This window comes from Polypterus senegalus, chromosome 1 (genome assembly GCF_016835505.1).
Source record: "Polypterus senegalus isolate Bchr_013 chromosome 1, ASM1683550v1, whole genome shotgun sequence".
Lineage (NCBI taxonomy): Eukaryota > Metazoa > Chordata > Cladistia > Polypteriformes > Polypteridae > Polypterus > Polypterus senegalus.
In genome coordinates, this window is record NC_053154.1 from 85442290 (window position 1) to 85505902 (window position 63613).

A 63613-nucleotide genomic window follows, 5' to 3' on the forward strand; every position below is an offset into this window, starting at 1 on the left:
TAACGGAAAATAGGTGAGTTCAGAAAAAGAATAAAGACACTGACTAAGAACAGGAACACAATGACTTGCTTTCATTAACACATTGAAGAAGACAAGATTAGAGATAAGCACATCCTAAGCTGAATAATAAACTTGTATTCTTTACGTTTATATAATGACTCCATTTTAGTTGTTGGTTATTCAGTTTTTGGCATAATGACGCAGAAGGTAGGAACTATTTCTAAAAGTGATGCCAAGCCACTTTATCTTTAAGAAAAATATTCCATATACACAAGGGATGCTATAATATTCTAGCTAAGAGGTAAGAGTCTTTATCTGAAAAACAGAAGTTAATACCATTTCAAAGACCAGAACTTTGTGTTTTCTGCCTTAAATTTTATTTTTCATTTGGAATTAGCATTTGATCTATTTACATTTACATGTATTCATTATGCAGATGCTTTTTTCTAAAGTGACATACACGTAATATCAACATAATCGAGTCAACATTAATTGGGGACTGCTTTGAAACAAGTGTTACAAGACTAGGTTACAAAAATTCACCAAAACTAGTGAAAAATGCTTCAGGCCTTATAAGTAAGAAAACAAATTTAAGCAAAAGAACCTAGCATCAAAACCATTAGCAATTAGGAAGTTATTCACAAAATGGGAAAGTCATCCAAAAGCTTCTTACAGTAAATACACTAACGGATGAATGTGGGCAGCTCATTCCACCAGACTAGAAGCCATATGAACTGTCTCGATTTCATTCATTAGTAATCCTGAGTGGACAAGAAGGCCCTCCAGTTACAAAGGTGCTGAACTACTGAGTGCCCTGTAGGCAAGCATCAATGACTTGAACTTGATATGTGCTGCTAGAGGGAGCCAATGGAGTGACCTAATAAAAATGAGATGTGATAATGCACTTTAGATTATTGTGGCCACTGCCTGGACAAGAAGACAAGTTGCATACTCTATCACATACAGTTTGATACTGTGAGTGGCATACAGAGTAAATCTGCATGAATGAAGTACTGTGGTGCTTATAAAATATCAAACAGGCCCCCCTTTGTACACGTACACTCTCAAACCTTTTTTAAACTCAATACAGGGATGGGAAAAGCTAGAGAAACTTCATTCCACAATAACACAGCAAACTTGCAGAAGCTCTTTGTGACAGAAAGCTTATCTTCAGACATCCAGGTTTAGGTGGAATTCAATGATTCAATGAAAAAGTGAACCTGTCAAACAGGATCTTGGAATCGGTCAGGGCTCTTCAGCAGGTAATTTCCAGTATCACCAGCAATATCTTTAAAGAAAGGATCCTGACAAGATGAGGTCTTGTTGTTAGAGTAGTCAAAATGTAAGAGAGTGTCTCTTAAAGGATTTATTTATCACGAGAGGTCAGAGTTCTAGAAACTTCTGGTGCTCTGTGACTTTTCCTTTCAATAAAGTTACTTTAATAAAGTAATACATTTTCTATAGGCTTCAGCTCCTTAATAAGAGAAATGAAGTGAGACAAAACATAGCTGGCCTTCATAAAAATGGTAACATATAAAAATACAAAAAAAGTGAAATATTTCATTTTAAGGTATTAATCAAGAAGATCAAAATTGCAAATCAAAGATGAATACGACACAAAAAGGTATAAGGACATCACATCCCGTGGCACAGTCATGTGCCAAAAAAGGACCTAATGGTCAGAGCTGGAGAACTACAATGTCTGTCTGGGGTCATTAAGTTTTCAAGTCAACAATCAGATGTCAAACAGGTTCTTTTGAAGGGATGCCAAAGGAAATATATTATCAACGAGGACCAAATGAAGAGTTTACCAAACACAACTGATGTTTTGAGTGAAATCAGATGCTACAGTCCAAGTGACCAAAATGAAAACCTTTTGTTGCTCAAACCATCAGGAGCACCATAAGGAATGGAAACCATTAAAAATCCTCATAACCACTTTTCAATATGGCAGTGGATTATTCACTGCTACTGTCCCTACCTCCATGGCCTCCTGAACTGTATTTAATGTAGAAATTTTGTTTACCTTTGTTTGCTTTTGCCAGAAAACATCAACTTGGTTATAAGTAATCCCTAATCAAATAAATAAATAGCTGGCCTATCAAAAGCAATGTTTTACAATAGCCATATTAGTCTGCAGACTGGACCATGATAACTGAATTGAAGACTGTACTCCATAAATGGCGGTCTAAAGACCTCAACCGTCCCCAATTTGTGAATATAGTAATGAACCGCAATTGCTCCACTGCGTGCTTACAAACATTACAGGAAAAGGTCTTGTGCTGAAACCAAGTCAAAGGAGTATACGCCAAGTGCTGGACACAAAGAGTCTTAAAATCTTGTCCCCAACATTTTTAAGTATAAAATGTTTTAATCTGGTTAAAAAAAAGTTTTCTATATACTTCTGTTAGAGTAACAGCTGGCATTTTTGCCATTTTGTAAACATAAAATATCTCATTGTATGGGCTACACCGATTTATTAATCTTTACCAAGTCTGTTAAGGATTTATGAGCTCACAGTATATCATTTAAACTTGCGCTCCTCATGGTGGCAGTGACTGGTTCTGGTCGTATGATCCCTAATTTGTCAGTTACTATACAATGATAATCTTGACAATCGCAAATCTAATAAGCTTTTAAATTCTGGCTGAAGACTCACTACTTCAGTTTAGCATATCCTGACTAGAGATGCTGATTAACTGTACAGACTGCATCTCTGTTGTTAGTCATTAGCACTAAAACAAAAGTAACATGATAGTTATAATGTGTTACAAACCCTCACCTATTCTGTTTGTCTTCTCAGTACTCAAATGTGACAATTGGTGCCACAGCCCACCTGCCAAGTTGTTTTGCCTGCCTAAGGTAAAGTCAGCAGGAATTGTGGGGTAGAGGGGTCCTTTAATCAGATTGGCTGGACCAGCGCTGTTTCAGCTGTGGATTGGCCAAATGGGGGAGGGCAGCTGATGGCTGAGGTCTCCAGGACTCTAAACAAATCCAAATCATATTATGTGATATCATCTACCATTAAATTCTGCTCCATACTTGTAAAATGTTTATACTGTATTGAGGATTTGTTCTGTTTTGTGTATTGTATTGTATTCACACCCTTCTTTTTGACACCCACTTGACGCCCAACCTACCTTGAAAGGGGTCTCTTTTTGCACTAACTTTCCCAAGGTTTCTTCCATTTTTTCCTGAAAGGGTTTTTTTGGGAGTTTTTCCTTGTCTTCTTAGAGAGTCAAGGCTGGGGGGGCTGTCAAGAGGCAGGGCCTGTTAAAGCCCATTGCGGCACTTGTGTGATTTTGGGCTATACAAAAATAAATTGTATTGTAAATCTACAGACAGAAAAGAAGCTTGAAGCTCCATGACACTTTGAGAATGCAGATCCTCAAGCTCTTCTGCCTCCCTCCGCTTCCAAGGTGATGAAATTGAGAGTTAGATTAAATGCCTTGCATAACTGTACTGTGGAGAAGAACCCAAGTAATCACAGAAGTATGAACAAGGCTTTAGGGAGCAATATTCCAAAAAACCTTTAAAACCTCACAATTTTTTAAAATTGAGTTTCACATTTTGCACTGCAAAATTAATTTTAGCGTCAGTTTCTTTATTCTGTATATGAATCTAAACTTGCTTATTTCACTCATCACTTTTGATAACAGCCTGTCACATTCTCCCATTCAGGATGATCATCAGCCTTCTCTTATCTTTGGTGTCCAGGTTATGAGAACAATATGGCTGGCACTTCATTGCAATACCTGCACAACCTTTATTGATAACTGTATCAGCTGTGCCCAGTGGAGGGTGGGTGACCAGCTAGCCCAAGTCATTCCAACTTTCATGATGTAGAAACTGATCGCCATCAGACCCAACTATTTGATGTGCTTGTTTCTGTCTTCCGACCATGGCCTATCCAGAGGTTTATTTTTCTCCTTTGGCCATCGTAGGAGTTTTTTGTTTTCCTCTCCTCTGTGTCAGCTACTCAAACATTCACATTCAGGAATCAAGAACTTGATCTACATCCTAAATCAATGGAAACTGCAATGGACTATTTTATTTGCTTTTGTATCTTTTCTTTAATTTTAATATTATCAGACTGTTTCTATTAAATGGGCTATTTAGGTAAAATGAAGATACATATTATATATATCTATATATATAAACTGCTCAAAAAAATTAAAGGAACACTTTGAAAACAAATCAGATCTCAATGGGAAAAAAGAAATCCTCCTGGATATCTATACTGATATAGACTGGGTAATGTGTTAGGAACGAAAGGATGCCACATCGTTTGATGGAAATGAAAATGATCAACCTACAGAGCTCTGAATTCAAAGACGCCCCAAAAATCAGAGTGAAAAAATTATGTGGCAGGCTAGTCCATTTTGCCAAAATTTAATTGCAGCAACTCAAAATTGTACGCAGCACTTTGTATGGCCCCTGTGTTCTTGTATACATGCCCGACAACATCGGTGCATGCTTCTAATGAGATGACAGATGGTGTTGTGGGGGATCTCCTCCCAGATCTGGACCAGGGCATTACTGAGCTCCTGGACAGTCTGAGGTGCAACCTGGTGGCATTGGATGGACCAAAACATAATGTCCCAGAGGTGTTCTATTGGATTTAGGTCAGGAAAGTGTGGTGGCCAGTCAATGGTATCAATACCTTCATCCTCCAGGAACTGCCTGCATACTCTCAAAACATGAGGCCAGGAATTGTCGTGCACCAGGAGCCACTGTACCAGCATAGGGTCTGACAATGGGTCCAAGGATTTCATCCTGATACCTAACGGCAGCCAAGGTGCCTTTGTCAAGCCTGTAGCGGTCTGTGTGACCCTCCATGGATATGCCTCCCCAGACAATCATTAACCCACCACCAAACTGCTCATGCTGAATGATGTTACAGGCAGCATAATGTTCTCCATGGCTTCTCCAGACCCTTTCACTTCTGTCACGTGCTCAGGGTGAACCTGCTCTCATCTGTAAAAAGCACAGGGCACCAGTGGTGCATCTGCCAATTCTGGTATTCTATGGCGAATGCCAATCGAGCTGCATGCTGCTGGGCAGTGAGCTCAGGGCCCATCAGAGGACAAGGGGCTCTTGGGTCACCCTCATGAAGTCTTTCTGGTTGTTTGGTCAGAGACATTCACACCAGTGGCCTGCTGGAGGTCATTTTGTAGGGCTCTGGCAGTGCTCATCCTGTTCCTCCTTGCCCAAAGGAGCAGATACTGGTCGTGCTGATGGGTTATGGACCTTCTATGGCCCTCTCCAGCTCTCCTAGAGTAACTGCTTGTCTCCTAGAATCTCCTCCATGCCCTTGAGACTGTGCAGGGAGACACAGCAAACCTTCTGGCAATGACACGTATTGATGTGCCATCCTGGAGAAGTTGGACTACCTGTGCAACCTCTGTAGGGTCCAGGTATCGCCTCATGCTACCAGTAGTGACACTGACTGTAGCCAAATGCAAAACTAGTGAAGAAACAGTCAGAAAAGATGAGGAGGGCAAAATGTCAGTGGCCTCCACCTGTTAAACCATTCCTGTTTTTGGGGTCATCTCATTGTTGCCCCTCTAGTGCATCTGTTGTTAATTTCATTAACACCACAGCAGCTGAAACTGATTAACAACCCCCTCTGCTACTTAACTGACCAGATTAATATCCCATAAGTTTCATTGACTTTATGCTATACTCTGATTAAAAAGTGTTCCTTTAATTCTTTTGAGCAGTATATATATATATAGTATCATATATAGTACCATATATATATATATATACTCATGTATGTACAGTATATATAGGTCTTGAATCCAGAAAAATCTATCATAAAATTAGACCTCAACTTGTACGCCTGTTCAAGAAATGCAACACTTAATTTTTTTTTACATCTTCTTGCCTCCTCCAATCTTGCATCAGTTTCTCAGACGCATCGAATTTTGTTTCAGCAGTGCAGTTACTAACTTCTTCTGGTACTTCAATGACGTTTAATTTAAAACCAGCTTCATATGTTTTGATCAAAAGCTCCACTGTAGATAAGGTATGGTCTTACAATAAAGGTGTACGAGGGTGTGAGATACAAAAAGCATAAATCAGTGCAAATGTTGCTTTGGAATAGTTTGGATATTACCGTGTGATCCCATAGGCCCAATAAAGAGAGAGAGAGGTTAGGAACATGCGCTGTTACAGTGCATTGCCATACCCACTTAGAAAAAAGGCTGTGTGCTCTGTGGTTACTCTCTCAGGTGGGCGTTAACATATAATTTTCTGCATTCGACTTATACAAACAACATTATACTGTAAAATCAAGTCCCGACTTATCCGTGAGTATATACGGTAATTAGATCTGGTTGTTCTATTTAACCTTAATATGTAAACTTATAAATACTTTAATTAGAAAACCTTTTTTTTGGTAAGAGTGAAGGTTTGTTTTGCACTTTAATGGCTAAATTGTGCTTAATAATACCTGGTTGATTTTGTATTTAGTATACTTACATTTATTAGAAATTATCATAGAATTAATTAATGATAATAATCCAAATAAATATGGTATATCTTTGTTTTTGTTGATTAATCTGTGGAAAGCACCTTGAGTTGCATGTAAAAGTATGATAAAGTGCTATATAAATATATTATTACTATTACTTCACTGCAATACATTTCACAACGCTCATTGACACAATTTCTTTGACAGGCTTTCTTAAGTCCTGTTACACCCAAAGAGAGATGAGTAGAATCACCTGTTCACGTGGAGTCACCTACCTCTGCAGATCCCAGTATGCAGAATATTCCACCTTTCATCCTTCATTTCTTGACATTTGAAAAAACAAAACATTTAAGTCAGAATGACACAGCTTGAGAAGCCAACACAGAAAGCATGAAATATAAATAAAATGGAAACTCCTCAAATGCATGGACACCTAAATAGGCTGGGAAATTGCAGCTGAGAAACTGATTTTGAAATGCCACTGAAAATATACGAGTTATAAAATGAGGCCTGCGGTTGCTTTTCACAGTCCAAGCTACTGGACAGCACAGAATGAACAAGCATCACACTCTTCTCAATTTCTGGATGGCCAGTTTCAGAGAATCTCAGCCAACTCACAGTTTCAGAATCAACTGGAGGGTGAAATGGTGGAAAGGACTGCACGTGAGAAAACAAGAGCAGCAAATAATGAGGCAAGGTTACCAAAGGTTTTTGTGGTCCTGGACAGTGGTACGGCAGCAGTGGTCTACAGAGAACTAAAAACAAGTGACTCATCGTAATAAACAAGCCGCGTGCACTTGGTGTCTGATGTTTATGTAGTTATGGCAACGGTAACTCGCCGCCTTCTGTGAAATGAGCAGGCTCTTCCCGTGAAACATGGGTTACCTCAGGTGCTGTTCATTTTTATTGCAAGATAAATCACATAAATCACAAAGTGAGGGAGGTTACTCTAGAGGTATTATTTTTATATTGATTTCAGCTTTATCTAATCACATTTGAATCTTGGGTAATAATTCTGTCAAGTTAATGACTTTGCACCATTATTGTGTCATGTTGTAGTGTAGTCTTTAATTTTGAAGGCATGACCTCGTCAGTTGGTCATCCTCCATTTGTAGGTGTCCTAACGCTCACTTTAATTTTGGTTCTCGCAGACACTACACTTTAAACTATAGGACTGGGCCACACTTCAATTCCCACCACTGAGCCAATATGTGTCCTTGTGCAAGTCACTTAACATAAAGCTACTCCAGTTGTAGAGAATAAACTTAAACACCAGAACATTTTAGAGCAAGCAGTTTCTGAGATATCCCCACCCTGAATGTTGGGGCCTACGTACAACAATAACGTCTGAAAAATCTGACCTAATCTTGAAACAGCTGGATCACCTTTGTCTTGTTACAGGCTCCAGGCCTGTTGAGTTTGGTCCGGTACTTTTTTCCATATCCTTCAAAAAGAATTTGACCTACCTGTATGTGTGTGCAATGATACCTGCCTCAGGAATTATTCAGATTGTCAGTTTTTTAGTCTGTTTAGTCATGGGACCAGGCCTATTGGTTCACCACATTTTTGCATGAGTAGTTTTGAGATACATCATTTATTTAAATATACATACACATAGACAAGTAGGCTGATTTTGCTCCTAGCTATGGTGTCACACACTTACACACTCAAAGAAATTTAAGAGTGAAGATAGCAGACAGTTCATTTGCGCTACCAGAGCCCATGCTTGATGATGATATTATTTAAGTTACTCATTCAATTTCCTGTTCAATTTTACTTGACATTTATTTGTATGTAATTACTATATAATAAAACACTGGTGCACAGTCCCTGTGAGCAATCTGTTTAGTCAGTTTGGATTTGGTGATGCAATCGAAACAGAAAGTGCAAGTGTGAGACACACAAAGGCAGTGTAAAGCTGTAGGAGCCAAGATGAGAGTTAGCTGCAAATATGGGAAATATAAAAATAGAGAGGAAGCGAGCATGATGCCTTGAAAATAATGACTGAGTCTGAGATAGGGGTTTTATCGGAATGTGCTTGACACAGGAAATGCCAGTTAACAGAGGTTCACACATGCGAGGAAAGTTAACGGAAGGTACACGTAGGGCAGGAGATATAAATATTTCTACATCTATTGTATTGCAAGTAGCGTTGCAGGTAATAAATATAAGTTAATATACTTGATTCTACATTATTGTACAGTAAAATTGGTTGTATTATATTGTAAAAGTTTTTGCTGAGTGATTTCCTGTGGTATCACTAAAGTGAAATTTACATGGAACTACTGTATGGACCAATCCGTACTGATTTTTCTTTTGTTAGGGTCCCTAACTTGTGCTTACCAATTCCAAAAGTTGAGCTGTGGCTTTACCCTGGATTGCTCCAATACAGCTCCAAAAACAATGACAACATTCATTTCTGTACTCAATATGTAGCTCAAAGCGCTTTTCAAAATGTCTACGAAACAGGTAAAAGCAAAGAAAATATTTATTTAAATAAGAATACTTATGTATAAATATCAAAAAATAACTAATACACACTTACTGCACATAAAATAAATTAATAGTGACGTTCAAAACCCTTCAGCAGGACTAATTTTCTCTGTGTCTACATGAGAATACAATTCTCACAGTTAATATTTCTAATATAGAATCAGAAATCTCAGAGAAATGTAATACATCCAGTTGATTAAAAAAAGGAAAGTAAAGGTTATTATCACATAGGAAAAAAGAACAAGTTAGAGGTGTAATGTTTTGTTGTACAGCCTTCATCAAGTGTGCCAACTGATGTTAATTCATGTCAGTCTTGGAAAACGAAGAGTTGAAATTGCAGCTCAGCACCAGCAAAAGGAGGCTTTCTGCTGATTTCTAGTTTACAATATTTAGATAAATATGTAAAGAGCTCTGCGGTGGGTTGTGCCCAGGATTGGTTCCTGCCTCTTGCCCTGTGTTGGCTGGGATTGGCTCCAGCAGGCCCCCGTGACCCTGTGTTCGGATTCAGTGGGTTGGAAAATGGATGGATGGATGGATGTAAAAAGCTACTTCTTAGACATGTGTATTATTAAACACAGATGCATTAACATCCTGAAATTAGTTTTGTTTTCATTAAATTATTTTCAAAACTGCAAACTTCATTATAAACAAAATTTACATTCAGATATTTGAGTTCTGGAATGGCGAACTCTGTTCTGGTAGCATTAGGCAAAGCACTAAGGCCAGTGGTGGATAAGTTGTTAGTCTGTCACAGGTTACACTCGTAGCTGGAGCTGAATAATGAAGAGCCCAAAGAAAGACACACGTCAGCAGTGATGGGGGCCAAGATTCAAATCGGGTTTGTAGATCTCTGAAGAAACACTACTAACAAATGTGACAGTGCACCACCCAGAACATTTCTTAAATAATACAGTATATAACACTTTATATTTTTAGTGAATTTGTTTAAAGATTATATCTAATCTGTCAGCATATCTAATCAGAAAAAGTCACAGTTCTCTTTTTTTTTTCTTTTCTTATGTTGTCCCTTTTTGAACAGCTCTCAAAGGGCAGGAGGCTTATTGTTGAAGAAGAGGCCATTTAAGAAGAGACAGATTGATGCAGACAGGACATGGCGCTTGATGTTATCGGCTGAGAAGGACAAGTCAGGCAATGGTTCTTTTTTTGACATTTCTGGAGTGTCAAACTATTGGAACCATTTATGACAAGGTCAAGACAACTTCTGTCTCATAACTTAAATGTCCGTATTGCCTTCCATTTAAGACTAGTGCTGATCTATCTTTTGAGATCTGAAGTCATCAATGACTTACTCCTGTGCCTTACTTTACACAACCTACTAAAGCCTGCATATTGCTGGGTGTTCACTGTGTTTTCAAGGTAGAGGAGGATTTAGCCATAGGGCCACCAAATTCTAGAATGATCTACTTACTAATATTATGGAAACCCCAACAGTTTCGGTATTTTAATACTTAAGACTCAGTATTTTAGCATAGCATTCAATTGTAGCAGCTGCAGCTCTGGCCATGCACATTGATTTTTAAGAATCATTGAGAGCAGTTCTTACAAGACCTCCCTCAATTTTTTTCTCGTGTCCTCAAAGGAGTTTAAAGGAGTTGTTATTTTGACCAGGTCACCTCACCTAGAACTAGTGATGCAACTTTGACTGAATGAAGACAAATTACATGAGATCACCATCATCATGATTATGATTACTCTCCTTTTCATTGCTAACTGACCTCTTAACATCCATCCATCCATTTCTGAACCCTCTTCATTTAGGACTGAAGGGCAGATAGAGTCTATCCCACAACTGTGACACACAAGGCAAAAACAAATCCTGAACAGTGTGCCATAGCCTTATTGTAACAGGGCTGCGAGGGAAGCACTGGGTGCAAAGCAGAAAACAGCTCTGGACAGGATACTCTTCCATCGCAGAATGTACAAACTCCACGATATACAACAAACACCTATTGGATTCATATTTATAATGCTGGATTTTTAAAGTGGCAGTCTTATTGTAGTATAGCTTCCCGTAGTTTACTTGGCATTACATTACCAGTTACTTTCATTGCTATCATTTGATAACAGGAACTTACAACTATAAAATATTAATTTTATATATTGATGTTAACATTTGCAGATTTCTAACAATCCATCCTTTTACTGAATCCACAAAACCCGAATTTTAAAGCTGTGGGGTGCAGGAGCTCATCCTATATGGTGTAAGGAACCAATCCTGAATGGGGGCACCAGTCCATCATGGGGCACATTTGTCTGTCTGTGTACTTGAGAAGATTAAAACATTAGGACATCTGTGACGAGAACAGGCCATTCAGCTTAACAAGTCTGTCCTTCCTCTTCACCTAAATTGTCCAAAATAACATCAATTTAGTCAATAATGTCCGACTTTCACCTAACTACTCCGTAATGTGTTCCATCTGTTCATGGTTCTTTGCATAAAGGAAAGGAAAACTTCTAGCATTTCTAACAAAATGTGCCCTTAGCAAGTTTTCATCCATATCCTCATGTTCTTGTCAAAGAATTTATTTTACGTAACCACATAGATCCAAAGCACTGTTTCCTTTCATAATTTTATCTCTATCTCCATTTGCTTCAACTGAAAAGGTTCAACTCCTTCACTGTCTCCCCATAGCTTATTCTTTTCAGTCACAGAATCGGCCTAGTTGCTCTCCTCTGGAGATTCTATAGCATTGCTATCTTTTTTGTAGACTGGAGACTAAAACTCTACAAAGTACTCCAAGTCTTAACATTTTTACTTCCTATGCGTAATACCTTACATGTACTTACACTAAACCTCATCTTCCACAAACCCGCCCAAGCACGTCTACAGTTCAAGTCCTGTAACTATTTAGCCATTTCTAAATTATCTAACTTTCAGCCTAATCTATATATATATAATTCACTAAGGCAAGACAACCATGGAAAGCACGCCAGAAGGGGCGTGGACTCACTGAGCCGCCGACAAGTAAGACACCTATGGCGCACGCAGAAGGAGCCACGCCCACCAACTCCTGGCACCTCCGAGCCATGTTGACTGTTCATAGAGGCATGTTTCTCGCGGAGGTGAATCGCCATATGCAGCGTGTTAAACGGTTTGCGGGTTAAGGGTTGTCTGTCTGTCACATAAAAACCCACTGACCCCTGGGCTTTAACCGAGAGCTTATGTTGTAACATACATAACATGATCCATGAATTGGTTATGCTGGGTACCTTGGCCACGAAATTCAGCACGGCAAGATGGAGTCACGGCAACAGGAAACCGGCCACACTACACAGACACGGTGAACATGCTCTAGCTGACTAGAGGATAATGGCCGTGCCACCTGTGCATGCTGCGCTGACAGTGAAGGACTTTGCACATGCCGACTAATAACCATAAGCCATACCCTCTGATCGCAAAACGTGCACATACCAAAATGAAAGGTCAACGCACAACATGACCATCATACATGAAAATTGTAAACAGTCCCAGTGACATCAGCTTGATATGAAGGACACTGTAGCAACCTCAGCAGAGGTACCTGGGGGGATGTGTTTTGTAAAAGGTGCTTCTTCAAGGATCATAGGTTCGAGCGTTTCTAGCACTACAATAACAGAAACCTGAATATCCTGCAAACTTCACATATGTGGTTTTTTTATGTTAAAGCATTAGCTACCACCAGCTTTAACATTCTAAAAGATGGAAGAGAATGTCAAAAACACAGATAAGCCTATTTGCCTCAAATCAATTCAAAGTGATATTCATGAACTTACAAGTAAAAATACAGATAATCTAATATAAAAGGGTAACTCAACAAGTAATTTGCAACTTGAAAATTATGCCGTAACCTCAACAGAGGCAAGCTGACGCAATACAATATGTTCAGGATGCCCTATGGTAGTGGTGGGCGGTATACCGGTTCATATCAAAAAACGTTTATTTTTGTTATGATATGGGTTTTTCTTATACCGCGACACCATTTTAAATAGCCTAAACATCATTCGGAACGTGATGCAGTGGGAAACTGTTTAAGGGGGGACCTTTTTCACCGCTGCACCGCTAAACACGCATGCATTGGAGTAGTTGTAGCAGATGATAAAGTTGAACATGATGACGCAGAAGAACTGTTGTCTGGAGATGGTCGGATGTGGACCATTATGTTAAAATGTGTGAAGACTTTCTATACTACTGGATAATACTGCAAGCCAAGTTGTACTTGTTTTATTTTTTTTTTTAATACTGTGTAATGTACCTGGGTACTGTGTACTAGTGTGACGACATGTTGAATTTATTCTCAACATTTCCACTTTAATCTCGATGCTTATGACGAGAATAAAGTTGACATGTTGAAATATTTAATTTACTAGATTTTCTCACACCCCGTCATAAGTTATGCAGCACATTAAATGCTTTGTTTTATGTGTTCCAAGCCATGTTAATCACTATGTGCTTCTTAAACTGACTTCCTCTTGCACTAAGAGGAGGTGCAGGCAGCGATCACCACACAGAATACATTAATTTCATGATATTCCTGCACCCTGAACATTTAGAATGCTAAGATAAATACTTGATATTATTTTCATGATGAAATGCATTAAAGCATCTATTAATCATGTGGGGGCACGGTGGCGTGGAGGGTACACTGCTGCGTCACAGCAAGAGAGTCCCGGGTGTTCCCTGCCTTGAATTTGCATGTTTTTCTGGTGGTTTTACTTGGCGTGCTTCAGTTTTTTTCAAAGTTAGGATAGGCGTGTCAAACTCATTACCATTGGTGGGCCACTTCGACTGCCATATGTGCATCAGCGTGCTGCACTGTAACAAATGCTATTATACTATTATATAAAGTTACTGTAGCTTTCTTTCCAACACTGAAAACTTAAAAAAATGTGATACTTAAAGTTTAAAGAAAAGCAATTTATTTCCATACACTCTCCGTACAATTAGAGTCTTGGCCTCTTAGCTAGGTCCTTATTATATTATATTCATTGCTTATATAGGAGCCTTACAGTGTGAGATCTATTTCTTTTGTCCCGACACTTGGCATCTCTTGTTAGTAACCAGTGCGTCAATATCAGGCTTGAAATCTTGTGCAGCTGCAACTTTTATGAGGGATGAAAGGTGCTCGACAGTAAGTCTTGAGTGATGTGGGGTTTTGGTAGCTTTCATTAACGAAAACAATTTCTCACAAAGGTAAGTGCTTTCGAACATAGACAGTACTCTCAATGTCAACTTATGGATCTGCTCCTCAGAGATTTCTGCAGGAATACTCTGGGAAACTCTTAAGGCCTTCTTAAGAGGACAGATTATCTCATATCTTTCCCACAGAAATAAATCAGAAACCAAGAAAGTAGCAGAGCTAAAAAGCGAAACTACTAGAATAGATGAAGAACATGCCAGGCTTCTAAGCGAGGCTCTACATAGGAAAAGGCAGGCTCTGCATTCAGAACTAAACCTCTTGACAACTAAAGAAACTGAACAATTAATTTATAAATCCAGACATCATTACTATGAACACGGAGAGAAAGCTAATAAGCTTTTAGCTCAACAAATTCACAAACAAGAAGTTCAAGCGCAATCCCAGTAATCACCAACACGAGCGGAGACAAAATCATCGACCACAAAAATATAATGCACACATTTAGAGACTACTATAAATCCTTATATTCTACTGAGTTTAAAGAAAACAGTACACAATCTAATGCATTTCTGGATACATTACAGATACCACAAATACTGTAGACACTTTTAGTGCAGAGTAACTCGATAAACCTCTGGCGTTATCAGAGTTACTAGATACTATAAAGACACTTCAAGACGGGAAAGCAGCAGGCCCTGATGGCTACCCTGCAGAATTTTAAAAGAAATTCTCCGCTCAGCTAGCTCCCCTCCTATTAGCAACATTTACAGAAGCCAGAGACAATCAAACTCTTCCTCAAACTTTTCGCCAAGCATTAATCACCGTTTTTCCTAAACAAAATAAGGACTTAATACAATGTGCATCATACAGACCAATTTTCACTTATCTTCAAATCTTCAACGCTGTTTAATGTAATATACTCACCAAATAAGTCATACACTCCAGAAATATTATTATCATTGGATGCAGAAAAAGCATTTGACATGATTGAATGGAAATACCTTTTTAAACATTGGAGAAATTTGGGTTTGGCCCGAACATTTGTGCATGGATCAAACTACTGTATACCAATCCAGAAGCTTCAATTTGTATCAACAACATTTGTTCAGACTACTTTAAACTAGAACGTGGTGCCAGACAAGGATGCCCCTTGTCACCGCTACTGTTTGCAATCGCCATTGAACCACTGGCAATACACTGTCGAAATGCTGATCAGATAAAGAGGATTATCAGAGAAGGACGATGATATGGTACTGTATATATCAGACCCACAAAATTCTGTGCCTGCATTCTTAACAGCACTCACAGAATTTCAAAAGATCTCTGGTCTCAGAATTAATCTGAATAAAAGTGTACTCTTTCCAGTGAATTCTCAAGCATATAATATTAGATTAGACACCCTACCTTTTATCATTGCAGAACAGTTTAAATACCTAGGGGTAAACATCACAAGTAAACATAAAGCTCTTTATCAACAAAATTTTGCCGTCTACATGGAAAAAATTAAGCAAGACTTGCATAGATGGTCAACCCTTCATCTCACTCTAGCTGGAAGAATTAAAACTGTTAAGATGAATATTCTTCCTAAGCTCCTTTTTTATTTCAAAACATTCCAATATACATCAATAAATCATTTTTAAGCAATTAGATCCAACAATAACCTAATTTATTTGGAACTCAAAACATCCACGTATCCAAAGAGTGACCCTACAAAGACAAAAGGCAGAAGGTGGCATGGCTCTACCTAACTTCCAGTTTTATTACTGGGCAGCAAACATACAAGCGATAAAAACCTGGACACAAATAGATGAACATACAGAGGCTTGGTCCGCAATAGAAGTAAAATCCTGCAGTACTTCTTTATATTCCCTGCTCTGTGCCCCAATAAATGCAAGTTATCGCCAATATACTAATAACCCAATTGTGCTTCACTCACTCAGAATATGGGACCAATGTAGAAAGCATTTTAAGACGGAGAAGCTTTTATCTGTGGCACCTCTGCAAGAGAACCACCTCTTTCAACCTTCGCAAACATATGCAGTTTTTAATATCTGGAAAAAATTTGGAATTAACTTGCTTAGAGATCTTTATATAGACAACATCTTTTCATCCTATGAACAATTACATTCCAAATTTAACATTCCAGCTACACATTTGTTTCAGTATCTTCAAATTAGGAACTTTTTTAAACAGAACCTTCCCGATTTTCCTCATCTTGCACCCTCATCCATGCTGGAAAAAATATTGCTCAATCTCAAGGACTTAGGCACCATCTCTGCAATATATAAAATTATTTTACAGTCCCTCCCTTTCAAAGATCCAAGAGGACACAGGGAAAACGATCTCTCACTTAATATATCAGAAAAAGAGTGGAAAATATCAATGCAGAGAATTTACTTGAGCTCCATATGCACAAAGCATACAATTATACAACTCAAAATTATATATCGAGCACATCTGTCTCGTCTAAAACTCTCCAAAATGTTTCCAGGGCATGATCCAACCTGCGAACGCTGCAACCAAGTCCCAGTCTCACTGGGTCACATGTTTTGGGCCTGCACCAATTTAACATTATTCTGGACCAAAATTTTTAATTACCTTTCAGACAGCCTTGAACTCACAATCCCTCCTAACCCATTAACAGCTGTGTTTGGTGTTCTTCCAGATGGGTTTAAAGTGGAGAAGGACAATCAAACTGTGATTGCATTCACTACACTTCTGGCACCCAGACTTATTTTGCTAAACTGGAAGAATCCTAACTCTCCTCTTTGAAGTCCGTGGGAAACCGATGTTTTATACTATTTGAAATTGGGAAAAATCTAATACTCAGTTAGAGAATCTGTACAGATATTCTTCAAAACCTGGCAGGATCTAATCAGTAATATTTTAGAATAAGCTCTCTAAGCACAGAGGAAGCAATTATTTCTGTATTTCTTTTTCTTTTCCATTCATCTTTATTGGCTTATCAAACTTATCAATTTAGGTATGTTTACAAGTGTTAAGTTTTACTCCGTTTACCTTGCGCTCTCTCTCTCTCAGGGGTGGGGGTCGACTTGTTCTCAATCCTACTTTTTGTAAAAATTGATTGATTTGTATGGAATGATTGCAATAAAATTAATAGAATTTCAAAAAAAAAACCAACTTACGGATCTGCACATACAGGTGGCAGGTAAGCATACAAGCCTGGCACACCAACTTCGTTGTATTTTGCCTTCAGAATAGAATCTGACTGCAGTTTAATCAATTCCATTTGGATATTCTCAGGCGCATTCTCAACATTGTAAGAGAACAGCGCAAAGTCCTGTTCGTGTGAACTGAAATCACAAAAACGCTCACTGAATTCATTGCTCAGTAATTCAAATTGGAAAACAAATCCTCCAAAAATCTAATTTTACTTTACTAAGTTTACTTCAAAGTTTATATTGTAAAATAAGCCGATATGCAAAAAGCCACCTGACCTACACTAATTTTACAAACTCAAAATCACAAAAATATGTTAATAAACAACTTACCAACTTCTCGCGTCCACTTCAGATCTTCAGCTGTAGTCTGCACTAACTGTTCATTACAATACTAGCACAAAATTACATAAAACTAGAGCAAAAAAACGTGAAAATATGCGAGCTATTACTACTCGTGATAGTCAGTTCTGTACAGTGGCCAGTCTCAGCAGCCCAGCCAGTAGTGTAGCCTAGCAGGGGCGGCTCTAGGCTCGTGGTGGCCCTGGGCAGAGAAAGAATCGGTGGCCCCTTCGCCTGCCAATGTCAATATGGTATCTTATGCACGACGGAAGGCCACGTCTGTTGCTGACACTGCATTGTTGCCTCGTGCTCATGAAACGCTTCTATATGCGCGTGTCCGTAACTTGAAAACCAAGTGGCGGCCCATGATATTCTCATTACGGCAGAACGTTATAATACTACATATAGCTTACTGCTCTGACTCTAGCGACATTAGTAAATACAGCATACTAATTAACAAGAAACACAATGTTTTTCGGCCACATTGCCGTCAGCTGTGTCGTTATTTTCTCTTTCTGTTTTATATTCAATAGCAAAATACCCGCTTCGCAGCGGAGAAGTAGTGTGTTAAAGATGCAATGAAAAAGAAAAGGAAACATTTTGAAAATAACGTAACATGATTGTCAATGTAATTGTTTTGTCACTGTTGTGAGTGATGAGTGTTGTTGTCATATATATATATATATATATATATATTTACACACACACACATAAACATATATATATACATATCTATACATATACACATATATACATACATATATATCTCTACATATATACACATACATATACATACACACACACATACATACATACACACACATATACACACACAAATACATATATATATACATACATACACACACACATATATAAACATATATATATACATATACATACATCTACATATATACACACACAGCTATTTCAGTATCAGTGCAATACGCTGCTTGTTAAATGGATAACTCCGCTCTTACGTGCAAGTCTGCGTGGATATTATGAACTATCGTATTTGTTCAAGTTCTATTTAAATTTTAAATAGAAGGAATTTTTATTTAGTCGACAGAAATATCTTTGGTAGGAATGGTAAAAACAGACAGGAATATTATTCCTGAATAAATCAACTCAAACCTTAAACAACTTATAATATTTTGCTCTCCATAAAAATATATCCTGTCTAAATTATACAAGTTAGAAATAAAGTAAACATTAAAAGAACAAACATTCAAATTTCTTTACACTTATGTAATTTTATATAAAAATAAACTTAGATTTTAAATATCCCAAAAGATTTTGCTCTCCATAAAAATATATCCTGTCAAAATTATACAAATTCAAATATGAACATGCTGCATAACAAAACCTGGAAATATAAATAAAATGTGTTCCTTTCAGCAATAACAAATCAAATCATTCAGTTGTCTTTGCTCATATGTCATTTTAGAGCTGGACGCCTGGCATCTTTTTTGGCAACAGGTTCGTTTCTGTTTGGTGTGAGGTTCTGTGTTGTGGAGATTCTCAGGATGGATTGCAGGTGCTCATCAGTGAGGTGACTCCTGTGTGCTGTTTTGTTAGTCTTTATCACTGAGAAGAGCTTCTCACACAGATATGTGCTACCAAACATGCACAAGGTTCGAGCCGCATGTAGACGGACTTTTTTTGTTCTTCAAAGTCACCAAAGCGCCGTGCAAACTCAGTGCGCTCAGTTTATCAGCAAAGTGCGTATTTGGGAACACCGTAGTGACGACTTGGTTTAACATTACTTGGCAACAGGGAAAGTGGGGCAAATTGCACTGGTGCATTTGTGTCTCCCATAAAAGCAGCTTCACTTGAAATCACTTTGTGATTGTGCACGGTAAAACGTCCGCTGAAGTGTCAGATTCTTATTTAATTATTCTGCTTTCTGTATCTTCTGCATTGCATTCAGGTTACCCTGATGTTTTGTCTCATAGTGCCGTCTTAGATTAAATTCTGTAATTACAGCCACATTAGCTCCACAAATGAGACACACGGGTTCAGTAAACATATACTCAGCCTCCCATCGGTTTTTAAAGGCTCTATTTTCAGAATCAACTTTTCTCTTCAGCATCGTGTGAGCTAGCTTCGCAATAACTTGATTAACTCGGTAAGTGTTCGGCAAGGCAGCTGAAGCGCTGCATTATGGGATCTGTAGTTTATTGTGTTACCAGCGCTTCATATACCGGGCCATTAATAACAATAATACAGTATATAAAATGATCTCGCGGCCGGATATAATTACACGCCGGGCCGGATGTGGCCCGCGGCCCTTGAGTTTCACACATATGGACTAAATAGAACTTGAAAAGATATATTTTTAAATGTGATCGCGCAATTCAGATAGAGTTGACGCACTACAGCCTGCATCCTCCCCTCGCTCTTACTTTTTTACCGTTCATCTAATGAATACACTGAGTATGGCTTTACCAAAACAATCATTGATGGCGAATAAAGTATCCATTATTCGAGTATGTAGATCGGGATATATATATATATATATATACATATATATATATACCCGCGTATCGCAGCGGAGAAGTAGTGTGTTAAAAAGCTAGAAAAGAAAAGGGAACATTTTAAAAATAACGTAACATGACTGTCAATATACAGTATTTGTTTTGTGAGTGTTACTGAGTGTTGCTGTCATCAAGGATTTGATTATCATTATTTCTTTCAATCAGGTTCGTATTTGTAGGATGTGTTGTGTTCAAGTTACATTCCGTGTTTGTCAATCGTTGTAAAGATGACAGGTTTCATTCATCGATTCGTTTCTTACTGCATCAATAAACAGCTCGTCTTCTTCTTTATCTGAGACCTGACACACTGCATGCACGGGTTTTTTTACACTGTCTTCCTTTAGCGGGACATTGACTTTTTCCACCGTGTGCTTTGTTTCCGCAGTAGCTGGATTTATGAATATGCTTATCAGGCGCTTCATATTTTTGCTGCCTTTTCAATTGTGTAATTCGGTTTTGTTCAGCGCTCTTTGGAACTGTTGCTTTTATCTGTGCACTCGTCAGTTCCGTGAGCCGCTCGGTGTACATGCATCGAAGGTTCCCAGCTGTGCTGGTGCCATCTCGTGCTATGTCCATGGCTGTATTTAATGTTACCTTAGTCCTGGCACTTAAAACTTTCTCTCGCAGTTTCGCTGAGTTTGTGTCAAACACCACCCTGACCATCTCATCTTCCTCTCCATAAGCACAGTCCTTCACCCCTGAATATTTAGTGGCAGTTTGCTATTGGATTGCCGCTGACGGACGACCTTATATGGGCAGGCACTAAATTACAAGCGCCAGCGTAGCCTGTCTATGAACTTAATTTAAAGTGTAGGTTTACATCGTGCTTTGTTTCCGAAGTAGCAGAACTCATGAATGTGGTTGTATATGTCACTCGCTCGCTTCTTATTGTTTCGCTGCCTTCTCAATTATATAATGCATGTTTTCTTCAGCGCTTTTTGGAGGTCTTCCTGGTTTTCTATGTACTGCGTGATTACATGGGCAGCGTGATGATGTCACACGAAACTCCGCCCCCACGGCGTTCAAGCTCATCTCCATTACAGTAAATGGAGTAAAACTGCTTCCAGTTATGACCATTATGCATAGAATTTCGATATAAAACCTGCCCAACTTTTGTAAGGAAGCTGTAAGGAATGAACCTGCCAAATTTCAGCCTTCCACCCACACGGGAAGTTGGAGAATTAGTGATGAGTGAGTGAGTGAGTGAATGAGTGAGTGAATGAGTGAATGAGTGAGTGAGGGCTTTGCCTTTTATTAGTATAGATATATATTGGCGTGGCAGCCTTGTGTAGGTGCATAGTATGCACATGCTTAAAACTGCCCCTGTTGCCCGCTGCTGCTGCCTAGCACTTCAGTTGTGACGTTGCGGCTCATTAAATTTGGACAAGGCTCGTGGCTATACTAGCAGATGACGTTTCCAGTACCATAATGCCATGGGAAAACACGCTTTTGTCAGAAGGCAGAAGTATGAAAAGTTAATAAGTAACGCCGAAGATGCAGAATGATTCAATCACAAACGATAGTAATCATTTTGTACAAGTTCAGTGCTAACTAGGATCTGTCATGCGGGCCACGTGTTTGACATGCCTGATGTAGGATGTGGGGTTTTGTGATGCTATATTGACCCTGCTAGTGTATGTGTTGCTCACATTCACCCTGCGATGTGCTGGCGCTCTGATCAGGATTTGCTCCTGCCTCGCACACAATGCTTGCTGGGATGGGTGCAACCCTGAATGGATGGCATAATTAAACATGTATAACGAAGATTTTTTTAAAGTTCCCAACACTCCGTGGTCTAAATTTATAACTAGTTTTAATTTCACAAAGATGTTTATCATGTGGTGATTGGTTATGTGGAGAAAGGAAGAATAGGAACTGGGGGTTTGGTACGTCAGACCAAGACAGCTCGCATACAATAAAGAAAGCCCACTCAGAAGAACATCCATTAAATTCTTTGTTTGTGTCTCCGACCACCAGATCACAAACCCACCATTTACACAATATTTAAGTTAAACCTGTGCGATACCCATTCAGTTTTTTGGAGCCTCATCACACCTGCCATCTCTACACTGAACATACACCTGGGAACCCCTTACTGCAAGGGAGCAGTGCTACTGTGCATGTTTAATACCTGCTTTAATGCATTTCATCATGAAAATTTATCTTAGCATTCAACATTTTCAGAGAGCAGGAATATCATGAAGTGAATGTATTCTGTGCAGTGATCGCAGCCTGTGCCTCCTCTTAGTACAGAGGAAGTCAGTTTAAGAAGCGCGTAGCGATTAACAACTGGGTCAGGGAACACTTAACACAAAGCATTTAATGTGCTACATTAACTTATGACGGGGTTTGAGAAAATCTAGTAAATTAAACATTGATTTTAGGATGAAGTTTAGTTAATGACATTCTACTTTAATGACAAATTAAACTATGAGAATAAAGTGGAAATGTCGACGCTTCCGTAGGGCTGTACCACAAATAGCATTATAAATGCAAGTTGCAGTTTTATTATTTATATATATATATGGCTTAGCTTGAAGCAAGGTCTGTATTAATGCAATTTGCCTTAATGACGGTTCAGTTGGTAAAGATGTCTCACCAAGTTGCACTTGTTTTATTTTATTTTAATTTGGTGAATACTGTGTAATGCACCTGGGCTTGAACTAATAGTATTATTACAGGAAGTTGCACTACTATTTATTTTATTATTATTTATCAGTTTAAATATTATGCAGTTTAGTGATGGTAAAGTTGTTTAAAAAGTCACTTTAACGTGTCAGTGGACAGAAATTGTTAACATTAACAGAAAGTGTAGTTGGTTTACAAAAAATATTTACACTATTCCTTTTCTAAGACATATTCGGTACAATACAATTTTTGACAAGCACCTCTGGATATTTTACTAAGTCTAAATGCCTCTTTGGATGATTGAAAATATGTTGTCAAAAGTTTAGTTTAAGTTGTTTGCAGACTTTGTTCAATAAAAAGGTTCTATATTTTGACTGCATCTATCATGCAATGTGATTCCTTCTCTTCATTAGTGCCACCCCCTTGAAAACTATCACTTTATGGGGCCATGCAAACCTGTATTAATACTTGTGTGCACATTAAAATGTTTTTTTGTACAATGTACAATTCTCACGACAGTGGAATAGGTTATTCTTTGCCAATAATTGCAGTGGAAAATGTGGTTAACATCCACTCATGCATGGGAAAAAAATTCCATCCAATACCGTGAAACCGGTATAATTTCGAAAAATACCGTGATACAGAATGTTGGCCATACCGCACAGCACTACCCTATGGATAATCTGAACATGCACAGCACAGTGCTCTGCTCTTAGTCTAGTTCAGTGGTTCTTAAACTTTTTAAATCTCAATTTTGCCTTTTGAGTGTTTTCGGAACCTGCAGTCGCTGTCATCAGGCAGGGGATCCATCCCACTTGTGGAACTGCTGCTGAATGATGACTTGGGGTACAGTAAAGTTTCCTCAAGATGGGTACCCAAAAATCTTATTGATCTGCACAAGCCAACATTCTTCGGTGAATTTCAGCAGGTTTCACTCCATCTGCTCAAAGAAATCTCACTGTGGTGCATTACTCAACGAGGATACAATTCCACAATGGATAGTCCATGTTCATCTGACCTTGGTTTCAACTAGACTAATGGCAGAGTGCTGCACTATGTGTGTTTGAACTACTCGTAAGCCATCGCAAATGTGATATACTACATCAGTTTCTAGGCATTATGGTGACTGTGAATTTTTCAAATTGCCTTTACTTTTTGATTTCCCCTCATTTAAATATTAATATGTGCTTTACCAGTATGCAGATCCACACCAATGAACCAATGACCGCACTTTTAGTGAGGTGCCCCGGCAGACACTTTTGGGATGTGACACTGGTATAACAGGGTGCTCCCCACACTGGGTGAAATCAGTGAAATCCTTGCTTGTAGCCAAAATGTTTCACCCTGAGGAATTCTTTTTAATTTTTGTCCTTTTTAGTAATAATCGTGTGTGTTCACACCATAATTTGTGTATGTATGTGTATATATATTGTAAAATAAGATTCAGAGCCAAACAGAAAAAAGGTTTGGGGTTTTCCGGCCCCGTATATTGTCTACAATCCACAGATCAAAAAAACGGGTCAAACAGAGAGAACAAAAAAAACATTCATCTGCACGACGCCATACTAGGCGTTGGCGGCCATTTTATATGGGAGGAGCCGGAAGTGGAGGAATGCTGGGAAGGAGGCGTGAGGGATGACGGGACTGCTGACGTCAGGGAAGATGGCGGAGGAAGGGCGGAAGTGGACGTACTGTGGTGCAGTGCCTTATGGCAGAGCGTCTTTACTTCTGGAAAACAAAGGAGAAAGGTTAGTACCCCGCCGGCGAACGTCTTTCGATGTGTTTTAAGGTCCATCCATGGCCTCCTACTCGCGCATGCGTGACTATATATATATATATATATATATATATACACACACACACATATATACAGTGGTGTGAAAAACTATTTGCCCCCTTCCTGATTTCTTATTCTTTTGCATGTTTGTCACACAAAATGTTTCTGATCATCAAACACATTTAACCATTAGTCAAATATAACACAAGTAAACACAAAATGCAGTTTTTAAATGATGGTTTTATTATTTAGGGAGAAAAAATCCAAACCTACATGGCCCTGTGTGAAAAGTAATTGCCCCTGAACCTAATAACTGGTTGGGCCACCCTTAGCAGCAATAACTGCAATCAAGCGTTTGCGATAACTTGCAATGAGTCTTTACAGCACTCTGGAGGAATTTTGGCCCACTCATCTTTGCAGAATTGTTGTAATTCAGCTTTATTTGAGGGTTTTCTAGCATGAACCGCCTTTTTAAGGTCATGCCATAGCATCTCAATTGGATTCAGGTCAGACTTTGACTAGGCCACTCCAAAGTCTTCATTTTGTTTTTCTTCAGCCATTCAGAGGTGGATTTGCTGGTGTGTTTTGGGTCATTGTCCTGTTGTAGCACCCAAGATCGCTTCAGCTTGAGTTGACAAACAGATGGCGGACATTCTCCTTCAGGATTTTTGGTAGACAGTAGAATTCATGGTTCCATCTATCACAGCAAGCCTTCCAGGTCCTGAAGCAGCAAAACAACCCCAGACCATCACACTACCACCACCATATTTTACTGTTGGTATGATGTTCTTTTTCTGAAATGCTATGTTCCTTTTACGCCAGATGTAACGGGACATTTGCCTTCCAAAAAGTTTAACTTTTGTCTCATCAGTCCACAAGGTATTTTCCCAAAAGTCTTGGCAATCCTTGAGATGTTTCTTAGCAAAATTGAGACGAGCCCTAATGTTCTTTTTGCTTAACAGTGGTTTTGCGTCTTGGAAATCTGCCATGCAGGCCGTTTTGCCCAGTCTCTTTCTTATGGTGGAGTCGTGAACACTGACCTTAATTGAGGCAAGTGAGGCCTGCAGTTCTTTAGACGTTGTCCTGGGGTCTTTTGTGACCTCTCGGATGAGTCGTCTCTGCGCTCTTGGGGTAATTTTGGTCAGCCGGCCACTCCTGGGAAGGTTCACCACTGTTCCATGTTTTTGCCATTTGTGGATAATGGCTCTCACTGTGGTTCGCTGGAGTCCCAAAGCTTTAGAAATGGCTTTATAACCTTTACCAGACTGATAGATCTCAATTACTTCTGTTCTCATTTGTTCCTGAATTTCTTTGGATCTTGGCATGATGTCTAGTTTTTGAGGTGCTTTTGGTCTACTTCTCTGTGACAGGCAGCTCCTATTGAAGTGATTTCTTGATTGAAAGAGGTGTGGCAGTAATCAGGCCTGGGGGTGGCTACGGAAATTGAACTCAGGTGTGATACACCACAGTTAGGTTATTTTTTAACAGGAGGGCAATTGCTTTTTCACACAGGGATGGATTTTTTTTCTCCCTAAATAATAAAAACCATCATTTAAAAACTGCATTTTGTGTTTACTTGTGTTATATTTGACTAATGGTTAAATGTGTTTGATGATCAGAAACATTTTGTGTGACAAACATGCAAACGAATAAGAAATCAGGAAGGGGGCAAATAGTTTTTCACACCACTGTACATATACATACATACAGGGTGGTCCAGATCTAATTATGCAGATCCAGATCATCTAGATGACTTTGATTTATGCGGGGACGATTCCAGTTCATTGCTAAGATGATTCTTCATGTCATCAGTTCGCACACTTCTTGATGGTCTGGGATTTTTTGGGTTATTTTCTATGTAATAAACTTAATAAGTTATAGTGTATTGAAAATTGCATAATTAGATCTGGATAATTAGCTTTTTAATTGTCAGCTTTCCCACTGGGGACAAATAAAGTTCTATCTACTGTATCTTCTCTTTGAACATATGGTCTTTTGTTTTTTTAGAAAAAAAATTCATTATGCCTGTTAGCATATACTGTATAGTGTTTTAAAATGATAGAAGCAAGAAAAAAAACAACTGTGTGGCGTTTGTAAGCTCCCTGCATGTCCCTGTGGGCATTCCTCCCATGCTAAGCACATGTGTATGAGGTTAACTAGCCATTGTGGATGTGCACCTAACAATAACTGGCATCCCATCCAGGATTGCCTGCTGCTTATTGCCCAGCACAGCAAGGATTGGCTCTGTCCTTTCTAATAACTGTGAACTGGATTGTATTTCAAAATGTTATTTTATTTTTCTTTGTGAGACAAAGAAAACTGTACCCTCCTCTGGCTACAATATGCACAAGGAATGGAAGAATGGTGCACTGCATGATTGAGTTACACCAACACAGAAGGACACTCACTAACCATAAGAAAATCGTCCTGGTCATCAGCTGCCCAGGAAGACAGCTGGAGAAAACACATGTGAGCTTCTGTAACAGGAGGTGCCATAGTCAGGAGCTAAATCAGCACCCATGAGCTATGAGATTGTAGAACACCAAATACCGAAAAAAAGGACAAGGTAGATGGATGGAAGGAAGAGTCTGCACAAAGAAGTGTTTGATATCGGTGATAAAAGGTTACGCAATCCTCAATCACACCACTTCACTTCCTGTCGGGATTGCATGTGGCAAGCTGTATGCAGGATGACGAGGGAGAGCAGGTAGCTGCACCACTTTGGATGGATCCTTGGTGAGAGGGGGTGGGTGAATGAGTCAGTCCTAGTTAAGACCTTGCCAAAACGGGTGGCCCTACAGGGAGTACATGAGTCCCACCAGCATCACTCAGGGGATTATTCATCACGCAAAACACTCCACCAAGTTAAGATGCTGACTCAGTGAAAATTGCACAACAAATGGAAAACTAACACAAAAACAGTTCTCTTTTTGGCTAAACTTGGACCAATAGGGGTCCTTACATACTGCAGGGTTCATATCTTACCTATGGGGAAACCACCAACAATTTGATATTTTCAGTAAGTTCAGTGCAGCATCACAGGATTCAGTCTCACATAGAAACATGAAACTCGTTTTTTGTGTCCACTAATTAGCTCCTCTGACAGAATGTGACTCCTCACAATTCACAAATGAATCAACAGATGAGAGGAAGTCAGGGCTTCCCTGCTGCTGAGCTACTGAGCAGAATCTTGCCATTTTCTCATGCTGCCTCACATGGCTTGACAATTAACTAAAAGATGTCATCAGCCTTCCTCTGACGCAGAATGGAATCTCACTGGTGTGGTCTACCGGGGTAATCTTTGAGGATGTGCATAAACCAAAGTGCAACTTGCTCCAGATACAAATTAAAATATCCAAATCAAAAGAATGTTGTTTAGAAACATACATCAATGTATGACTAACTGCTAGAACAAAACAGCAAAATGTATTGAAAGGCATGGACAGGGACAACAATACATAGGTAGGTAAAAAAAAGAAAGAAAGAAAGCTGATTTAATGGAAGGCCTTTATTTTCGAAGTCTTAGATATTTAAACATTTTCTAGTTTTGCATTAGATCAGGCAAGCTCATCATTGGTGGCCCATGCTCCATTGTTTTTTTTAATCTTTTTAATTAACTGTACTTCCCATCTTTAAGCAGTGTGTCAGTATGCAATAACATTGAGATAAACAATTGTATTTATACTTTTCCATTATTTTCCAAAGATGATTGCATTGATTCCAGCATTAAGGTTTTGGCTAAAGTTTTACAGAGAGATGCCATTCCCAAAACTGATGCTCTCTATTTTAGGACCATCACCATACATTGGTTTTGGATGTGTTGACATATGGGAAAAAAAGTCCCCCTGGTGTGTGCTTTTTTGCTGAAGACACTGTATTGTGTAGCACAAAAAAAAGAAAGTGTAGAAGAAATCAGAAGAATGGAGAATGGTTTTGGAAAATAAAGGTTTGAAGATAAACAGGAGAAGAATATGTAAGGTTTACTGATGATCAGGATTCAGAAGTTAGCCTGCAGGGATAGGTTTTGAAAAGAGTGGATACATTTAAATATTCAGAGTCACTGGAAGCCCAGATTGAGTGTGGATGGGACAATTGTAAGAAGTTCCCAGGTGTATTGTGTGATGAAAGAATTAAGATCAATTTTAAAGGTAAGGTTTTTAAGACAGTGCTGAGTCCAGCAATGATGTATGGAGCTGAGACATGGGCAGTAAAGGGACTGCAGGAGAAGAAGAAGTTCCAATTGGAAAAAATTAAAATGTTGAGATGGATGTGTGGACTTAAAGAAAGGACAGAAACAGAAATGAGACAATCAGAGATACAACAGAAGTGGTGGAGATGTTAAAGAAAGTACACAAAAGTAGGTTGAAGTGATATTCAACTATGATGAGGAGAGACACTAAATATGTTGGCAAAAGAGTGATGGAAATGGAAGTACAGGAAAGAGAAAAGCGAGGGAGGCAGAAGTAGAGGTGGAAGTATAAAGTAAAAAGAGTCTGTCTGGGGAAGAAGTGCAGGACTGAGCTGTTTAAAGAAGTTTGGTCAAGCACATCAAGCCCACATAGAAGTTGGAAAAGATGAAGAAAAAGAAGAGACTTTTGCAAATCTTAATTTCCCTGAAATTGCTTCTTGGAGGCCAAATACAGTATAATCTCACCGTAAGCAGATTTCTGTTTCAGACAGACGTGTAAGGAAGCACTGTATTGTTATTCTTGTAATTCTTTCATATCGCCACAGTGGATCATCTGTTTCCATATCTTTCTGTCCTCTACATCTTGCTCTGTCACACCCATCTCTTGCATGTCTTAGAATCTTTAACTCTGCTACCTCCAGTTCTGTCACCTGCTTTCTGGTCAGTGCCACCATCTCCAGCCCATATAACATAGCAGGTACCCATTTGTCACAAATCACTCTGACACTCTTCTCCACCCACTCCATCCTGTCTGCACTCTCTTCTTCACCTGTCTTCCATACTTGCTGTTACTCTGTACTGTTGATCCCAAGTATTTCAACTCATCCATCCTCATCATTCCACTGACCTCCCTCTCATTTAAACACGTGTATTCTGTCTTGTTCCTACTGATCTTCATTCCTCTCCTCTCCAGAGTATATCTCCACCTCTCCAGGGTTTCCTCAACCAGCTCCCTACTCTCACTACAGATTATAATGTCATCTGCAAACATCATAATCCATAGCGACTCCTGTCTAATCTCATCTGTCAACCTGTCCATCATCATTGCAAATAAGAAAGGGCTCAGAGCCAATCCCTAGTGTAATCACACCTCCACCTTAATTGAATCTGTCACTCCTACTACAGACCTCAATACTGTCACACTTCCCTCGTACATATCCTACACAACTCTTACATACTTCTCTGCCACTCCCGATTTCCTCATACAATACCACAACTCCTCCCGAGGCACCCTGTCATATGGTTTCTCCAGGTCCATAAAGACACAATGCAACTCCTTCTGGCCTTCTCTATACTTCTCAATTGACACCCTCAGTGCAAATATTACATCTGCCATGCACTTTCCCGGCATAAAACCATACTGCTGCTCACTAATCACCACCTCCCTACTTAACCTAGCTTCCACTACTCTTTCCCATAACTTCATGCAGCGGCTCATCAGTCTTATCCCCCTTTAGTTACTACAGTCCTGCACATCCCCCTAATTCTTAAAAATCAGTACCAGTAAACGTCTTCTCCACTCCTCATACATCCTCTCACTTTGCAACACTGCATTAAAAAATCTGGTTAAAAACTCCACTGTCATCTCTCCTAAACACCTCCATGCTTCCACAGGTATGTCATCTGGACCAACAGCCTTTCCATTTTTCATCCTCTTCATAGCTGTCGTTACTTCCTCCTTGTGATTCGTTGCACTTCCAACATTCTCTCTCTCTCTCTCTCATTCTCTTCATTAATCAGCCTCTCAAAGTACTCTTTCCATCTGCTCAACACACCCTCGTCGCTTGTGAGTACGTTTCCATCTTTATCCTTTATTACCCTAACCTGATGCACATCTTTCCCAGCTTGGGCCCTCTGTGTAGCCAATCGGTACAGGTCCTTTTCTCCCTCCTTAGTGTCCAACCACTCATACAACTTATCATATATGTCTTTTCTTTAGCCTTCTCCACCTCTCTCTTCACCTTGCATCTTATCTCATTGTATTCTTGTCTACTTTCTTCATCTCTCTGACTATCCCACTTCTTCTTTGCCATCCTCTTCCTCTGTATACTCTCCTATACTTCCCCATTCCACCACCAGGTTTCTTTGTCCTCCTTCCTCTGTCCAGATGTCACACCAAGCACCATTCTAGCTGCCTCCCTTACCACTTCTGCTACAGTTGCTCAGCTATCTGGAAACTCTTCATTACCACCCAGTGCCCGGCTTATTCATTGAAATCCTGAAATAATAACTGGATAATAAAGAACAGGCAGAGGAATTTTATAAACTGTAAACTAAAACATACTTAAAGAAAGAAAAAAAAAGTAAAACAGAGTACTACAAGATTTGTTTTTAACAAATAGCTCTATATGAACCTAGTGATACATAATATGGAGATCTGTTTGTAAAAACAAGAGCTGACTGAAATGATCTGAGACAGGGTGGTTCTTTGGGTAGTAGAAAGATCTGCTGCTGCGGAGAACACATTCAGCAGACACACCTATCCCTGGTATAAATAATTACCACTGACTAGTTTAATCAAGAAAGGGAACTCTGACTGACATCTTTTCCACCACTACAAAGAGTTTCCAGAGAGAAACAGAAGATTAGTTTCTTCATACCTTTTCATCTCTTCCTCTGCGTTTTCCTGGGGCACTTGATGGGTGTCTCACTGACATGTTCAATAGTGTTGCCAAGTAAATCAGCCAGGACATAGGACAATTTTTTCTTGACAGGCTGAGTGGTGCTACTCTTCATCTAAATCGGCTGGTAGAAGTTCTCCTTCTCTATGATCTACCACTTCTGACCATGCTGCTTTCTTTAGAATGATCAAACAAAAACCAAAGGTAAATAAAAAAGTACACATTCCAAGTGTACACACACACAGACACAGTAGAAGTGCTACAGTACTCCACTTGCACATGCAGCTACTGAAAAGAAACACATTTTAAATTGTATTTTGAGTTTACAGTAGAACATTTGACAGACATTTCTGAATTTTAGTTTACCTAAGTTGACTGCTGGTTCTCCACTGTTGCAGCTTTGTGGACCAGTGTTATGTAGGTGTCATGTCTCCCATCCTCTAGCTGGAAGGGTAGTGCTTTAAATCTTGCATCAATAGCCTGATGCAAAATGTGTCCATCTCCTGTTCATTTGCATTTGGTTTCTGGAGCTCTTAGTGAAGAGCTATTTTATAGATCTTAAAAACGGAGGTATCTCCCAGACTCCCAAAAATGTCTTGCACAAGCTTTGCATAAAGTAAGGCACCGACTGAGAGCGAGGGGTAATTTTCAACCGACATAAAACAAGCAGTCACTTTTACTGGCTTCACAGCCAGGACAAATTATTCTGCATTTGTTACATCTGACTCTGAAAATCATGATCTCCTTCTTGTTCTTCCTCACCTCAGCGGACAGTAGTGCAGCAGTAATTAATGGGGGTACCATGTTTTTGCTTTTGCTGCAAAGCTTGAAAGCCTTGGGTGCTTCTGTGGAAAAACTCGCTCACAGGTCTTATTCTTATGAGTAGCTGCGCAACAGCCGTTAGATAGATAGATAGATAGATAGACAGACAGACAGACAGATACTAGTTAGTGCATGTGTGCCTAGCATTTAATGTGAGGAAAGCCAACCACCTTATCTGCAACAAGTGTATTTGTCACATTGTGGGTTATTAATGTGGACTCTTTTTTTTCTTCACTTCTTCTTTCCTCAGTGACATGGTAGCTCCGACATGACTTTCATGCGCAAGTAGTGTTTGTAGGATCTGAAATGATGAGCAAAATTCTTCAGTTATGTGATGAAACACTGTGAGGCTCTTAAAGTCCATGAATCATGGGTCTTTCCTCTTTACATAGTGTAGATGTATATTTCAGGAACTTCCGTACTGTAAACAAAATGTCTGAAAGGTGTAGCGGTGCTACTGGGGAAGTGAGAACTGCAGTGGCTCTGATTGGTCATCTACTGAAGGTGCAGTAGCTGCTGGGGACAAGGTGGCCGGTGAGCGATTTAAAAGGAGGTCAGTTAGACAGGTAACTCAGAACACGATACATCAAAAGACCGCTTTTTCTCTCAATATATGTTTACCTTCCCTTTCTTGCGTTTGGATTCTCATTTTGTCCTGGACTGTCTCCCGTTTTGGGTGTATGGACTGTCTGGTGTCTTCCTGCTTGCATGAGGACTGTATGAGAATTTTTTGTCTAACCTGTGAATAATGGAGTGTTCCTGATCCCACTCAAACACATCATCAGGAAATACCGGTAAGCATGATCTTTACATTCACATACAGTATGCTGATCATTTCATTACATCAGTTGTTGTTTTTCATGGACTACATCGTATATGGTTTTTGTTAAGTTGTTTCTTATTGTTGAATTTGTGTTTATTGTGTATTACCAGAAGGGAACGGGGGTGGATTTCTTGTAGTGTGTATAGTTATATTTAATTCATTATTGTTTAATACTGTCTTCTATTTCTGCTTTTATTACCGGTTGCTTTTTTGTCTCTGTGAGGGGGTGTGTGCAAGTCGGGCCAAGTCTGGTTGTGTTCCTGGGATCCCTGCCGAAAAAAATAAATAAATCACCATCAAAGGCAGTGACAGTCTTAGTTGGGTTTTATATTCCGCTACAATGGAATAATGTACCTTAGCTCAAGTGTATGAATCATGAATTCTGCATTCTCTACTACAGTGTACGGATGAAGATCCTTGCAAATAAAATAGGCAATAGACTTCATTTTACCTTGCAACAACTGCTGGGGAATTTGCTGATTAATTGGTATAGCTGTAAGCTTGAGTCCAGGCTTTAAATTTTATTTCAATTTTAAAAAAGACAATAACCTTGATCAGTCATACTCACTTACTTTCTGCACGGATTTCAATGTGTGTGTTTCATCAGAACAGTGTGTTCATGTACAGAAATAATGCATGTGCATTATTACAGCAGCATAAGTAAATGTATCTGCTATGCATTCTATTTACAATAACTACATCAATAAACTGCGATTATGGCAACAGCAAATGCCTGACTGAATGTCTCTCTTATTTACTTAGCTATACTAATTAAAGTATGGTTTATGTGTGGCTGCACATGTTCATATTTTGTTAATGGGAATGTCAGCGAGACTTTTTAAAAATAGATTTTTTTTTTTTTAGTCAGCCTGGTGATTCAATAATTTCCATACTTTCAGATTCATGGTTTTTAAATGAGCTGACCTCCCACATCCCAAACCCAAGTTTACATTTTGTTTTCCGAAAGTACAAAAATACAAACCAAAAACAAGAATAATAGTGTAGTGACCTCAGGGTCTGGACCTGTGAGGATGAGCACTTTGACACATCTGCTAGTTGCTACAGCCCATCAGCTCAGATGAGAACTCTAGGCTTGGGTTGGCTTAGAAAGAGCCAGGGGGATAATTGAGTGACGTGAGGTGGAGGTGGGCTGTGTCTGTTTAAGTGGATATAGCAGCTAGGAGTACATGTTGTGGCCAAACACCTGAGCGGTATGGCATAATTGGCACTGAAGAACGTTCTTTTCAGGGCCACTTACCAGCAAATTGGCATTAAAAGGCTGATTCCATTCACGGTCTCCTACATGTACCCCAATCTAACATGTAATGCTCAAAATTTGTGTGTGTGTACAGAAAATATAATACATACATGTAAGTTTGGTACACAATTCCACAATTGGACCAATTCTGCCAAAATTTGCACACCTCTGTTATTTAATCAGCAGACAGTGCAGACCTAAACATTTGACCCAAGGGTACCTTTTTTATGTCTTTTTCATTACAGTCTGAATGACAGTGCCACCTGGTAGTTCAGAGCATAGGAAACACCATTACACCCCTGCAACACTGGGCACTTGTTCTAGTAATAAATAAGTACGTACATGGACAGACAGGGGGGCAAGGATTTATAATCAAACATTGAAAACAATTCCGATTTTTTATTTTATTGCACCATAATAAAACATTATTAACAGTTGATGATACATAAATATTGTATTTCAATGCTAAATACTTGTTAGCAAAATAGCATACAGACTTGATATCAGAGAAAAACAGAAAAAAATCAGATTCAACCACTCGAATGGCACTGTGCTCAGGCGAGTGCTGTCAGAGTAATATGACTACCTAAAATATTGGTCAAATTAGTAATAGAGCGCCAGTCCTCTGTGTGATAATGAATCCAGTGCATCAACGAAACCACAACTTAACACTCCTCTGGTGTTGGGGATTTCTTTTTAACTAAAAAGCAAGAGCATCAATAGATGCTAACATTATTTATATATATATATATATATATAATATAATATTATATATATATATAAATAAATAATATAATATTATATATATATATATAAATAATATAATATTATATATATATATATATATATATATATATATATATATATATATAAATAAATTAAAAACATAACCCAGTCAATCTCTTAAGTTTTCACTTTGAGTTTTTACTTTCAATATATCTGCTTAAAAAGTCTTTTTAAATGAATTTAATTAAAAAGGTACATATTACACTTAAATATACTGAATACAAATAGAATGATTAAAACACTGACCTATAAAAATACTCTTGGATAATTATGCTACATTATTAATAACCTTAGGTTACATATCATGTAAAAGTCTTCTTCAATGGGCCATTATTAGAACATCAGACTGTGGTCCACTGCCATTAACATCCACATCACAGCAAAAGCAAATTCAAAGGACTACAATTATAACAATACCACTGATTATTAACTGGGTGCTAGTAAAAACTTGCACAAAACATTTGTGACAAATACTGAATTGCAATGTTGTCAGTATAAAACTTAAGACAAACTTTATTAATATCTAATCCAATGGTGTTCTATTAACAATGACCACTGTCATCACCACCGTCAGTTTTCAGTTATAATTACTCACTACACATTGGAAATATGTTATGCTCACTGTATTAAAATGATGCACTACTATTTGCTTAGAATACATACAACCTCTTTAATACTAAAAATGTCTCTCCTTGTTAGTGAGACACTCCATTGCACCCTTTAAACGTAACCTTTTTATTGACACAGTCTTCAAAAACTGATAAGCTTTAAGGTATAAATCTGTTAACTGTATTACAAATCCATTAAAATAACTTGCTCTCACAAAATATACAATCTCTAAATTACAAATCTATTACAAATCTAGGTCCAAGTGGAAATGCTTGTGAACACTGCAAGTGCCAATTAGCAAATTGTGCAGTATTAATAAAGTCTGCAGACCTGACTTTGTCAAAAAGGCATAAAGGTTTATTCTCCTCTATGTTACATTTAAAAACAACAAGTCTGATTTAGATTTTCTCTACCACATGTGATAAACATATCTCACAAGTGTCTTTTTCCTCGCCAGTGGGCCTTATGACGTGTTAAGGAGATTTCCTCTGCTTTACTGTACATCTGGTGTAAGCTACGCAATCTTCAGCCCAAAGTGGCTAACTGTTTACCTTTCAAATAATGTCTTAACTGGGTCTGATTACCGACTATTCACAGCACATAGCATTTAATTAGAAGTCTGCAACAACTCTCTGAATGAAATCTTGGTTTCATTTCTTTATGAAATTTAGGCAGACACTCATTTAAGTTACACATTTTAATGCATCGGTGTCTAATTCAGATCAGTGTTTACAGATTTTTGTCTAAATGTAAAGAACTGTTACCATACTTTGCAGCTGAAAATGAACAAAAAAAGGTGTATGGTTATCAGCAAATACGAGGAGTGATCAAAAAGTTTCAGTCAGAGCCTGAAAGGGATAATTTACAGTGCTGATTACGTATATGGCCACAGGAATAGCTTGTGTGTACTAAACACTGTAAATTACAAGTTATGAAATACGTGATGAAAATGCAGAATATCAATTAATGTGCCACCAATGAATTTCTAATGCTAGAGAAAAATAAGCCTTTGCAGATTCATTCCCAACAATGCAATGTGTTTCAGGATCTGTCCACTTCATACGCCACAGATATAAATTCCGTAATGGGTACATTTTTTTATGATATTAAGGATATTGTCCACCTTGATTACATCTCTCAGAAGACCTACATAACTGATCAGTATCGTGCAGATTTGTTTAGATATTTGCAATATTCAGTTGGGCATAAACTGTAACAAAAGCTGCTGATCAAGCAGCCCACCCTCCCATATCTTTGCCCCACCCCCAACTGCACAAGTTGCAAAGGGTGCCAAGTTCACCTGTGGAGTGAAAGAGATGCCAGGCTCACCACATTTTCCAGACCCGGCCCTGTGTGACTACCCACGTTTCACCAATCTGACAAGCCACCTTCACTGTGTTATGAGGAAGTCAGCTACAGAAAAGTAGTAGCACAAGGAAGACATAACATTATCTGTATTTAAGTGGTACAGAAAAGCTTAGTGAATGTAAGAAGTGCATTACTGTTGCTTGGGAATTATGTAGAAAAATAAAACTTGTTTGGTTTTACTAGGGTTTCTCTTAATAGGTCAGGATAAAAAACTTTTTAATCACCCCTCATAGCTAAGAGTAAAGCAGGGAAGACACAGAGCTGCAAATGACCATAAAATAGCCATTTAAACATAAATTAAAAAAAAAAAAAAAAATCAGATAAATACAATATGATATGTACCAGTAGGAATTTCTAACTACCTACGATTGGAGCAGGAGCATACTGTACCACCTAATTAAACAACATTAATTTAACGGCTAGGACTGGCAGTTTTGCTTGTTCATTTTTTTTTTAACACTTCCGACTGCTGAATTTATAAGAAGCTCCTTTACCCAACAATACAAATTCTCATTTACACTTTAGTACAGATGACATGAGATTAGGGATTCCCTTATTGTTGTGCACTGTAAGAGGCATCTCTTTTTAAAACCTTATGAAAAGGACTCCTGTGACGACAGTGAAGCCTAGAAGTAACATGGCCAACTTTGGGATGCGCAGTTCAGAAGATGCAAGTTCATGTGGCAGTATTTCCATGAAGGTGATATATATGAACGTTCCAGTAGCAATGCCCTCGAGGACACAGTGGGAAAGCTGATGCACGCTACTGGTATTCTCTGTCAGCAAGATACCCAAACCAATCCCCAGAGGTGACATAACAGAAAACAGCAGAATGCACATTACCACAACACCACGTCGCAGGTGGTTTTGCACCAACTTGAAGGTCAAACTGAAAGCTATGATACATTTGTGAATAAGCAGCGCCAAACAGATTTCAAGAACTTTGTCGGTCTGCTTCTGAAGTCCAACTGCAAGACCTTCAAAGATGGAGTGTAGAGATAATGAAAACACAAGGATAAAAGTGCGTATTGCTGAATGGGAATTGAAATCTACATGAAGATGAACACCTTCATCCCTGTCCCTTTCAGCTTCATGCGAGTTACCAGACTGAATGTTTGATGCTACAAGCAGATTACGCCTCTCATCTATGGAACCAAGGGACTGGTCTTTGTAGGCCAACACTACTTGTTCCATAATTAGCACTAAGAAGAAACCCATCGTCATGATGAACTCAGGCAGAGGGAACACAAGCTAAAAAAAAATAAGCAAAATAACTGCGTTACTATCATTTCATTATGCCATGTGTAAACCACTAAAGTTTAATTAATAGGCATATGCATAAACATATTTAAATAAAATTACATAATGGCCATTTTTTTAAAATAATGATTACTAAGCAACAAGCAAGGGACAAATTATTTCATATGACCCCTAAAATTCTTTGAATATCCACAAAATGAAGTATTATAAACAGTTTCCAGAATATTTGTTAACTTAGGATTCTACAACATACAGCAACTCTTTTTAACACTAGAATTACCAATGCTTATGAAAAAACTTGTAAATCTGGACCACCTTAAATCCGCTTGCACGTCTCCATTCTTTTGCCATGTAAATGTGTCGATAATCCCAAGCAGCCTGCTATCCTATCCTCCCAACGCCGCAGAAAGTACAAAAACCTCTCCCAGCTCAAGCCTTGTTTATCAGGGAGTCAGGTACCTAGAGCTGTACAGGCGAAAAAATATATTATTTGGAACACATGCATTTCATGTGTGTTCCATGTCTACAAACATCTGTGTAAGTGTAGGATGACAGAAATGTTGAACACATACCTAAAAGTCAAACTTTTTCCATGTTTTAGTACTAACGACAAAATTTTTGACACGAAGTGTATAATGTGTGAAGACTCTTCAGTATGCGAGCAACTCTTAACTCTAATGTAATTCTGGATGGTGTATGTGCCCAAAAAAGAAGACTGACTGCATTTGTGTACCATTGCTTGCATAATGAAGTGCCAGCACGCATTTTTCGTGGCATTACACGTGTAATTTGTGAGCATGCCCTTGTCGATGAAACAGAGGAAGCTCTGTAGTCGACTTCTGACTTTACGCTGTAGGAAGTAAATAAATCAAGGTAAATAACATTCGATCTGGCTTTTATATAACATATAAATGTTTCTTATGTAAAGACAATCACAAAACAATCAAAAACAGGGCTTTGCACGATATGTTGGCGAGCTCTGTAAGCCGTGCTGTTTCGTTGAAGGACAGGTGTGGGGCAGACTGACTGGCAGGGTGACGCCGGACCTCGTCCTGCATCCAAACTGTGCCATCTTTCACCTTTAAGCCTGCTGCAGCTACGTTGTTCTTACAGTATATGTGAATGTGCGTTTCTTGCGGGGAGGGCTTCTGTTCTCTTTCTCCAATCGGAGTTCACCTCTGTTATATTTATTTAAAAACAGCAATGTCAGAGCGGGGCAAGAGTGAATGCGACTGAGAGAATAAAACTGAATAAAAAAAAAAAAAAAAGCTAACCTTTACAAGTACCATACATTTACAGCGTCTGTTACAGACTCAAATCAAATGTATGTTTTTATTGTATAATAGTAAAAAAAAAGAGCAGCTCACTACTCAAAACGTTTATTTTGAGACACTTGAAGGCTTGAACCCGCGACCTTTTGAATATGAGTCAGCAGTTCTTACAGCTGTACTACCAAAGAAGTCAAGATAAAAAGCCACACTAATCCGATTGCTTTTCCTTCGTTTATAGTTTTGAATAAAAGTGCATTTGTTCTGCTATATTTGTACCTTTTGTGAAAGTGTTTATTTGATATTTGGACTTCAGTGTTCACAGATTATATACTTCATGTCAAAATGTTGTCGTTAGTAAGTACTAAAACATGAAAAGTTTGTCTTTTAGGTACATGTTCAACATTTCTTGCATTTCCTGTCATCCTACACTTACATAGATCTTTGTAGACATGGAACACACATGAAATGCATGTGTTCCAAATAACAATATATTTTTTAGCCTATACAGCTCTAGGTACCCGACTCCCTGATAAACAAGGCTTGAGCTGGTAGAAGTCTTTTGCTGTTTCTGCAGCAGTGGGAGGGATAGTATGCTGCTTGTTGCTTGGGATTATCGATACATTTACAAGACAAAAGATGCTAACGGAGAGGTGCGAGCAGATTTAAAGTGGGCTGGATTTACAAGGTTTTTTGTAAGCTTTGGTAATTCTAGTGTTAAAAATGTGCATTTACCCAGGCCTGTGTACTGTATGTTAAACTTAATTACCCAAGCCCACATATGCAAATAAAGCAGGCACACCAGGATTTTTACTTTAGAAAGGAGGAAAAAAAGTTTGTAGGGACAACTTATAACTACTAAGCTGCCAGTTGCTAAAAACAGATTACTGAATAATCTAAAATGTTGTTTTTTGGAAAATATGTGGCAAAACATACGATTTCATAAAACTGCTGAGATAGAAGGTTGATGGTAAAGCCACAAGTACAAGAAAACGTTTCACAATTTACCAGCAACTGACAACAATGGCAGAAAGAGAAACAGGGTTATTGGCCTCTGCGAAACCTGACTAACAGAGGTAGATTTCTTCACAAATTAAAGGATATTGTAGTTTGTGCATGTTAGTTGGACCTTTGTCAACCTACATGTACAGTACGTATAACTTTTAAGCGTTATTTGCTTTGCATAGAATTTTGGCGGCTATGGGTAGAAGAGATCGCTTGAACCTTTGACTCTCAAAACTTATTTAGTGGACAGATTATTATTTTCCTGGATGAAATAATCAGTCTCAATAATTAAGAAATCTTTTAATTTATACTGCTGAGGAAAATGTGCAGTGCTAAGCTCAGAAACGCAATTTTGAGAACAGTAGGATAACACGTAAAAAGTAACGTGTCTTCAGCAGTCCGATTACTTTTAAAAAGTGCAGAGTAACATAATGCAATACTTATCGCAATGAAGTAAACATACCTGCATTGTAATTATTCCAGCAGCACTGGATATAAGGCAAGGAGCACATGTACCTGGTCCATTATATGGCCCAATCACACAGTCAAGGAGTATGCAACACATACAACATACTTACAATATACATGTTGTACACTACAAAAAAGGTTTAAGGGACTGGGAGGTATTTATCTGCAAACATTTATCTTTTCATTTTATTGATAGCCAGAAAGAGACAAATGTGCTGAATGGGTGTTTGGCTTATTTTAGTAATTAACTGAAAAAATTTAATACAACTTTCTTTGTGACTGAAAATAAGTATATGAAATATTACCTACATGCATAAACCCTTCTGTACTTGGCTTATACTGCATAGAACATGATTTTTTTCCTAAAACAAAGTTAAAATGTGTTACTTCTGTTCTGATGATATAATATAGTTGGAACTAAATATAACTGTAACATATAATTAATTTGTACCAGTGTTCAAAGGTTCCCAACCAATTTTGCTACTACTGAAGACACCACATTGTTATAATGCAATTAGAATGTCTCTTTCTTTCAAAGTAGTTCGTTCATTCTAACAGGACCCAACTTAAAATTTGGCAGCAAAGGGCAGAATTTTAATATTGGACGAAAATAATTTTGATTCTTTAAAGAAATCTGTTACTATACCAAATGTAATAACGGGGACTTAAGTCGCTGCATTTGGGCAACTCCTCAGATCAGGGGTACCTAAAAAGAAGGCAACTTGGAAGTAGACAGCAGAAAACGCTCCTGTCACAATGGTAGCTATGCCTAGATTGGTGCAATGCTGTGTGTTGGCAGAAGCAGGTAACACAAGTATTAAAAGCCTCAAAAAAGCTCTTAAAATATTGATTTGGAGCCATTCAAGTGACATTTTTCATTTCTGATAAGGAAATCAGATGCTGCCTGCTTTTGTGATGCATGATTAAGGCTCTATCGCACAGTAGCTCCAAGCCAGGTATCTCAGTTTTAAAAGTGCACTGAAGAGAGAGTGGAACAGTACTTTTAGCATGTAGGGCAGGAGCAGGAGAAAATGTGTCGAAAGGACTGAAAGTTGACTCTGTAAGGGATCAGGATGAAACCTGTACAATGTGAATGGGAGTAGTATTTATATTAAAAAAATAAAAATAACCTAGCAGCCTCCTGTTTAAGCATTTTTTGTATGTTTAGAGAAGATTATTCTAATTCTTTTTATAGCTACTAAAGATTTTTAAATTCAAGGCTTTGATATTACACAATCCTGCAATGTACAAAGCATACTCAATTCAAATGGATGGATGGAAATGTTTTACTACCAGATACCACGGGTAGTACTGGTACCTCATAGCACCTGAACCCTTGATTCCTGGTTGCAGGGGTCTCTGTGTATTGTTTGAATAAGGTTCCATTTACATGCAAAAGACATGCAAATAAATTGAATGAGAAATCTCAGTTGGCTTAGTTTGGACACATGACCCAATATGCTCTATAAAATTAATTTTATTTAGTATGGTCTTTAAACTATTTGTGGATCTTCATGGAAGCATTTACAACTTTTTAGAGAAAAGGGAAACAATAATTACACTAGCAATCCCTTCATTTAAACTGATTTTTTTTTGTGCAGGTACAATGCATTTTTTCCAACAGTGGCACGTGACGATAAGTGGGGCAGATCTGAAAATACCACTTGGGCAGTTACTCTACCTAACAGACTTGAAGGTGGGGAAATCTGGTGACACTAATTTAATTTAAAAAGTGCTCCAATTGTCATATGAAAATATTCATTTTAATATTATACATAATATATATTCAAATATACACTGCAGAGGTAAAATACAAGTGGTCCCCAATCAGCTCAACTGATGCAATAATTAGAAATCAGCTTTAATGCAAGACTGAACAATTTCAGCTGATTTAAGGGTAAACCACAACATTTTAATGCCTTAAACCTTTAGAATTTCATAACTTTTCTAAATTAATTGAAAATATAGAACTGCTTACAGTGACTTGAAGATTGTTAAATGTTTCTGTGATTCCAGCCAGGTAATCGGGCACCAAGTCCAAAAGACATGTAGCAAGGAACACTCCACCTGCAAAGCAGCTCACCAGGCTCATATTTCTTCGGCAAGTACCTGGATGAAAACACAAAATTACAAAAACAGAGAAGACAGAAAATATGACACCAAGGAAAATTTTTTTTTTAACAATTAAGCCAATTAAAAAAAAAATAAATAAAGGTTTCAAGTTGCTTATAAAAGGCTCAGCTAAGAGGAAACACACAGGTAATCTGCTAGTAAAATATTACTATATATGAACTCAAATCTCATACATTTTCATTGCTAGAACATGGAACACCAATGATTCAACGATGCTCCACATCAACATGCAAAACACAAGAACACAGACTTGTGTAACGCTAAAAAATGCTGAGAAAGGGTTCTAGAGGAATGGAAAAACATCTCAGGTCTCATTTATAAAGCTTAATGTATATTTGAGCATGAAAGTATGCGTACATCAACCTTGTACATATGCAATCATGAAGCTGTAGACATTCATTGGCTGGTAAAACAGTCTCCCACATGGCACATCTATTAATGTGAGAGGCACACAAACAACCTTTGTTAGAGTGTCTCCAGAAAACACAATCATTGAAATCCAACAATCATTTGCTACTGCAAATATCATGAGCTTCAGTCATCAGCAGTATGTATGTGTGCACTGGGAGTAGGAAAAAGCACATTTACGTTTTTTGATTTTGATCTGCAAATGGAGATGACTTTTTATGCAATTGTCAGTCTCATCTTGGCATCGCAGATAACATATCACATTGGAATGAAACTGCTTACTGTTAACAAAAGCAGCTTGATTCTCGCTAGGTGCCCTTATTGCAATAGGAGTACAACCAATTACTCTGATGATGTTGGGAAAGCTGAACACTGCTACAAATTGCCTTTTTATGTTGGCAAACACAAGTCATGTTTTATGTATGTGCGCTCACACCATACGAAAACTGTATGTCATCATCTTGTTGGGTAGCTAAAGACTTCCAGCATAGCAAATTTAGCGAGTGAAGCTTGCCAGATTTATTTCTGACCCGTTGGCCAGTTCCAAACAAATGGTAGCCTATGAAAACGGAGGGGAAAAAACAAAAGCTTTCTTAAAGGGGAACTAAAATACATCATCTATACATCATATTCATCATTTTTGAGATTTAATATTTTTGTCACATCAACGCAAATGAAAACAGCATGGTGATATGAATTATTAAAAACATGACTCATCATTTAGCTGGTTTAGCTTCAACTTCTTGCTTGATCAAGGGTGTCACCATTTCCCAGTTTCAATGGGTCAGAGCTGCCATAAATATTTAATAAATATTCTTGTCTTAAAAATAGTAAACACTGGCCTGAAAAGCTGCATACACACATTTTGCTCCTCTTTTTGTGCATATGCAAGTTTTATAAATCTAGCCCCCAAGAAATCCTGATTTATTTCACACTAACAGGAGTAGAAACACATTAAACTCCTCACTGGTGCATGGCTCTAGCATGGTAAACGTCAATTGCACAAAGAATAAGAATTATGAGGTGAATAACAGGTACTTGTGAAAGGCAGTGGCACAGAGCCTGCCAGGCCAAAGGCAGTATGACTATCTATAGGCAGGCCCAAATTTCTTCTACCAATTCGGGGAGAGCAAATTAATGGCTTAAATCCCCTGTTATGTAACAAAGAATTCCTTTGCTTCTTTAAGGCCTTCCTCTGCTTAAACTGTAGTATCTTCTTTAATGTGAACTAACATATGTGAAGTTCAAGGGTTTGCTTTAATGCTTTTTATGTGCAAAGGTTTAAAAAGGGCCAAAGCTTTTATATTTGCGAGCGGGTCAGAAATATGTGGACTATGAGGCCCTTAGCACACTGCAAGATGAGCAATGCTTTTTGTTTATGATGGATGAAAGGACTGAATTGATAGATGCTTCAATAAGTTGTAAATATTTTTTAACAGGCTATTAAAGAATAAAAAAAGGCATATAAAGATTGCAGTGTCATAGATGTTCAATGGTGTGGTCAGTCTGAACCCCTAAAGGGAAAGGCACAAGTATTCAGAAAAATAGATAATACTAAATAAATGTGAGTTAACACCAACATTATCGAACCATTCAACAGGTGAATATGTTTATGATAGATAGATAGAATATATGTTTAGTAAGAATAAAGTTAAAAGTTGAACAAAAACTTAAAAGCAGACAACTGAAAAATGCAACATACAGAAATGTGCAAACTGTTACCTGTTAAAAGAAACATGCTTTTAATCTCTTTTACTCAACTTAACAATAAATGAGAGAGTGGATGGAGGACGAGATCAGCTTTGTTTAAATTTGAAGTTTTATGCTGAAAGTCATTGATCAGACGTGGGGTATATACGTTCAGTTTGCCAGATATTAAGTTGGCATTTGAGCATGGTGATGTGCCTGAAACCAGGGTAGATACTTAAGTGAGATATACAAAAATAATACATATGTGCTTAGCAGGTTTTACTTTCAACGATCAGAGAACAAAAAGGCAATGAACTGACATATCACAGCAGGCACAAGGTACCTGGTCTGGTCTTTACAAGTGAGATAATGTATTTAAAAAAACTTCTATTAAGCCAACAATCCATCCATTCAATCGTCCATTTTCATACATCTGCCCTCTGATCCAGGGCAGGGTCATGTGGAAACTGGAGAGTGCGAGACAGGAACAAATTTTTTGCAGGATGCTAGTTCATCACAGTGTGAACACACATTGACACACATGCGCGCACGTGAATGAACGCACATATATACACACACACACACACACACACTGTGACTAGGGCTAACTTAACATGGTCAATTCACAAAACCTGCAAACCTTTTTAGACTGTAGGAGGTAACTAGGGCACCAGGAAGAAACCAATTGTAGACACTTGGAGAACATGCAAAAACCATGCAAGGAAGCACCCAGGACGTGAACCCCGGTCTGCTTGTTGTAAGGCATTAGTGCTACCACTGAGTCACTGTGCCACCCTAAGCCAATAATCAAGATGTTAAAAATAACTCACCAGGAATTAAGTTACAAGGAAACAGAGCATTTTATTATCATTCTCAGTGCAGGGCAATTCAAAGGTAACAGCTGAAGAAATGCCAGGTCTAGTTGCATTATGAATTCTCCTGATTAACTGCTTGTGTATTATGCCAACAGTTGATTTGAAGAGAGGAATGTTATTTAAAGAAATGGAAGTCCATCCATCCATCCATTTTCTAACCCGCTGAATCCGAATACAGGGTCACGGGGGTCTGCTGGAGCCAATCCCAGCCAACACAGGGCACAAGGCAGGAACCAATACTGGGCAGGGTGCCAACCCACCGCAGAGAAATGGAAGTGCTTTTGGCAATTTGATTAGAACCTGTTGTTACAATATTTACACAAAGTGGGGAGGAAACAAAAATATATCCCCGTTGAGAGCTAGTACATTCAAAAAGAATTAAGAGGGATGTAGGAAGCTGCAAAAATTAGTGCAGCTTACATAATTCTGAGATGGCTAATGGAGAAGTTGAAATCTTCTGCAATGTGTCAGATACAAGACATGGCAACTACTGCTAATTTTTAATATTACAGTAAAGGAAATAAGTGTTTGAAATAAAGTAAATATGTACATGAAATAAACATGTACCAACATACAGTAGAGCTAATGGAAGTAACACTGTTAAATAAGGTACTGAATTAGATACAAAATAAATTAAAAATTAAATGAGCAAATTAAAATTAAGAAAAATGTACTTAATCAGTAGATAATCTACAGGATGTTATTGTTCTGTTAATTTTAACTTTATTAATCCTTAGTTTAAATCTAGTGGAAGAAACAGCCAAAAACATTACACCAGCAAGAGACTCGGCAGTTAAGTGTATGGCTCTGAATTATCAGGAATCTGATGTGCACTCTAAGCAAGGTACAAACATTTAATACAGAATAAAACTCACCTGGTGCAATTCCAAGCACTCCTGAAAACCTAATCATGAAGAATGGTCCAAACCCAAATAGCATAGTCACGAGCAGCAGTATTACCAGTGAAATCAGTTTGACCTCCAACCCAGTCATTGTTTCAACCGACTCCAATGTTGTATCTGAGCCCTTCTCAGAATCCATGGTGTTCACTGTAACGATTCAGTCCTGTGTTAAACAGACTCTGTTTACTTCTCTTCATCCATGCATATTTTTGTGTTGATTATAAACCTAAAAATGAGAAATTATCAATATTACACAACAAATTATAGGCATTTCATAATTATTAAACACAAAGCAAATAATCTAAAATTTTATGAATTATACTGGATTCTACAGTAGACCAAACAGGACCTTTTCTCCAGTGACCGAATGTCCTACATTTGCAGTTGCCCCAGATTGAAAATTTTAAATGTCACAGTTAATATGCAAATGTGCTAGATATGTGAATCTTTTTGGGTAATTTGATGCAAAACTCCAGTTTTTAGCCACTGAAGAGAGAGACAGAGCTCCATGAAGTGACAGATACAGGTAAACAATGCTTGGTTTAGTTTTAATGGCTTTTGAACACCTTTTAATTGAGTAAGTAATATGACTATAAATGTGGAGAGGATTCAGTATAGTCTAAAACTAGAAAAAGCAAATGGGCAGCTTTTGTTGGATTTTATCTTGTTAGCTGCTGGATGATGAGGCTTGGTGTTGATGTCTCAAAGCACTGTATGGAGTCAGTGTTTAACAGGGCATAGTCTGATACACACTGGTGCATAGCTACAATGTTTATTAATTCAACTAGTTCTTCAGAAAACACTGACCAGTAACATTTTTCCTTCTTAAGGCCCTAACTTGCATGTCCATATACCTACAAGAGTCTGCATGATGTAAATTCTGTCAGTAGTCACTATGTGTGGATATGCAGGTCTGCAACTACAACCCTACTGATTCTTCTGTCAGCACAGTCAACTGCGTGTCAACTGTACATGTGGTAGGCAACAAGATGTAGAATTGCTCAAAGAGAAGGCCAGTGAGCACACATGGAACGATTCTGTATCAGTACAGTGCCACACAAGCTTGAAGGCAATATAAACAGAACAGGATGTGTGTTTGTCTGTGGCCGTATCTGCAGCTATTTTCAGTTTTGGAGCACAAGTTTTCCTTGCAAGTAGTCATCCTTATAAAAGATGGTGTCTGTTGCTGGTCACAAAAGGTGTTGGACATGTGGTAGGCTTTACATTTGTTTATGTAAGGAATCAACCAAATTTGTAAATATTTGTACACTTCTATTATGGCCCTGGAGAGTGTTGATGTGTTGCATGTTGGTAAAGTCAGAATTGCACTGTAATCTGTACATGTTACAATACTATTACTACTACTGTTTAGAACTAGAAGGATTCTATGCCATAACAGCTTAGCATTGAAAACTGACAAATCAATATTCACCATTAGGGTTTGTGAAAATTAAACAGACACCAATTATCCCATGGAATGTTACATGAAATAAAGAGGCCTGAGTTTTTCATTATAATCCAAATTCTTGAAATATACTGTATTTAAAAGACTTTAAGGTCTAAACAAGTAAAATAATATTTAGCATTACCAAGCAGGTTAAATTAGAAGGAAGCAGTACATTTCTAAAGCAGAAAACAAAGTATAAAAGATTTATAAAATACATTTTCATTAGGCAGATAAATCCACACTTGTTACTGTACTGGCTTAAAATGAAAGCTGCTGCTTTTCACAGCAAAGTATTCTCTTTACGATAATTTATTCACAACTTCTGAAGAAAAAAAAAAAAAAGAAAAGCTCAGTACACTGATGAAATGCACACAAATGACACAGAGTTAACCACCTATAGTATGTACGGGCTGTACCCCCGGTGGGACACTTTCATGTTTCAAAGTTTTTTGTTTAGGTTGCAATAAACTCGCAACTCAGTCAAAAGAAATGGTATTCTACTTTCGCAAGGGTATCTTTTTTCAAATAAATCATAAGTTTCAGCATTATTTGCTCTCTTTCATTAGTAAAATATGTAATTGTCACACATATATATCAAGACATCACAGTTGAGGGAATCTGCTTTTATCAAAGATCCCACCTATGATGCATCACACACAATGAAAGTCTTGCTACCATTAGATAGCAGAGTTTTTGACCTTACCAATGAGCTACAGTGGTGTATGACTGGTCACTTGTACTACATGTTAAAGCTGTGTGTAAAACACAGGAAATATATTGCATATGCGACAGCTGATCTTTACCCATCTTTATGCTTAAGCTTCTGCCAAGAGTGCATTTGGACTGTTAGGTTGATGTGTAACACATTTTGAATATTGTACTACAGAATTATACTGTGAACAAGTCTCATGTGTTTTGTCATGCAGTGACTGCTGTGATGGTGCGGGTCCCGCTTCATGCTTCCTCTTCCCTTTTGGGTGCCTCTCCAACCCAACATGGTCGGTAATGTAACCGTATGAGTTTGGCAAAAGGGTACAAATCACACTCAGAGCAAGGGGATGGTAGAAAAGTGCAACAGTGCTTTTATTAAAACAAACAAAAGACAAAACCAAAACAGTGGCTATAGTGAAAGTGCGGTGATTCAAACTGTTTCAATAAATAATCCATAAAAAAGGTAAAAATCCATGTGTTTAAAACCAAACTAAAATGAGACTAAATACCTGCAGCAGTCATTGGGGAAAACCAGCCAAACACAGTTCACTCCCTGTCTCTGCAGATCACCCAAGAATTGCTCAGCTGGAGAGACTTCAGCCACTGCAGTCCTCTTGCTACCCACCACCATTTTGGCTGCCTCCGTTGGCGTTTGCCAGACTGCTCAGGGTTGGTTGTCCTCCAGTCTTCCTTCTCACACACACCGTCATCCCTTGGACAGAACCACCTCGCTCTGACATGGGACCCTTTCGGCCAACTGGCTTGTCCACTCTTTTTTCACCCCCAATGCTGCTCTCACTCTCTGCCTCTCTTTCGTTCCCTCTCTTTTCCATCTTTCCTCTTCTCTTACGGCTCAATCATGCATCGAATAAAGCCGATTAAGCAAATGAGAACGATCGCACCCTCATGTGCAGGTGTGACTCGCCCCAATTACTTCATCAACTCCCCACGGCTGCACAATCGCACCCACAGAGACTGACACGGCCAAATGGATTATTTAAAAAAACTGCCACTCTTTCAGAGCCACGGACTCGCTGCACCATAACTGGCACCTGCAACTTGAAATGGACCGAGAAACACTGATTTAGGTGTATGTGTGGTGCCCTGTCCAGGACTGTTTCCTGCCTAGCACCCAGGGCTGCCAGAAAAGGCATTGTCCATACCCCCATTGCCTAGCACTGGAAGACGCTGGTATTCAAATATATGTATGCATTTAATTAATCCCAGATTTGAAATGCAAAAAAGTTAACAAAAAGGAAAATAACATGAACACACAAACATCTCTGGGGCAATACAACAGAAGGTAGGAGATGTGTGAATTGACGCACAAAAACTCCAATCTATTGTACAAAATGTAGGGTTAAACAGAAATTGTTTTAAGGATTGGCATGAAAAACAATTTTGAAAGTAAAGGTTTTGACGAGTACATAATTATACATACATAGCTAAGATTTTTTACTTGTTTCATCTGACTGAGATAAACTGTATGTATGTATGTATATTTTTTTCCCATAAAAAAATATATATTATTGCAACACAGTTGTTTAAGTAGAAGAGACTAGATGCTTCCAAAAAGAGGGACACCTGGTGGCAGACAGTACAACTTTGCAGTGTTATGGGATAGGACATCTAAACTTGGTACAATGATAACTGACAAAATTAGGCACAAAAGAAAATGGATTTGAAGACTGTGCATCATAAAACATTGTGGTTATGTATGGTAATCCAGTCTTCTGTAGAAAAAAAACTTGAAATTACAAAATTCTTTTGCACTTAATTTAGTTGATATTGGAGTAAACAAAGGTCTTTAAACATAAAATATGTACTCTACACCCATTTGCAGCTCCTTTATTATACAAGTAAAATAGCAGCCATTTATTTTTGTTTATGTAATTTAGGTGCAATAATGTCAAAAACCCCTTAGTGCATATGGGGTTAAACACTTTCCATGTATGTTTGATAATTAAACTAAATGTAAAGGTAAAACTCTTATTACCGTGTTTATTTACACACACAAAAAACCACAAAACTGGTCTCGAGTTGATCAGTATCAAGTACATTCTATGTGGTTGTAAACAGAGCCAACAAAAGCAGGTGTTACTGGAAGTAAGCAAAAATACGAAAACTCATACCTGACAGTATATAAGGGAAGAATCCGTCAGTCTTGTCGAATAAAATTTCTTTCATGATTAAAGGAGCTACAAATATATCAATAAAAGAATGCTAAATCATCTACAACAGCATTATAATGGGGATGGCCAATCTACCAGCAAGACTCATTGAAGTACCACATGCAACTGCTGAAGGATGTTTTTAATATTATTTACCAACATAACTACTTGGCATTAAATTTCCTACAGAGAGCAACTCAAAATACTAAAATAGTCAGGCTTGCCCATCGCTCTTTTGAATTGTGAGGACAGGACTCTTGATTAATGAATGGAGGGTCAGGGAGGTCTTGAGTTGGAAAGCACTATCCTGTGTGAAGAGGATTCCAGTTTGTAGACTATTTTAACTTTACAGAGTTAGCAATATTTTGACAAAAAATGTATGCGTTTTGCACGTTTTTAACATACAACTAGATCACATGACATGTAGATCATACAACACAAGTAATGTGAGATTTTACATGGACATTTTTGACATCATTCGTTGTTGGTCACCATTGGGTCTTGTTCTATCAGAAATTAGTTACATCCGTTTTTCATTAAAACATGAGGTTAAACATTTCTCTCAAGCATTACTGCAAACTACTTGGGGTAAGTAACATATTACAGTGGAACCGAAGCAATTCCCCCCCTCCCCCCATAGGATTGTATGTTACAATTAATCCTTTTCAGACCGTACGAACTGTATGTAAATATATGTAAAGATTAAGCACAAATATAGTTAATTATACCATAGAATGCACAGTGTAATAGTAAACTAATGTAAAAACATTGAATAACACTGACACAAAACACCCAGGCTCCCTGCTCAGCTACACGAGCTGGCTCGCTCGCAGAGGCTCTCTCTCTCTCTGTAGCACCCCCCAAAACACCCAGGCAGGCAGGCAGGCACGCATGTCTGACCGAGAACAATGCAACACGTGCAGAAATCATCGGCGCACACAAACCGAAAGGGAAACTGGCTTGTTCGTATACCGAGTGTGTGGTCGTGAACAGAGGCAAAAGTTTGGCTAACTTTTTGGTGGTGAACCGAGTTGTACGTGTACAGAGACGTTCGTGAGCCGAGGTTCCACTGTACCTGCATAGAGTATTCTTTTAACCTAACATTCGCACCTTAAGAAGGTGACAGAACACTGGAATATCTAAATAAAAACCTACAAAGGCAAAGAAACTGTGACTAGACCAGACTAGATGCAGTGCAAATAACTGCACCACAATGCCACCTATTATAGCATTTAGCCCAAGATTTTTTTCCTTCCTCAACAATACTGATTTGGCTGAAAGTATTCTTTTAAGTGATATTTCTAACCCTCTGGAAGTGAAAAGTGCTACCAAGTTAGAAGTCTGATGTAGAGGCCTGATATCACATTCAACATTACAGTATCTAGAGTTGCAGAGGTCTGCTCTAGCGTCTAACTTTCTCTCTTTCTTTCCTAGGTGACGAAGCGGAAGTAGAAGCAGACAATGGCCGACAGTGAGATGAATCGCGTTGCCGTCGTCGTCGAAGAACTCCAGGCACTCGACAAACAGATTCAGAAACTCCTGTCCAGACGAAGGTACCTCAGAGACTTGAAGGCTCGGCTACTGGACAAACCACACTCAACAACTGAAGTCGACGCAACATCAACCCCACTTCGTGCCGCTCAGTTCCAAGGGCAAGTAAGCTTCACCCCCACGCCTCGTAGGCTCAACGACAACGCAGACGAAGACCTCGACGGGTTTCAGCTTTGCAGGCGGGGGTTCAAGGCTAAAACACCTCCATCGGCATAGGCGAGCATCCCAATCCAGAACCGATTCGACCCTCTCCGCGTCCCTAGTCTGCCTTCAAACCCGGGTGATGTAATCGTGGTAGGTGATTCGATTGTACGAAACCTGAATATCACATGCCCTAATCGAAAATCTTTTGTTTCTTGTTTTCCCGGTGCTCGAGTCCGAGATGTGATGAGGCGGGCGCCGACCTTCTACGAGACGCACAAGAGGGCAATTGGATCCATTATTTTACGCCGCGTAAGCGACATAAGGCACCGAGAGTCGGAGGTTCTCAAGGCTGACTTCGCAGCACTAGTTAAAGACACGAAGGAGAGGACCCCATCCGCAAAAATCTTCATCTCGAGTCCACTACCTCTCGTCAGACGATCAATGAATACTACAGTCGTCTGCTGGGTTTAAACAACTGGCTGAGAGGCTTCTGCAAGACTCAAGACATTGGGTTTATTGACAACTGGGATCTTTTTTGGGAAAGGCCGCGCTTCTTCAAACGGGGTGGACTGCATCCGAATAGATTTGGCCGGGTCCTCTCCGAAAACATCGCTAAGGTAATTCGTCTATCTTGACTGTCTACTTCTACTTTAACCCCTTCGTAATGCTACTGCTTTGATAGGACATAATGGCTTAACAGAGTCTTCCGTTAAAGTGCACAACATTAATAATCTAATAACAAATCTTAATGCACGTAAAAAATCTAGGCAGTGCGGCATAAACACCAATAATTTAATTGAAATTACTACTTCAGATCAACAATGCATTAAACTATAAAACGGATTGTAGATTACATAAAAATACACACAGCGGCGTTAACAAAAATAACTTAATTTTTGTTCCGATACCAATAACACGCATAAAATTCAGCTCTGCCCTTCAGAAACATTAAATATGGCACTATTAAATGTTAGAGCTTTAACTAACAAGACATTTTTATAAACGATCTTATTAGTGATAGAAAGATTGATTTTATTGTACTAAGTGAAACATGGCTTAACTCATGGGCGCAGCTGTTTTAATCGAATCTCGCCTCCGGATTACAGTTTTACTCGTGCAGACCGCCAGGGGAAAAAGGGGGGCGGATTGGCAAACATTTACTCGAGCCGATTAAAATGTAAAGATGTTAGTTTTGGTAAATTTAAGTCCTTTGAGTATCTCGCCGTTGTTATTCATGGAGATTCTCACGTTCTAGTATTATCCGTGTATAGACCTCCTAAATATAACGCGTCTTTCTTGAGGAATTCTCTGACTTAATGTCAATTTTAATTACAAACTATGACACACTCTTAATAGTGGCGACTTTAACTTTCATATCGACAATCAGTGTGACCAAAAGTAAAGAATTCATGAACCTCCTGGACTCTTTTGATTTGAGACAGCTCGTTAATCAGCCTACACATAAAGCAGGTCATACGTTAGACTTAGTGATTACTAAAGGACTTAAAGTTGATATAAAGCAGGTCATTGATATTGGTCTATCAGACCATTTCCTTCTACTATTTAATATAGAAATAAAGATAGAAAACACTCATGAGAAGCATTTTGTTAAAAAACGCTTCTTTGACTCATCAGCAGCTTTAAAACTTACAAACATTCTAAGCAATCAGTCCGTTTATAGTGCCAACTATAATAGCGAGGATAATGTAAATAGTAAAGTGGAAAACTTTAATTCTAAAGTAAGAACTGCTGTTGACATAGTTGCACCTGAAAAGACAGTTAAAAATCTTCTAGTATTGTTATTCCATGGAAGACCCAAAGAGTGTCTGATTTAAAAGAACATGTCGTAGAGCTGAGCGTAAATGGAGGAAAACTAAACTAACTATCCATTATGAGATATTGAAGGTTAAAATAACAGAATACAATAACACAGTCCGTCTTGAGAGGCTGCTATTTCTCTAATATTATAAATAACAATGCTAGTAATCCCAGAGTCTTATTTTCTACAATTGATCGTCTGTTAAACCCAGGTAACACAAAGGAATGCCCCAGAATACTTCCAGTGAAACCTGTGAGAACATTGCTGTATTTTTCAATCAAAAATTAATGATATTAGAGATAACATAGTATATCTCCCCAACACTGCAGAACCTCCAAAGCCCGGTACTCCATTATAAACAAATTAAATGCTTTCACCAGGATAGATTTACCTGAATTACATAGTATAATCTCTCAACTGAAACCCTCCACCTGCGTCCTTGACCCAATACCAACCAGGTTTTTCAAAGAAATATCAGGCGTGCTAATTGACAATATTCTGGACATAGTTAATTGTCATTAGATACGGGGTCTTCCAGACTGTCTTAAGACTGCTGTAGTTAAACCCCTGCTCAAGAAAAATAATCTTGACCCCTCTGCCTTTGAAAATTTTAGACCCATCTCTAACCTGCCCTTCTTAAGTAAAATTCTAGAGAAGGCAGTCATTATGCAGTTAAATGACCACCTCAATAAACATGCTATTCTTGATAAATTTCAGTCAGGCTTCAGAACAAATCACAGCACAGAAACTGCACTTGTTAAAGTAGTAAATGACTTGGGTAAATGCAGACAGAGGCCATTTATCTGTTCTCATTCCTCTTAGATCTGAGTGCTGCATTTGACACCATTGATCACAATATTCTTAGAAATCACCTCAGTCAATGGGTGGGTCTCTCTGGCAGTGTCTTAAATTGGTTTGAATCCTACCTGGCAGGAGAAAATTCTTTGTGAGTTGTGGTAATCAACTCAAAGACACATGATATCCGATATGGTGTTCCACAAGGCTCTATCCTGGGTCCGCTGTTATTCTCAATCTACATGCTTCCGTTAGGTCAGATTATCTCAGGTTACAACGTGAGCTACCACAGCTATGCTGATGACACACAGCTGTACTTATCAATAGCACCTGATGACCCAGATTCTCTTGATTCACTAGCACAATGTCTTACTGGTATTTCTGAATGGATGAATAGTAATTTTCTCAAACTAAATAAAGAGAAAACTGAAATTTTAGTAATTGGCAATAATGGATTCAATGAGGTTATCAGAAATAAACTTGATGCATTAGGATTAAAAGTTAAGACGGAAGTAAAAAACTTAGGGGTAACTGTTGACTGTAATCTGAATTTTAAATCGCATATTCATCAGACCACTAGGACAGCATTTTTCACTTAAGAAACATAGCAAAAGTTAGACCTCTTATATCATTGAAAGATGCTGAGAAATTAATTCACGCTTTTGTTTTCAGTAGACTAGATTACTGTAACACACTCCTCTCAGGACTACCCAAAAAAGACATAAATCACTTGCAAGGAGTGCACAATGCAGCTAGGAAAAGAAAATCCGAACACATTTCTCCAGTTTTGATGTCACTACACTGGTTGCCTGTGTCATTCAGGATTGACTTTAAAATACTGCTTATGGTTTATAAAGCCTTAAATAATCTGCTCCATCTTATATATCGGAATGCCTGACACGTTATATTCCAAATCGTAACCTTAGATCTTCAAATGAGTGTCTCCTTAGAATTCCAAAAGCTAAACTTAAAAGAAGTGGTGAGGCAGCCTTCTGCTGTTAAGCACCCAAAATCTGGAATAGCCTGCCAATAGGAATTCGCCAGGCTAATACAGTAGAGCACTTTAAAACACTGCTGAAAACACATTACTTTAACATGGCCTTTTTATAACTTCACTTTAACTTAATATTGATACTCTGTATGTTCAATTCATCATAATAACTATTCAGTGGCTCAAAATCCATACTGACCCCTACTCTCTCTTCTGTTTCTTTTTCCGGTTTCTTTGTGGTGGCGCCCTGCCACCACCACCTACTCAAAGCATCATGATGCACCAACATTGATGGACTGAAAGCCAGAAGTCTACGTGACCATCATCATCAGGTCCTTCCATGAAAACCCTAAATACAAAGAGGACTGTTTGATTTATGTTAGGTAGATTGCCCAGAGGGGACTGGGCGGTCTCTTGGTCTGGAACCCCTACAGATTTTATTTTTTTTCCTCCAGCCTTTGGAGTTTTTTTGTTTTTCTGTCCACCCTGGCCATGGACCTTACTTATTCTATGTTAATTAATGTTGACTTATGTTTATTTTTTATTGTGTCTTCTAATTTTCTATTCTTCATTTTGTAAAGCACTTTGAGCTACATTTTTTGTATGAAAATGTGCTAAATAAATAAATGTTGTTGTGGTTGTATTTTGTAGGCGCTAATGACGACAACACAGAGAAATGTCTAGCAAAGGTAGCAGCAGACGATGACTCAAAAATTGATTTTTGTGAAAACATTCTTGCTACAAAAGAGCAGGAGTAAGCACTTCAGAAGGCAAATAATTCATGTGTGTGTGTGTGTGTGCGTGCGTGCGTGCGCGTGCATTCTTTAAGCCATTATGACAGTTTGCCTAAAAACTGGAAAACTAACTTTAACTTTTTTTTTTTTACCTTCCGATTACAACTGCAGATCCCCTACCTCAGAGCCACCACTCCACCCCAAATTAAGTAACTTAAAAAACACATGAAAGGCAAAGTGACACAAAAATTGTGAAAAACTGTTTAGCATTTTAAGTCTAGAAATACAGCACTAAGCAAAAGCAGGCACCACCTACATTAACTGATATTATTTACCTAGGGAAAAAGGTATAATGTTCAGATTGTATTACTTTACTGCAATATCTTAAATATTCAGTAGTGCCTTGAGATTTATGACCCAAAACATTTATTTGTGAATATAAGATTGTCTGCTTTGATCCTTATTTAACGCATGCATGGGTTGTGGAAATGTGGATTGTGCTCCAGCACACTTGATTCAATGCCTAAAACTACTGAAATTTCTACAGACCAATACTACTGCAATGGAAATTGGCCCATCTGTCCTTGTGTAAAGATTAATAGGATGAGCAACAGACAAAATTTAAATTATAATTAATCCATCATAAATCCATGTAATAAATCTTTGACAAAATGTCAGTGCAAATAATGATGTCATCTAACCATTTCAACATTTCGAACAGTTCAGCTATTCAAGATTGCCAAATATAGCTTACAATACTGAGTGACCTCACCAAAAAAAAAAAAAAAAAGAGAGAGAAATGTATAGTCTGAGTGCTTAAATCAAATCTCTACCAAAAGTATGACAGCAGGTGCACTAATCATGAAATGAGCTACAAGGAATCATAACGTGGAGGTGAAAGGTTGCTGCACTGAGAAACAAGGAAAAATTTGAAGAGGACAGCTTGGCATTTTGTCATAAAAAAATAAATAAAAATCTAATTTTTGTGAAATCAATCCTGGTATGCATTTTACCCATATTTATGCAGAATGAATGTCAATAATTTGTTAATATTTACTGCCTCAGACTTGCCTTATTAAAAGAGTTAAGGGTTTTGTTTCAGGTTTACTCTAGTGCACATTTATTAAGCTTGACTTAACAAAAGTTTCTGGGGCAAATTAATGTATTGTTCAATGGTAGAAAAGAAAAAAAAAAAAACACCAAACTTATTCCTAAAAGCAAAAATAAAAACTAAAACAAGTTTTGCTTCTTACTATGTATCAATAAATAAACAATAAATTAATGTATGTCACTTTCAATTTACCATGACATATGTTTTATTTAATCACTGCCCCCTCTTCATAACCATAAGTAATATATGAATATATACATGCTCTGAGCCTAAAATGTACCCATCATATGGCATATTTGTGTGCAAAATGTAACAAAGGCACATTGTTTTTGAGATGTTTCATGGACCATGTCTTACCTGTCAGAAATCTATAATGTAGACAGCCATGTTGCATTTTCATACTTCTTACCATTGACAAATTACTTAAGCGGTCTGTGCTTTAGCTGCCCTACTATGTGAACACCTCTGTAAAATGATTTTTATACATGTTACCCAAAGCTCCAAATTCTAAATATAATGTTGCAAGAGGCCACAGTTCATCTCAGCAGTATCACTGTCCACGGCATGGCAGATGTCATTATATAAAATAAAAAATATTTGCAAAGCCATGCCATCATATTGTTAGGATCTTCCTTAGGAATGCTCATTTTTATTTGGCAATTGGGCTTCCAAAAATACATGTTTTCTACATGTAAGTAAAATTGATAATCAGTGATATGAGGTACATACAGTTCAAACCAAACAGATGTTCTCTTGCAATTAACAGGAATATTTTACGTTTATTATTGCCCCGGACGCCACGCAACCCTTAAATGACTTAGATTAAGCAAAATCACTAGTGTTTATACGTTAAAGGAACTGTTAAGTGTTGTCCTGATACTTACATGTATATATAGTATACCTAATGACCATTTACATATATAATTCTTAAATTTTAGATTAACACAGGTGACTGAGTTTGCTTTGCATGTTACTTTTTTTTTCTTTTTTACTCGGGAACAGCCAACTATTCCCTTAAAAACATATTATAGTTAAACAATGCCTAGTTTTTACAAAAAAACAGCAAATTGCCGATTGTGTATTAGGAGTACATATGAAAAAAACAAGAAAGGATAGGACAGGTTTGTTTAAAACCCATCTTCTACACAAAATCTTAAAGACAAAAAAAATAAACCAATTATCTATGAAGACAGACTCGATAACGTGTTTTAAAACTGATCTGCTAATAACAGAAATGTATACAGGCTTGGATTCAGAATTACTGTCATGATTACCTTCAAACTTGTAGTTGTTGGTGAAGGTCTGGTTAGGACGCCTGCCAATTTAATCGAAACCTCTGTTTTTAAAAACGCCGTAATATTTTGGGGATTCTTTCACATATTGCTTTATTAAATGATGACACATTTATGGGCTCTCAAGTTACCTTAAACAACAAATAATTTGATTTATCCAAAGGTGTTTGGAAGAACGAAAATAACTTTTAGGCAAATTTGCCTTCATGAAGTTACTCGACTATGACGTTTTCAAATCTTCAAACCTTTATTACCTTTCTGAAAAACTGCCGTGAACGATTACTTTGTTTACCTTAAATAAAAATCAATCATTTAGATTCTGACTTAATTATTCTTCCAGTAGTTTCAGCAGTTCTAAAGTGAGAGCAGTCAAAGCCAGGAAGGGAAGGGGGTAGGGGGATGGGGTCCTGAGCTCAGCTGAACCAAGGCGCTTCCCGGAATGTTGCGCACGGAGATGGAGTGACTTCCAGTCAAAGAAGGCGTTTTGGCAGTCTTCACAATGTCTCCTTCTTGATGTTCGAGAAGAGTTTCGATAGGTCTACAGCACTTTCTCAGCGAAAACGTCGGCTTTCCATTTCACGAAATGTCACTTTAATCCAAGAAACAGACCTGTTTTAGGACTTTACAAAAACGTGCTTTTACATACCGCTTCAAACCACAGTTAACTTTGTTTCCACCTCATAATACAGAATTCATTTGTCATATTTTAGTCGGTAGTTTTCACAGCTATAGCATATTGGATGAGAAATGAGATAAAACGCCTGTGGAGTATAACTGAAAGACCCGTAACACTTACCTAAACTGGTACTCACTCCATCAGGCGGACTTCCTTCGACTTTTGAAGTAAACAGTCAATCAGAACTAACGGGAGAGGCGGGCTTTAGTAATATGACGTCTTTTTTACGAGCCGTGCTGAGAGGTCAAACGCCAGATATTGATTGTTCACTTATCCAATTGTACTAAAGGAAGGCGCGACGAATTTATTTTCCCCGCCCACCTGAATTGGCGTAGCCTGTTCATTGTAGTAGAGCATGTCAGTCACTAACCGCAGCGACAGTACTTACTTTCTTCCTGAGCAGTTCTCGAAACGACGTGTTTGGAAAAGGCACGGGTTTACCCTAAAATCTCTTACACATCTTAGGGAAGGTATTACATTTTTAAAATAAACAAATAGAGAAAAATAATGGCTAATTGGACGAAATAGAGAATAACCCATAAATGTATTTTATTGACATTAGCATTGCATCGATAATTACGCATTCGCATACTTTTTAATGACCTCCGTTTTCAGTACGAGGCCTGAGCCCATCTTCATTGCAACCGGCGTACTGTACATGGAAGGACCAGCTTGAGATGTGATGCCAGTTAAATCCAATGCACACTCATTCATATTTTTCAGTTGTCCTTATTAACCTAAGCGATCAGTGAAGGAAGAAGGCTGTATCATTAACTAATTCACGCCCGTGGCACACTGTTCTTTACATTATACGTAGAACTAACTAAAACATGGTCGGAGTTTGACATTTAGGCTTGGGGGGTGCCAGACACATATTTATATCACATCCCATGTCAAATAAGGTAAATTGGTCGCAATATAAATTTACAATGTGAAGTCTCAGTTACAAAAAGTACATAAATACAGCTAATAATATGCAAATTAAAGAAACTGCATTTTTAAGTTTGTATATGAGTTTTAGTTGTCCATCCATCCATTTTCTAACCCGCTGAATCCGAATAGGGTCACGGGGGTCTGCTGGAGCCAATCCCAGCCAACACAGTGCACAAGGCAGGAACCAATCCTGGGCAGGGTGCCAACCCACCGCAGGACACACACAAACACCAAATTAGAATCGCCAATCCACCTAACCTGCATGTCTTTGGATTGTGGGAGGAAACCCACGCAGATACGGGGAGAACATGCAAACTCCACGCAGGGAGAACCTGGGAAGCGAACCCGGGTCTCCTAACTGCGAGGCAGCAGCGCTACCACTGCGCCACCGTGCCGCCCGAGTTTTAGTTGTGGCTGGCAAAAAAATAAGCACTTTCTTATTTTAACAAATTAGAAAGTGTACACATTGCGTAACATTTAAAAACAACCGATATAAATGTTGGAGCATTTCTCTGTTTCTTATTTACTATCAAAGAGCGAGATATCAATTTTATGTTTTTTAAATATTGTGCCTCAATGGTATCGATGAAGTGTGATTTGAATTTGTTCAGACCGCCATAATACCCTTTGTACAGGCAGGCATAAAACATACTCAAAATGACTACTGAGGATGTGTTTGCCAACAGGAGTGGCTACTGAGTGTATAAAAGAGGAAAATACTGCATACAAAACCTACAAGTTGCGATAATTTTTCTGAAGCTAAATCTGAAACAGTAAATTAATCTGTATTTGAAATTGTACATAATGTTTTTCTGTCAGTTTTAAGGATACTGCTTTGGGCAGAATAGATTAAAGTGTTGTTGATCAATTAATTCAATAAAGCTCATTTTTCAGAGTATGGGGTAGTTGGAGCCTATCCCAGCAAGCAACAGGCACAGGCAGGAACAATACCTGGACAGTGCAAACACATAAATACTCATCAGGTGACAATTTAGCATCATTATTCCACCTAACCTTCAAGTTTTTAGATAGTGAAAGGAAACGGTAGCATCCGGAGGAAACCAGCACAGATCCACATGCAAACTCTACATACCAGCCCCATCTCTTTATCACTGTGCAACATATTAATTGATTATTAATGTATTTACTTTGCTTGTAGCCTTAAAAACACTGAATTAAAGTGCTCTTTATTGGATACTTAATATAGTAATATAGTGCTTCTGTTCAGGGGGGCATGGCCCACCTGCAGACCCCTTAAACTTGGCCCATGGTCTAAAGTAACAATGCTGTAATATGGTGCTGAAGACTGGTGGTGTGTTGTATATTGATTAGCACATGCAAGGAAGAATTTCACTGTACTCTACACACATGACAATAATGACCCTACAACAAAATATTTTCATCTAATTAAAAGTGTCTGTAAAATGTATTCACCCCTTTAGTACTTTACCTTATAATTGCTATAGTACAATACAGAATCTTAATGCATTTAAACATTATTTTGTTGATACTGATAAATACAAAGATGTCAATATTGTCAAATTAATTGTCCAAATTAATTGTATTAATAAATAAAGTGCCTGTAGTTACCTGCTTTACTAGTAGAATTCCTTTTTATTTTAGGAAAAGAAATGATATGTATTATGAAAAGTTTCAGTTGTAGCATTGCTGCCTTGCTATAAGGAGTCCAGTGGTTCTTTCCAGCTGGTTATACTAAAGCACACACCTACAATTGCCTTATGCTGAACCATTTTAGAGACTTCCGTCATTAGCTTTTGGGTGTGGAGAGGAAATCAGAGCAACAAGGTAATCTGTAAATACCATAAAGTGACCTGGCTGGCAATCAAATTCACCACTCTGAGTTGTAAGGCAGCATAGAAAACTAACACCTGAAGTCTATGCTGCAAATGCTTTGGCAGTTATGAATTCACTTTTAGAGTGCAGTAACAAGAAAACATTCACTCTTACAACAATTATACAAAATACTTATACGTTTTCTGGATAAAGATGCATCACACCTGTCCATCTTTCACTCTTTTTGAACCCACTTTATCATTACCGAATCATTGGGGGCTGAAGACTACATGTACAGCAATGGCTGCCAACTCTAGACAGGATTCCAGTCCATTATAGGCCACAATCACTCTGGGCCAATTTAATGTCACAGATTAATCTAACATGCATG

The 63613-nt window shown here is 38.2% G+C and overlaps 1 protein-coding gene across 1 annotated transcript; it reads right to left on the reverse strand.

The window, feature by feature from the left end:
* Positions 1-37490: 37490 nt before the first annotated feature.
* LOC120528536 (zinc transporter ZIP1-like) lies at positions 37491-60695 on the reverse strand. The gene is made up of 4 exons (XM_039752719.1): positions 60616-60695; positions 47027-47279; positions 43025-43155; positions 37491-38296 (listed from the first exon to the last, which is right to left on the reverse strand). Exons 2-4 carry the CDS (start codon positions 47190-47192, stop codon positions 37631-37633), a joined length of 963 nt encoding a protein of 320 aa, XP_039608653.1. The 5' UTR covers positions 47193-47279; positions 60616-60695; the 3' UTR covers positions 37491-37630.
* Positions 60696-63613: the final 2918 nt, after the last annotated feature.

Bases quoted from the DNA above. Each gene is read 5' to 3' on its own strand.
- LOC120528536 (XM_039752719.1), bottom strand. From the start codon at position 47,192: ATGGATTCTGAGAAGGGCTCAGATACAACATTGGAGTCGGTTGAAACA. The intron at 43,156-47,026 runs GTGAGTTTTATT...GTTTTCATCCAG, and splicing joins AGTGCTTGGAATTGCACCAG to GTACTTGCCGAAGAAATATG. The intron at 38,297-43,024 runs GTAAGCAGTTCT...ATTTTTTTTTAG, and splicing joins TTAACAATCTTCAAGTCACT to CTTGTGTTCCCTCTGCCTGA.